The sequence below is a fragment of the Grampus griseus genome, assembly GCF_964374135.1.
Source record: "Grampus griseus genome assembly, chromosome: 11".
NCBI lineage: Eukaryota > Metazoa > Chordata > Mammalia > Artiodactyla > Delphinidae > Grampus > Grampus griseus.
The window spans coordinates 40,947,092-41,019,180 of record NC_139005.1 but is presented as its reverse complement, the minus strand read 5'-3'; the positions used below and the strand labels follow the sequence as shown (position 1 = coordinate 41,019,180).

The window sequence follows — 72,089 nt, the reverse complement described above, 5'->3', positions numbered from 1 at the left end:
AGCATGAAGATTGGCATTACTTCAGAGACTCACCACCTGAAACAGAGAGGAGGGCAGATGTGACCCTAGACACTGTCTGGCGCCTGATAACATTATCTGAGCCTTGCTCAAGCTGTGCCTGAGGTTTTCTGCCTGAATACTTTTCGTTAATTTGAGTCAGTGGAGTCCTTTTTCTGCATAAGCCTTTTTGGATTGGAAGTTCTGTCACCTGCAGTCAAGGGAATCTAACCAACACAGGACCTAAAAGACACTGGACGTGTTTTGACTCTTTTCTGTTTCCATTTTGCACAGGCTTAGGTCACTTCCTTAGGCTCTTTGAATGATCATAAATGTGTGTTTTCTGGGCCTGGGGAAGAAAGCAGTGAGAAGGTAGTACGGCAGCGATGCTTGTCAAAACAGGTGTTGTGGCTTTAGGAATCGTGCCCCTAGGACTTGCTCAGTAACTTGTGGAATGTAAGAAATTTCACTTACTTATTTTTCTGCACCTATAAAGAGTGAGGATAATATTTGCTACACTGAGGCTTCCCTGGTGGTCCAGTGGCTAAGACTCCACGCTCCCAATGCGGGGGGCGCAGGCTCGATCCCTGGTCAGGGAACTAGATCCTGCATGCCGCAACTAAGATCCCACATGCCAAAACTAAGACCCGGCGCAGCCAAATAAATAAATATTAAAAAAAAAATTTGCTACCCTGTTTAAACGAGAGGGAGTTGATAAGAATGTGTCTAGTACTTTGGTACGACTCACCTTCCAATGTGGCAGTAACACTTCACCATGTCAACCTGTGGCTTTTCATATTTCTCAATCCCTAGACTGACCTAACCAGTAGTGAGGTGGCTAAATAAGGAGGCTCCTACTTTTGGACGACCATAGAGGGAGGATATTCATGTTCCATAGCCCAGGAGGCCATAGATGCATGTCCTAACCTCACTGAAACATTAACTGTTTTCACGCTCAAGAGAGAATAGTAAGCTTTCTTTCTGCTCTATGGATTTCACAAATGCTGTGGAGCAACTAAGCCCATGCGCCACAACTACTGAGCCCTGGCGCGGCAACTACTGACGTCCACGCACCTAGAGCCTATGCTCCGCAACAAGAGAAGCCACCGCAATGAGAAGTCTGTGCACTGCAATGAAGAGTAGCCCCTGCTCGCCGCAACTAGAGAAAGCCCACACGCAGCAACGAAGACCCAACGCAGCCAAATAATTAATAAATAAATAAATAAATAAATAATATCTGCTAGCTGTATTTAGAGTTACCTGGCTGTAGGAGGAAAAATCTGTGTGTTCAAATAGCTTAATTTTCCACAGTGAAGGAAAGCCCTCCCAGAGACACTAAGAAAAATGAAACCAAGCCAGCAAAGATATAAACCATTAATTTTATTTCCATTCCTAAAATGTAAGTGAATTTATTGATTTGATATTTAAAGTAGTCTCTTTGCAAAATCATCTCAGAAAATATTCTAAATTTATTAAAATGCATGCAAACTATTGCTGAAAATTCTAAGTCCTCTTATTGACCAACTTGTTTTCACAGCACTTGTGATGATTTCCCAAGGTTTCCATGGTTACAGGGAACAAAGAAATCATCTTGAGACCAGAGTGGAAATTTGATCAGACTAATCCGAACAGTATTTATCTACCTCTTTACAGACTCACAGCTTGACTATTTTGAGGCGGCTCTTACAAAGCGTATCTAGTTATTCAAGGTTTGTCTAATTACAGTGGGCCTTTTCTTTGCCTGCAATTTACTACATTCAGCAAAGTATACGTTAGATAATAAGGAAAATGAACCCAAGAACTCTAACTGCTTCATATAGTTTTATGGATATACTGAAGTGTCAAGTACAAACTTCATCTTAAGAATTGAAGACTGGAATGCAGGGAAACAAACTCTGGTGCAATACCAGAATAAAAAACATAACAAAGCTGGGCAGAACTAGGTGTGGCATCCTGGTACATTAATGTTGAAAGCCAGCCCAATGATACTAAGGACAACAAATAGATTCAGATTTCTTTTTTTTTTTTGCGGTACGCGGGCCTCTCACTGTTGCGGCCTCTCCCGAAGCGGAGCACAGGCTCCGGACGCGCAGGCTCAGTGGCCACGGCTCACGGGCCCAGCCGCTCCGCAGCATGTGGGATCTTCCCGGACCGGGGCACGAACCCACGTCCCCTGCATCGGCAGGCGGACTCTCAACCACTGCGCCACCAGGGAGGCCCCGATTCAGATTTCTTTAAAAAAAAAAATCTGTGCTGTTTAGGTTTGGAGTTTTCAACTAGTCAGTATTTCTTTATTTATTTTGTGAATTATTAAGATTTTTTTGGAATTTCCCTGCTGGCGCAGTGGTTAAGAATCCGCCTGACAATGCAGGGGACATGGATTCGAGCCCTGGTCCAGGAATATCCCACATGCTGTGGAGCAACTAAGCCTGTGCGCCACAACTACTGAGCCTGTGCTCTAGAGCCTGTGAGCCACAACTACTGAAGCCTGTGTACCTAGAGCTTGTGCTCCGCAACAAGAGAAGGCACCACAATGAGAAGCCCGTGTGCTGCAACTAGAGAAAACCCACGCACAGCAACGAAGACCCAACGCAGCCAAAGATAAAAAAATGAATTAATTTTATAGAAAAAGATCTTTTCACGTCTCCCTCTTCAAAGTCTTCTTTTGAGTGATTAACTGCTAATTAGCATCAACCTCTCAAAGAGAAGGTAAAATTAAAATCTGTTGGGTAATAATTTAAATAAGACAGAAAAAATTTGAAGTTACTGAATAAAGTAAGGTTTGAGGATAATGGTGGACTTCAATTATGAAAGCCCATTGTTTCCTTTAAGGGAGAGTTCAAAGCTGTTTTGTTTTGTTTTTGATTCTTTGGCAGACAATAGAAAATAGCTAAATAGGTTATAACATAAACTTTTAGTGATGAAATTCAAATTTACCTTAAAAAGGGGGTTCCCTTCTCCCAATTAGTTGTGTGTGTGTGTGTGTGTGTGTGTGTGTGTATGGCTGTGTTGCGTCTTCATTGCTGTGTGCAGGCCCTCTCTAGCTGTGGTGAGCAGGGGCTCTAGGTACACGGGCCTCAGCAGTTGTATCCATGGCCTCAGTAGTTGTGGCTCGTGGGCTCCAGAGCACAGGCTCAACAGCCGTGGCACATGGGCTTAGTTGCCCCACGGCACGCGGGATCCTCCGGACCAGGGATCGAACCTGTGTTCCCCACATTGGCAGGCAGACTCTCAACCACTGCACCATGAGGGAAGTCCCCCAATTAGCATTTTAAGTGTAAAACCCAAACCTTAAATTATTCGAGCCCTTCAGGTTTCAACTTCTATTTCACAGCATATCCGTAGATGTGAGGGCGCAGGAGCTCCCAGGACAGGGGGGCCTGTAAGTGCTGCAGCTTCAGCTTGGAGAAGCGGGCCCACTCCAGGGCCTTCCAGCTCTCTCTGGTCAGGTTGCATCCATCAAACAGAAGGTACCAGACAGGAGTCAGGACCTGTTGCCAGAAGTAATTCCAGGTTGAAGGCTTAGCTGCTACATGCTCCATGAAATAAAAAGCTCCTCCCTGAGAAAGAAAAGAAAAGAAAAAAAAAAAAACACATCAAGGATTTTAGTTTGGGGGAAAAAATTTATAAGATGATTTTTTAAAAATTAATTAATTTTTTTATGGCTGCACTGGGTCTTTGTTGCTGTGCGCAGGCTTCCTCTAGTTGCGGTGAGCGGGGGCTACTCTTTGTTGTGGTGCAGGGGCTTCTCATTGCGGTGGCTTCCTTTGTTGCGGAGCATGGGCTCTAGGCGCATGGGCTTCAATAGTTGTGGCTCACGGGCTTTAGAGCACAGGCTCAGTAGTGGTGGCGCATGGGCTTACTTGCTCTGAGGCATGTGGGATCTTCCCGGACCAGGGCTCAAACTCGTGTCCCCTGCATTGGCAGGCAGATTCTTAACCACTGGACCACCAGGGAAGTCCTATAAGATGATTAAATGTCAGATTTCAGTGGCCCCAAAGGCCAACTTCATGAGAAGACATGGAGAAATTCAAACTTACTACGATACTATTCTGGTTAATAGTGTCATCTTCTGTCAGATTTTATACAGAGTTGCCAATCTATATTTTCTGTTCATAAAGGTAATACATAATAATAGTTAGAATTTGAAGCAGTTACTGCATGCAAGACCCTGTCTGTAAGGCCTATCACATGTTAACTCAATCCTTACAATGCACTTATTTGGTAAGCATTATTATTATCATTCCTATGTTCTACAGATGAGGAAACAGAGTCACATAGAAAATAAACAACTTGCCCAAGGTCATACAGCTTACAAATGTCAGAATCAGGTTTTTACCTTGGGTGGTCTGGCTCCAGAGGCTGGCAATACTGTCTCACCAATATTATTTTAGAAAATTCAGAAAATACAGAAAAGTTTAAAAAGAAAAACAGTCAATCATCTTTCATCACCTCGAGACAACTACTGTTAAGATTTTGTGGAAGATGGTGGAGTAGAAGGACATGCACTCATTCCTTCTCGTGAGAGCACCGGAATCCCAACTAACAGTCATCGACAGGAAGACACTGGAATGCACCAAAAAAGATACCCCACATCCAAAGACAAAGGAGAAGCTGCAGTGAGATGGTAGGAGGGGTGCAATCAGAATAAAAGCAAATCCCATAACCACTGGGTACGGGTGACTCACAAACTGAAGAACACTTATACCACAGAAGTCCACCCACTGGAGTGAAGATTCTGAGCCCCACGTCAGGCTTCCCAGCCTGGGGTGTCCAGCAATGGGAGGAGGAATTTCCAGAGAATCAGACTTTGAAGGCTAGTGGGATTTGATTGCAGAACTTCGACAGGACTGGGGGAAACAGATTCCACTCTTGGAGGGCACACACAAAGTAGTATGCACATCAGGACCCAGGGGGAAGGAGCAGTGACCCCATAGGAGACTGAACCAGACCTACCTGCTAGTGTTGGAGGGTCTCCTGCAGAGGCAGGGGGTGGCTGTGGCTCACCACGGGGACAAGGACACTGGCAGCAGAAGTTCTGGGAAGTAGTACTTGGCATGAGCCACCCCCCCCCACAGTCTGCCATTAGCCCCACCAAAGAGCCTGTAGCCTCCAGTGTTGGGTTGCCTCAGTCCAAACAACCAACAGGGAGGGAACTCAGCCCCACCCATCAGCAGACAAGCGGATTAAAGTTTTACTGAGCTCTGCCCACCAGAGCAACACCCAGCTCTACCCACCACCAGTCCCTCCCATCAGGAAGCTTGCACAAGCCTCTGAGATAGACTTATCCACCAGAGGGCAGACAGCAGAAGCAAGAAGAACTACAGTCCTGCAGCCTGTGGAACAGAAACCACATTCAAAGAAAGATAGACAAGATGAAAAGGCAGAGGGCTATGTCCCAGATGAAGGAACAAGATAAAACCCCAGAAAAACAACTAAGTGAAGTGGAGATAGGCAACTTTCCAGAAAAAGAATTCAGAATAACGATAGTGAAGATGATCCAGGACCTCGGAAAAAGAATGGAGGCAAAGATCGAGAAGATGCAAGAAATGTTTATCAAAGACCTAGAAGAATTAAAGAACAAACACCTAGAAGAATTAAAGAACAAACAAACAGAGATGAACAATACAATAACTGAAATGAAAAATACCCTAGAGGAATCAACAGCAGAATAACTGAGGGAGAAGAACGGATAAGTGACATGGAAGACAGAGTGGTGGAATTCACTGCCACAGAACAGATTAAAGAAAAAAGAATGAAAAGAAATGAAGACAGCCTAAGAGACCTCTGGGACAGTATTAAATGCACCAATATTCACATTACAGGGGTCCCAGAAGGAGAAGAGAGAGAGAAAGGACCCAAGAAAATATTTGAAGAGATTATAGTCAGAAACTTCCCTAACATGGAAAAGAAATAGTAACCCAAGTCCAGGAAGTGCAGAGAGTCCCAGGCAGGATAAACCCAAGGAGAAACACGCCAAGACACATAGTAATCAAATTGACAAGAATTAAGGACAAAGAAAAATTATTAAAAGCAACAAGGGAAAAACAACGAATAACATACAAGGGAACTCCCGTAAGATTAACAGCTGATTTCTCAAAAACTCTACAAGCCAGAAGGGAGTGGCATGATATACTTAAAGTGATGAAAGGGAAGAACCTATAACCAAGATTACTCTACCCAGCAAGGATCTCATTCGGATTCGACGGAGAAATCAAAAGCTTTACAGACAAGCAAAAGCTAAGAGAATTCAGCACCACCAAACCAGCTCTACAACAAATGCTAGAGGAACTTTTCTACATGGGAAACACAAGAGAAGAAAAGGACCTGCAAAAACAAACCCAAAATAATTAAGAAAATGGTAATAGGAACATACATATCAATAATTACCTTAAATGTGAATGGATTAAATGCTCCAACCAAAAGACACAGACTTGCTGAATGGATACAAAAACAAGACCCATATATATGCTGTCTACAAGAGACCCACTTCAGGACACATACAGACTGAAAGTGAGGGGATGGAAAAATATATTCCATGTAAAAGGAAATCAAAAGAAAGCTGGAGTAGCAATACTCATATCAGATAAAATAGACTTTAAGATAAAGACTGTTACAAGAGATAAGGAGGGACACTACATAATGATCAAGGGATCAATCCAAGAAGAAGATACAACAATTATAAATATATATGCACCCAACATAGGAGCACCTCAATACGTAAGGCAAATGCTAACAGCTATAAAAGAGGAAATCAACAGGAAAACACAATAATAGTGGGGGCCTTTAACACCTCATTTACATCGATGGACAGATCATCCAGACAGAAAATTAGCAAGGAAGCACAAGCTTTAATTGACAATAGACCAGATCGATTTAATTGATATTTATAGGACATTCCATCCAAAAACAGCAGATTACACTTTCTTCTCAAGTGCACACGGAACATTCTCCAGGATAGATCACATCTTGGGTCACAAATCAAGCCTTGGTAAATTTAAGAAAACTGAAATCATATCAAGCGTCTTTTCCAAGCACAACACTATGAGATTAGAAATAAATTACAGGGAAAAAACGTAAAAAACACAAACACATGGAGACTAAACAGTACATTACTAAATAACCAACAGATCACTGAAGAAATCAAAGAGGAAACCAAAAAATACCTAGAGAAAAATGACAACGAAAACACGATGATCCCAAACCTATGGGATGCAGCAAAAGCAGTTCTAAGAGGGAAGTTTATAGCAATACAATCCTACCTCAAGAAACAAGAAAAACCTCAAATAGTCTAACTTTACACCTAAAGGAACTAGAGAAAGAAGAACAAACAAAACCCAAAGTTAGTAGAAGGAAACAAATCATAAAGATCAGAGAAGAAATAAATGAAATAGAAACAAAGAAAACAATAGCAAAGACCAATACAACTAAAAGCTTGTTCTTTGAGAAGATAAACAAAATTGATAAACCTTTAGCCAGACTCATCAAGAAAAAGAGGGAGAGGACTCAAATCAATAAAATTAGAAATGAAAAAGGAGAAGTTACAACGGACACTGCAGAAATACAAAGCATCCTAAGAGACTACTACAAGCAACTCTATGCCAATAAAATGGATAACCTGGAAGAAATAGACAAAGTCTTACAAAGGTATAACCCTCCAAGACTGAACCAGGAAGAAATAGAAAGTACGAACAGACCAATCACAAGTAATGAAATTGAAACTGTGATGAAAAGTCTTCCAGCAAACAAAAGTCCAGGACTAGATGGCTTCACAGGTGAATTCTATCAAATATTTAGAGAAGAGCTAACACCCATCCTTCTCAAACTCTTCCAAAAAGTTGTAGAGGAACACTCCCAGACTCATTCTACGAGGCCACCATCACCCTGATACCAAAACCAGACAAAGATACTACAAAAAGAGAAAATTACAGACCAATATCACTGATGAATATAGATGCAAAAATCCTCAACAAAATACTAGCAAAGAGAATCCAACAACACATTAAAAGGATCATACACCATGATCAAGTGGGATTTATCCCAGGGATGCAAGGATTCTTCAATATATGCAAATCAATAAATGTGACACACCACATTAACAAATTGAAGAATAAAAACCATATGATCATGTAAATAGATGCAGAAAAAGCTTTTGACAAAATTCAACACCGATTATGATAGAGACTCTCCAGAAAGTGGGCATAGAGGGAACCTACCTCAACATAACAGAGGCCATATACCCACAGCAAACATCATTCTCAATGGTGAAAAACTGCAAGCATTTCCTCTAAGATCATGAACAAGACAAGGATGTCCACTCTTGCCACTATTATTCAACATAGTGGCAAGGAACTCCTAGCCATGGCAATCAGAGACGAAAAAGAAATAAAAGGAATAGAAATTTGAAAAGAAGTAAAACTGTCACTGCAGATGACATGATGCTATACATAGAGAATCCTAAAGATGCCACCAGAAAACTACTAGAGCTAATCAGTGCATTTGGAAAAGTTGCAGGATACAAAATTAATGCACAGAAATCTCTTGAATTCCTATACACTAACAACAAAAAAATCAGAAAGACAGATTAAGGAAACAATCCCATTTACCATTGCAACAAAAAGAATAAAATACATAGGAATAAACCTACCTAAGGAGGTAAAAAACCTGCACTCAGAAGACTGTAAGACACTGACGAAAGAAATGAAAGATGACACAAACAGATGGAGAGATATACCATGTTCTTGGCTTGGAAGAATCAATATTTTGAAAATGACTATACTACCCAAAGCAATATACAGATTCAATGCAATGCCTATCAAATTACCAATGGCACTTTTTACAGAGCTAAAACAAAAAATCTTAAAATTTGTATGGAGACACAAAAGACCCTGAATAGCCAAAGCAATCTTGAGGGAAAAAACCGGAGCTGGAGGAATCAGACTCCCTGACTTCAGACTATACTACAAAGCTGCAGTAATCGAGACAATATGGCACTGGCACAAAAACAGAAATATAGATCAATGGACAGAATAGAAAGCTCAGAGAGAAACCCATGCACCTATGGTCAACTAATCTATGACAAAGGAGGCAAGAATATACAATGGAGAAAAGACAGTCTCTTCAGTAAGTGGTGCTTGGAAGACTGGGCAGCCACAGTAAAAGAATTAAATTAGAATACTCCCTAACACCATACACAAAAATAAACTCAAAATGGATTAAAGCCCTAAATGTAAGACCGGACACTATAAAACTCTTAGAGGAAAACGTAGGAAGAACACTCTTTGACATAAATCACAGCAAGATCTTTTTTGACCCACCTCCTAGAGTAATGGAAATAAAAACAAAAATAAACAAATGGGACCTAATGAAACTTAAAAGCTTTTGCACAGCAAAGGAAACTATAAACAAGACGAAAAGACAACCCTCAGAATGGGAGAAAATATTTGCAAATGAATCAACAGACAAAGGATTAATCTCCAAAATATATAAACAGCACATGCAGCTCAATATTAAAAACACAAACAACCCAATCAAAAAATGGGCAGAAGACCTAAATAGACATTTCTCCAAAGATGACATACAGATGGCCAAGGAGCACATGAAAAGCTGCTCAACATCACTAATTAGTAGAGAAATGCAAATCAAAACTACAATGAGGTATCATCTCATGCTGGTTAGAATGGGCATCATCAGAAAATCTACAAACAAAAAATGCTGAAGAGGGTATGGAGAAAAGGGAACCCTCTTGCACTGTTGGTGGGAATGTAAATTGATACAGCCACTATGGAGAACAGTATGGAGGTTCCTTAAAAAGCTAAAAATAGAATTACCATATCACCCAGCAGTTCCACTACTGGGCATATACCCAGAGAAAACCATAATTCAAAAAGACACATGCACCCCAATGTTCGTTGCAGTACTGTTTACAATAGCCAGGTCATGGAAGCAACCTAAATGCCCATCGACAGACGAATGGTTAAAGAAGATGTGGTTCATATATACAATGGAATATTACCCAGCCATAGAAAGGAATGAAATTGGGTCATTTGTGGAGACGTGGATGGAGCTAGAGACTGTCATACAGAGTGAAGTAAGTCAGAAAGAGAAAAACAAATATTGTATATTAACGCATTTATGTGGAATCTAGAAAAGTGGTACAGATGAACCGGTTTGCAAGGCAGAAATAGAGACACAGATGTAGAGAACAAACGTATGGACACCAAGGGGGGAAAGTGGGGGTGGGGGCGGTAGGATGAACTGGGAGATTGGGATTGACATATATACACTAGTATGTATACAATAGATAACTAATAAGAACCTGCTGTGTAAAAAAATAAAAAGCAAAAAAGCAAAAAAAAACAAAATAAAATTTTGTATATACATTTATATATTTTTTTTTCTAAAACTAGGATTGGAATATACATTCTGTTTTATAATCTGTTTTATTTTATTTATGTATTTGAGTATTATTCTAAAAGATGGTTTAAAAAACCTTTATGCAATATTTCACACCACTGAAGTTACCATCTCTTTTTTTTTTTTTTTTTTTGCGGTATGCGGGCCTCTCACTGTTGTGGCCTTTCCCGTTGCGGAGCACAGGCTCCGGACACGCAGGCTCAGCGGCCATGGCTCATGGGCCCAGCCGCTCCACGGCATGCGGGATCCTCCTGGACCGGGGCACGAACCCGTGTCCCCTCATCGGCAGGCGGACTCTCAACCACTGCGCCACCAGAGAAGCCCTACCATCTCTTATTTAACCATTCTCATTTAGGCTATTTCCAATTTTACATTGTTATAAATACTGTTACAGTGAACATCCTTATCCATAAATCTTTGTGACCATCTATAATTATTTCCAAATAAATAACTTGCTAAAAAGTGGAATTGCTGAATCAAACGTCTGTGCCTTTTTAAAGCTTTTGGTACAGGTTGTCAAATTGCCCTTTGGAAAAGTTGTAGCAGTTTGCATTCATGCTAGCAATAGATGTGAATGCCCATTTCCAATAAACTCTCATCAGTACTTTTTTCTCCTATATCTTTGTCAATTTGATGTGTAATATGGTATTTTTGATAACCTGCGTAGCTTTAATATTCGTAATCGTAACATCTTTTACTAAACCTTATTGATTATTTGGATTTCTTGTTTTCTGATTTGTCTGTTAATGTCCATCCATTATCAGTTTTCTTCTTTTTTCTTTTCTTTATTTATTTGGTTGTGCTGGGTCTTAGTTGTGGCAGGTGAGCTCCTTAGTTGTGGCTCGCCGGCTCCTTAACTGTGGCATGCTCACTCTTAGTTGCGGCATGCATGTGGGATCTAGTTCCCTGACCAGGGATTGAACCTGTGCCCCCTGCGTTGCGAGTCTTAACCACTGTGCCACAGGGCAAGTCCCCACTATCAGTTTTCTAATAGGCCATTGGTTTTTTTCTTACTGATTAGTAAGGGCTTTTAGTATAATTAGACTACATAGACTACAGATGTTTTCCCTTGTTTGTTGTTTACCTTTTAATTACAATTTTTTAAACTTCCCCTTTTATTAAAAAAAAAATCTTTAAATTCATCTGAGTATTGTTCTTAGGCTCTGCTTTGCAAACCTGTGGGTGTCTGAATCCATACCTAGTACTGCCTGGGACTAAATAACCATGTCTTATACTTTTTTTTTTTTTTAGTTCATTAGTTCATGTCTTTTATTAACCAATATACAATAACCTGTCTTCTGGTTTGTTGAAACAATAGGTCAGACAACATTTGTCACAATAGTGTTTGTCAAAGTGGCTGGTCATAAAAACTCCACACCACATTTATCTGAAGGGCACTCCCGATGAAGGTGACTGCTTTTGCCATTCTGATCCACCTTACAGTATTTCAGGACAGCCAGCTTAACCTTTCTCTCTCTCTCTCTCTTTTTTTTCTTTTGGCCATGTGGCTTGTGGGATCTTAGTTTCCCAACCAGGGATCGAACCTGGGCCCTCCGCAGTGAGAGTGCAGAGTCCTAACCACTGGACCGCCAGGGAATTCCCAACCCTCTTTCTCTTATGCTTGTTCTTCTTGGGAGTGGTGTAAGACTTCTTCCTTTTCTTAGTACCAGCACGAAGTCTCAACAGAAGATGAAAAGTAGACTCCTTTTGAATGTTGTAGTCAGACAAAGTACGTCCATCTTCCAGTTGCTTGCCAGCAAAGGTTAGTCTTTGCTGGTCAGAAGGAATTACTTCCTTATCTTGGATCTTGGCCTTTACATTTTCTATTGTATCTGAGGGTTCGACCTCGAGAGTGGTGGTCTTCCCTGTCCGGATCTTCATAAAAATCTGCATCCTGGTGGCGGCACCACCACAGATGGTGGATCCAAAAAGCCTATGTCTTATACTTTTGTGCCATTGTCACAGGATGTAAACGATAGGATTTATTTTATTAAAATACTGAATCATCTAAAAGTGTTACGAAATTCATGGTTATATTTTGTCATTAGGTATTTTATTTGGTCAGTGGATGCTGTGTGTAAATTACTGTCATATAGGAGTTAGTAACTGCTGCTTTCATCTAGGACGGTCCTATACTTATGGGTCAAGTCTGGACACAGTAGAGGCTACACATTATTAAGGAGTCTTCAGAAGTTTTCTACTTATCTACCTCTGGGGTGAAGGGGGAAACGGACCAATGATTACCTCCCAGACCCAGGGTGACCGTCCCACTCCTTAGCCTCTTCTAGCCTCCCTAGTGTTGGCTATCCCAGGCAGGGTTTAGAGATGGAGTTCCTCCAAATCTATGGGTAAGTGTAAGACCTGTGTTCAGGAATGGAAAACTTGACATTTCCTGATTGAAATATTTTTTTTCCATAGAAGAGGACAGGAGAGAAGAGGTGATCCAGGCCTGCGGAGGTTGCTGATGCCCTCTGGGTTACACAGGTTAAGCTAGAGGTGCCTGTTACCCACTCAGGTGACTGTCGAGTAGACAGCTGGGTATGAAGATCTGGGGTTAGAAGAGAGATCTGAGCTTGAAACTTAGATTTGGAAGCCATTTGTGTATGCACGGTAATTGAAAACATTGGGGGTACATGAGATTGCACAGGGCGTGTATATAAGTGAAATGAGAGCTAAAAAAGAAACTCCAGCGTTTAGGGGATGGGCAGAGGAAGAAAAGCCAGCAAAAGTGGTAGAAATGTTGAAGTCAGATAAAAAGCCCCAGTGACAAGCACTGTGGTACAGTGATAATATTTGCATTAAAGTCAGACATAGTGGCTGTGTAACTTGAGGCAAGTTTCTTAACTCCTCTGGGTCTGTTTCCCCAGTCCAACATGAAGGCAATACCTGCTTTAAAGGACTGTTTCCTACATGAGAATGTAGGAAAGCTCTTGGTTCTGTTCAGCAGAGAATGGGTGCTTCGGAGGAGCTAAGGAAGACCACCAAGAATATGATCCCCTAAGGGCACTCTCAGGGCTTAAACCAGAGATGACCGTTACTTGCTTTGCAGAGGTGTTGTGAGATTAGTAACACTGTAAGCAAAACCTCTAACCGTGCCCAGTCTTAGGACACAAGAACCCAGGATTTGAGTATCAGAATCAGACTTTTTTCAGTTACTACTTTGACGTTGGCCTATCCTTGAGCCAAAGACAGAATTACAGTTGGCCCTCAGTATCCATAAGTTCTGCATCCTTGGATTCAACCAAATGCAGATCAAAAATGTTTGGAAAAAATCCAGAAAGTTCCAAAAAAGCAAAACTTGAATTTGCCACATGCTGGCACCTGTTTACATAGCGTTTACATCGTATTAGGTATTATAAGTAATCTAGAGATGATTTAAGGCATATGGGAGGATGTGCATAAGTTATATGCAGGTACTGCACCATTTTATATAAGGGACTTAAGCTTCTGTAGATTTTGGTATCTGTGGAGGGGACAGGGAGGGACCCCGAGGAAATTGAGGGATGACTGTATATTAATTGCCTCTAAACACTATCTTCAAGTCCTTTTCTTCCTGAGGAACTTCCTCTGTTAGAAAATAAAACTGGGGATTACAGAACATCCATTTCCTCTAGTATAGTAAATTCAAATGTTAAGATACCCATACTTGAGACTCCCCTGGTGGCACAGAGGTTAAGAATCCGCCTGACAATGCAGGGGACATGGGTTCGAGTTCTGGTCTGGGAAGATCCCACATGCCGCGGAGCAACTAAGCCCGAGTACCACAACTACTGAGCTTGTGCTCTAGAGCCTGTGAGCCACAACTGCTGAGCCCGCATGCCACAACTACCAAAGCCCACGCGCCTAGAGTCTGTGCTCCGCAACAAGAGGAGCCACCCCAATGAGAAGCCTTCACGCTGCAACTAGAGAAAGCCTGCGCACAGCAACAAAGACCCAACGCAGCCAAAAATTAACAATAAATAAATTTTAAAAAGATATCCATACTTTATGTTCACCTATGTTTAGAATAAAACTATTTTAAACTAGTTTTTAAACAAACAATAAAGGTAATATGTGAAAATTACATATAGGTATAAAGAATTTCAAACTATACAGAGAGGTATAATATGAAAAGTAATTCCTTCCCCTCATCCAATTCCCTTCCCAAGAGGTAACCACTGTTAATAGTTTCTTGTGTATCATTCCCATTAACATAAATACTTATATAGGTGTATTCTCCCACACACACACAAATGGACTTATACTGTATATAATATTCTATGCTTTCATTGCTTTTTAATTTAACACTGTCTCTTGAGGAGATAGTTTTTTCATATCAACATAGGTAACTCTTCCTTGTTCTTTTAACAGCTGCACAGAAATCCTTTATACGATGCGACAATTTACTCAACAGCCTCCTACCTCCTATTGCTGGATGTTTAGGTTATTTACAATTTGTGGTATTACAAATACTGTAATGAATATTTTCGCATATGAATGAGTTTTTGCACATTTGTGCAGTATAGCTATAGGATAAATTCCTGTTGGATGAAGGAGGAAGTGTCCTTGAAAATTTGATATTATCAAATTGCCCTCCAAAGAGGGCACTTCCTCCAACTGGGGTAATCCAGTCCCCCAGACTCACCCCAACACCATATTGAACTTAAAAGTCTCTGACAGTGTTAGGTAAAAATAGTATCTTGCTTTAATTTCTTCTTAATTGAAGTATAGTTGATTTATAATATTATATTAGTTTCAGGTATATAACAGTGATTCAGAATTTTTATAGATTATACTTCATTTAAAGTTATTACAAAATAATGGCTATATTTCCCTGTGCTGTAGAATATATCCTTGTTGCTTATTTATTTTATACATAGTAGTTTGTATCTCTTAATCCCACATCACTACCTTGCCCCTCCCCACTTTCCTCTCCCCTCTGGTAACCACTAGTTTGTTCTCTATATCTGTGAGTCTATTTCTGTTTGTTATATACATTCATTTGTTATATTTTTAAGATTCCACGTATAAGTGATATCTTGCTTAAATTTGTTCTTTTATTGCAAGACAACATTTATATCATATATTGGCTATTTTTATTTATATTTCTGTTCCTGTGCTTTGCTTACTTTTCTCTTTTTTAAAGAACTGATTTAAGAATTCTATTGATCTTGATTTGTAATGTCTTTTATTTTTTTATTAAAATTTTTTTTTATATTAATTTATTTAGTTTTGGCTGCCCTGGGTCTTTGTAGCTGCACGCAGGCTTTCTCTAGTTGCTGCGAGCGGGGGATACTCTTCGTTGCAGTGCAAGGGATTCTCATTGCAGTGGCTTCTCTTGTTGCAGAGCATGGGCTCTAGGCGCACGGGCTTCCGTAGTTGTGGCACGTGGGCTCAATAGTTGCGGCTTGCGGGCTCTAGAGCGCAGGCTCAGTAGTTGTGGCACACGGGCTTAGTCGCTCCGTGGCATGTGGGATCTTCCCGGACCAGGGATCGAACCCATGTCCTGCTTTGGCAGGCAGATTCTTAACCACTGGACCACCAGGGAAGTCCTGTAATGTCTTTTAATATGAAGTTAACGCATTATCTATCATCCTTGGCAAATACTTTTTACAAACTTTTTTGTACTTTAAGTTTTTTTACACTCCTTTTTTTTCTCTGCAGGAGTTCTAAAATTTTACATATTCATGTATTATCAATCTTTTCCTATATAGCTTCTTTTCCACTCTAAGATTTTTAAAAAAATTCGGCAGTGTCTTCTCTAGTAGTTGTACTTTTTATGTTAGGGTGTTTGATCTACCTGAAATTGATAGGGCTGCCCTTGGTGATAGTGGTTACTACTAACCAGCCCTCACACCCTGTACTCACCGGCCTCAGCACCCTGCACACTTCCTGGAGGATCCGCTCCTGGTTCTTCACGGAGCACAGGACCAGTGTGCAGACCACCACATCCATGGAGTCGTCGGCCACCTGGTGCAGGTCCTCCCCGGCAGCCACCAGGAAGGGCTCAAACTGCAGGTGTCGGTTCTCAGCAATGCTCTTGATCAAGAACTTCTCAAAGTTGGGGTTGGGATCAATGCAGGTCACCCGGCATCCAGGCGGGTAGAACTTGAAGTTGGGCCCTGTGCCGCAGCCCAGCTCCAGCAGGGAGAGCTTCCCGGAGGGGCCTGCGAACTCCTGTAGATTGCTGAAGAGCTCCTGCTTCTTGCTTGCCATCCGTTCGTTGTACATCACAGTAAACCTTGCCAAGAAGTAGGGGAGCGATTTTTTGCATATCCAGTTCCACAGGCCCAGGAAGTCCAGCAGGTACACGGGAAATGCCAGGATGCAGACGGCCAGCCGGAGGATAAAAATGGTCAGCGCCATCACTCAGAAGAGAAGAAAACAGATCAGCAGTTAGAGGCCTGGCTCCTTTAATTGCAGGAAGTAGGTTTCTGGCCACATTCCAGAGCCAATCAGCTGCAGAGGAAAGAGCTGGTTGTGCTGGAGAGACGCAGCTGCAGTAAAATCTCGGGCGAGAGGCCCATTTCACCCAGTTAATAGATGTTTGCCAAAAGTTGCCTCATAGCTTACTTTTCATGAGGTAAAATGAGAAGGTTCTCAGCTTTTCCTTAGAAGGAAGGCTGATTACAACCCATTATTACAAATCTATTCCTGCTTGGAGACTACTGCAAGTTTCCTGCTGAAGTTTTAAATGCACAACATACTTACAGCCTGTCTGGTTCTCACGTGACCTCTGCTAAGAAAACAGAATCCGTGGGTGGAGCCTGGTTAACCCACACCAGAAAGCCACTGCCAAAGCCCATTTATTATGTGACCCCTCCTACTTCCCTTCCATTCCGCCCTCATGTTTTTTTAAACAAATTTTTTTTTCTGCTGATTTTATTTATTTTTTGTCTCTTGTGGATGCCTTTTTTTTGGCTGCATTGGGTCTTTGTTGCTGCATGTGGGTTTCTCATTCCAGTGGCTTCTCTTGTTGCAGAGCACGGGCTCTAGGCGCGTGGGCTTCAGTAGTTGTGGCACACGGGTTCAGTAGTTGTTATAGCAGCCTATATTTTGAAAAGCATTTCCCTCACCCCCTTTTTTTCTTCAGTCTCTGTAGGCAGTATTTTCGTTTTCTCCTGGGGTGTTTACATTTCAAAGACATTCACAACTTCAGGGACAGAGAAAGAATGACGTTTTTCTCCTAGGAGTTTTGGGGTGTATTTCTCTATTATCAGAAGTCTAGGGTGACTACTATTTAGATTTTTTCTTTGTATTAGGGGTTGGGCAACACGAGGCACTCTGTTTCAATCACCACAACATCTTCCCCTTTGCTCTCCTCACTTTCCCAGGGATTCTACCTCTTAGCATCCTAATCAGGCTTTCTCACAAGTACTTGGACCTTAATCTGCAGTAGCTTGTGCCCTCCTAGCTTTGCAAAATGGCACATGAAGGTCTCCAACTTATTATTCTGCTCTTGTACCTTGTCTGCCAGCCCCGAAGCTAGCAGAGTAGTGGACAACTGCATGTTCTTCTCTAACTTCAGCTCTTCTTCCAACTGTCTAACTCAAGCTTCAGCCTCTATTTGGGCATCAGTGGCCACAGAACTGCCCACAGTAGAGGACAGCCCACCGCAGCAGCCATTTGTTTCCCTTCTTTGCCACAGTGTGCTCTGCTCAGTTCCTCAAACAAATGCATCAACCCACCCGGCTTTTTCAGGGTGCCCCTGTACTCACACATTGGTCCACAAGCATCTAACATACAGGCCACCCCTCCTGACATAGAGGTTGATGTCTAACTCAGGATATTATCCTCAAATGCCTCTTGCCCAGGGCTTGTTTCTTCAGTCTCCTGGCTGCCTTATCAGTTGTTAGTTCACAACCTGGCTGCTGTACACACTGAGCAAGGAGAGACTGAAGAAAGAAGCAGACCACTCCAGATTGGTAGCTGGCAGGTTTAATAAGAAGGGGGCTTACTTATGAGGCTTGCCTTAGATGGCCACGAGATGAGTAGATCTCCACGCCCACCACCAGAATCATAAAAGTTTAGATAGAGGCCTTAACTGGGATCTGTCACCTCCACAGTCCAATGGTCTCAACACCTTACTCTCTCAAAGCTGTATCCTTGGAACAGCTCCCATTGTGGGGACAGTGGTAAGAATGGACATTTCAAGGGCAGTTGAGGGAATGAGGAACCTCTGATTGCCTGAGTCCAGCCCATCAGTCAATCACTGATTACGTCCTCTTGATGACCTCCTCCAATATACTTTGTGTCCTTTTTTTTTTACCACACCCCGGGGCATGCAGGATAATAGTTCCCCCACCAGGGATCGAACTTGGCCACCCCCACCCCCCGCCCCCCGCAGTGGAAGCACGGAGTCTTAACCACTGGACAGCCAGGGAAGTCCAGTTTGTGTCCCTTTTTTAGTCAGTTTATCTAGAGGTTTTTCACTTGTATTGATCTTTTCATAAAACTAGCTTTTAAGTTTTGTTAATTTTTCTCTAGTGTTTGTTTTCTATTTCATTATTTCTGGACTTTATTATGTTTTTTTCTACTTACATTGAATTTAATTTGATCATCTTTCACTTCTGAAGTTGAAAGCCTTAATAATTGATATAAGCCCCCCTTGCCTCTTCTAATGTAAGTATTTGAAGCTATAAGTTTTTCTTATAGCACTGTTTTAGGTGGATACACAAAGTCTGATGTACTGTGTTTTCATTTTCATTCAATTTAAAATGTTTTCTAATTTTCCTTGTGATTTTTTTCTTTGACCCCATGGATTATTTAGAAGTTGTTTAAATATTTGGGGCTTTCATAGGTATCTTTGTATATTGATTTCTAATTTAATTTTATTGTCACAGAACATACTATGTGGGCTTCAATCTTTTGAAGTCTATTTAAATTTGTTTTATGGCCCAGAATATATTTTTTCTCAGAAAGTGGTCCCTGTTCATTGAAAAGAATGTGTATTCTGAAGTTGTCAGGTGTAATGTTCTATAAATGTCAATTAAGTTAAGGTAGCTGAAAGTGTCATTCAGATCTTCTGTATTCTTATTATTTAGTTGCTCTGTCAATTATAGTGAGAGATGTCTTACATCTACAATTATGATTGTGAATTTGTTTTTCCCTTTAGTTATTTCAGTTTTTGCTTCATGTATTTTGAGACTCCATTATTAGGCACAAATACATTTATAATAGTTGTAGCTGCCTGATACATTTCCTTTTCATCATTATGAAGTGTCCTTCTTTGTTTTTAGTGTTTATTTTTGTCCTGAAGTCTATTTTGTCTGGTATGTATTTAGCCACTCCGTATGCTTTCTAATGTTTCCTCTTTCCAACTTTATTTTTTATTGGAGTATAATTGCTTTACAATGTTGTGTTGGTTTCTGCTGTACAATGAAGTGAATCAGCTATATGTATACATATGTCCCCTCCCTCTTGGACCTCCCTCCCACCCATCTAGGTCATCACAGAGCACCGAGCTGAGCTTCCTGTACTCTATAGCAGGTTCCCACTAGCTATCTGTTTTACACATGGTAGTGTATATGTATCAATCTTAATCTCCCAGTTCGTCCCACCCTCCCCTTCCCCCACTGTATCCACATGTCTGTTCTCTATGTCTGTGTCTCTATTCCTGCCCTGGAAATAGGTTCATCTGTACCATTTTTCTAGATTCCACATATATGCGTTAGTATACGATATTTGTTTTTCTCTTTCTGACTTACTTCACTCTGTATGACAGTCTCTGGGTCCATCCACATCTCTACAAATGACCCAATTTTGTTCCTTTTTATGGCTGAGTAATATTCCATTGTATATATATACCACAGCTTCTTTATCCATTCATCTGTTGATGGACACTTAGGTTGTTTCCATGTGCTGGCTATTGTAAATAGAGCTGCAATGAACATTGGGGTACATGTGTCCTTTTGAATTATGGTTTTCTCAGGGTATATGCCCAGTAGTGGGATTGCTGGGTCATATGGTATTTCTATTTTAGTTTTTTGAGGAACCTCCATACTGTTCTCCATAGTGGCTTTATCAGTTTACATTCCCACCAACAGTGCAAGAGGGTTCCCTTTTTTCCATGCCCTCTCCAGCGTTTATTGTTTGTAGATTGATTACGGCCATTCTGACCAGTGTGAGGTATTACCTCACTGTAGTTTTGTTTCGCATCTCTCTAATAATTAGTGACGTTGAGCATCTTTACATGTGCCTCTTGGCCACCTGTCTGTTTTCTTTGGAGAGATGTCTATTTAGGTCTTCCATCCATTTTTTGATTGGGTTGTTTATTTTTTTGATATTGAGCTGCTTGTATATTTTGGAGATTAATTCTTTGTCCATTGATTTGTTTGCAAATATTTTCTCCCATTCTGAGAGTTGTCTTTTTGTCTTGTTTATAGTTTCCTTTGCTGTGCAAAAGCTTAAGTTTAATTAGGTCCCATTTGTTTATTTTTATTTTCATTACTCTAGGAGATGGGTCAGAAAAGATCTTGCTGTGGTTTATGTCACAGCGTGTTTTTCCTATGTTTTCATCTAAGAGTTTTATACTGTCTGGTCTTACATTTAGGCCTTTAATATATTTTGAGTTTATTTTTGTGTATGGTGTTAGGGAGTGTTCTAATTTAATTCTTTTACATGTAGCCGTCCAGTTTTCCCAGCACCATATATTGAAGAGGCTGTCCTTTCTCCATTTTATATTCTTGCCTCCTTTGTCATAGATTAGGTGACCATAGGTGTGTGGGTTTATCTCAGGGCTTTCTATCCTGTACCATTGATCTATATTTCTGTTTTTGTGCCAGTACCATATTGTCTTGATTACTGTAGCTTTGTAGTATAGTTTGAAGTTGGGGAGCCTCATTCCTCCAGCTTCATTTTTCTTTCTCAAGATTGCTTTGGCTATTTGGGGTCTTTTGTGTTTCCATACAAATTGTAAAATTTTTTCTTCTGATTCTGTGAAGAATGTCAGTGGTAATTTGATAGGGATTGCATTGAATCTGTAGATTGCTTTGGGTAGTTTAGTCATTTTCACAATGTCAATTCTTCCAATCCAAGAATATGGTATATTTCTCCATCTGTTTGTGTCACCTTTGATTTCTTTCATTAGTGTTTTATAGTTTTCTGAGTACAGGTCCTTTGCCTCCTTAGGTAGGTTTATTCCTATGTATTTTATTCCTTTTGTTGCAATAGTAAATGACATTTTTTCCTTAATTTCCCTTTCTGATCTTTCATTGTTATAGGAATGCAAGAGATTTCTGTGCATTAATTTTGTATCCTGAAACTTTACCAAATTCATTGATTAGATCTAGTAGTTTTCTGGTGGCATTTTTAGGATTTTCTGTGTATAGCATCATGTCGTCTGCAGACAGTGACAGTTTTACTTCTTTTCCAATTTGGTTTCCTTTTATTTCTTTTTCTTCTCTGATTGCTGTGGCTAGAACTTCCAAAACTGTGTTGAATAATTGAGGCGAGAGTGGACATCCTTGTTTTGTTCCTGGTCTTTGTGGAAATGCTTTTAGTTTTTCACCATTGAGAATGATTCTTGCTGTAGGCTTGTCATCTATGGCCTCTATTATGTTGAGGTAGGTTCCCTCTATGCCCATTTTCTGGAGAGTTTTTATCATAAATGGGTGTTGAATTTTGTCAAAAGCTTTTTCTGCACCTATTGAGATGAACATATGGTTTTTATTCTTTAATTTGGTAAAATCGTGTATCACATTGATTTGCATATATTGAAGAATCCTTGCATTCCTGGGATAAATCCCACTTGATCAGGGCGTATGATCCTTTTAGTGTGTTGTTGATTCTATTTGCTAGTATTTTGTTGAGGATTTTTGCATCTATGTTCATCAGTGATATTGGTCTGTAATTTACTTTTTTTGTGGTATCTTTGTCTGGTTTTTGGTATCAGGGTGATGGTGGCCTTGTAGAATGAATTTGGGAGGGTTCCTCCCTCTGCAGTTTTTTGGAAGAGTTTGGGAAGGATAGGGCAATACCAGCCCCCGCCAACTGGTAACCACTAGTTCTCTCTGTGACTCTGCTTCTTTTATGTTAAAAAATAATATAATTTAAAATTTGAGTTTATAAGTAGAATGAGTCCTTTGTTCTAGTAAGTTTTTCAGATGAAAGAAATAGGGTATTTATCTAATACATAATGATCTATATAATGAAAAGGGTCGTATGAATCATGGATGGGATAATAATAACAGTAAAAACAGTAACCAGTTATTGAACACCTTCAATATATCAAGAATTTCATATAATCAACTTATTTAATCATTCACAACAGTGGTGCCAAGGAGGTATTAATAATTGTCCAAACTCTTACAGTGACCAAGTTAACAGAAAGAAATTTGAAACAAAGTCTACCTTAGATTCCAAAGTCTTATCTCTTGTGGTGGAGAGAAATGTTACATAACTGAATTCTGGTTGGCTGAAATAAGTGAACTAAGCTGGGGAAAGAGGTAAGAGGTTACAGACAGTAGCTCCTGCCTGATTACAAAGGCAGACCCAAGCAGTAAGTAGGACGGACATACCTTTGAAGTGAAAAGCAAGGGTTTTTCCTCCAGTGCTGTCGATACATTTTAGAAGAGTTTCTTAATATCAACTAATATCCAGGGCTTATCAAGTGAATCTGAATGATAGGTAGAATAAACAGGAAATGACTAATGTATTATACTGATTGCTATGAAAGCATCACCAACTAATTCCTTATAAGACCTTGTTGGTGGATAAACTAGGGTCTCCTTCAAGAAAGAACAGTCAGTATCCCCTCAGTGTTGCTCATAAGTCTATAAAAATCAGTTTTCTAGGGCTTCCCTGGTGGTGCAGTGGTTGAGGGTCCGCCTGCCGATGCAGGGGACACAGGTTCGTGCCCCGTCCGGGAAGATCCCACATGCCGCGGAGCGGCTGGGCCCGTGAGCCATGGCCGCTGAGCCTGCGTGTCCGGAGCCAGTGCTCCGCAACGGGAGAGGCCACAGCAGTGAAAGGCCCGCGTACCGCAAAAAAAAAAAAAAAAAAAAATCAGTTTTCTACCCCTTGAATGTTAAACCAGTAATGATCCCCAAGGGAATTAATTGATGGAAAACTAATGGTTTCAGTTAAATCCTGAAATTAGGTTAAAGCCAAGCAAAACAAAACAAAACAACAAAAATACATGATCTTAGCTGGTTGAATGTAAAAAAGAAGGATGAGAAAATAATTATTTCTCCCTTACTACATGGGTTCTCCAAAGTTTAAGGGAGATGTCAGTTGATTAATAGTAGATACTAAACCAGTCAATTTTTTCTTTTGTTTTATATAATCCATATTAAAGATTAGTCATCATAAAGTTAATCCCAGGTTGGCATCCCTCCTTTCCCAGCATGCTCTTCTGTCACCTCTGCTCACAGTTAATTCCAGGGCCCAAGAAATACAGACCTTTCGCATGGGCTTCAAGAAAATAATGTTCAGAAAATAGGTTATAACGTTGCAAAAAAAAGTCACAGTATACATTTCTAAATAAAAAGTAAATTATTTGGGGATGTTTGCACCACAATTCTCTCTTGGCACAGGAAAGGAAGTATTAATATTAAATAGTTTTAATTAGAATTTGAAAAACAGGCAAATACTTACTTCTTCAAATATCCTTTGAGAACCAGAAACAAGACGATGATTCAAAAATATATATATCATACAAACAAATGTTTTTGAATAAAATAAAATCTAACTTAAAAATAAGGTTTGATTAATTTAACAAAAGAACATTTTTAAAATTATTAACTCTTTATTTTGATATTTATATACATAAAGTATATATTTAACTGAATATTTTACACAAACTCTAGGAAGGTATTCCAAATGAAAAAGTATGATTATAAAGTACAACAAGATACATCGAGGAAGCATGTGATTCAGTGCCAAATTTATAATCACTTATCTAATATGTCACAATCCTTTTATTCCAGAAAATGTCCACATGAGGACTCTAAAATGGGCAATTACTTGTCAAAAGAATAAATGATTTTCATTATGTAGAACATGGAAAGGGACACGAGGCAAAATAAAGATTCTTCAGAATTTCTTTATGGAGCTGCTAGTAAGACAACAGAACCTAAGGCTACAAGGACCTGTCCAAGCAGAATATTTATATTAAATATGCCTTCATTGCTTGCCTGGTAGAATTGATCTGTCAGCCACTTTTGGTAGAAGGATGGCCCACTATAGACACCAGGAAAATTTTTTCGCCCACAGCCATATCCGTAACTGGTAATTCCCATTACAAAATATCGTTCATGTTCTGGTAAGTAGCACATTAATGGTCCACCACTGTCACCCTATTAAAAAAGTCCCAAAATAGTATTAGTTACTTCCACTAGTCCTTAAACAACAGTAAAGCTGAAATAAATTAATCACATTAATCATACATTTATATATATATTTTCAAAATACCTCCAACTTACAAAGAACCATAGATTTTCAGTTTTATATTCTGACTAAAACAGGAGGTATTCAGTCTGGCCTGGTGTTTAGAGGCACCATATAGCTGGTGGATAAACTTCGCACCTGCATAGTTTTGAACCAGAATACTATAAATTAAATTGTTTGAACTTTTTAGTGCAGTTACTCAGGAGAAATGTAATTTAGGAAGTGTGAAAAATACTGCAAATATTGTCTATTAGAATACTTCTGTTAATGCTGTGTGGGAAAGGTAGAACTAAGATATATAAAGGATTCATTTAGGGATGTGTGTGTGTGTCGTTTGCTAACTAGAGGACAGGAGTAAATTGGCATCTTGCAAGAGATGGCATCTTTCTAAGTGTTGACATTGGCTGGTGCAGGATAACAGGAATCAATGGCTAGTCCTCTTAATAGTATTACAAATAACAAATCTCTATCATGGTTTATACAAGACTGTTAATGCACTGAAACACCTTTACTGAGGACTGTTAATCATTCAAAACAGTAAGGACGCTGAGATAACTGTTTCAGTGCCTAAAGTATAAGGACCGTGTTTCTAAGGTGTTTGCAAATTCTCTACATAAGGTAAGCATTGAATAATTATTTTTGAAGGTAAGAATGTTTCACTTAGGAATACAATTCATAAGTGAAAGTATGTAGATTGGATTCTTTCACTCAGCACGATTTTTAAGGAAAAGGACACAGGAAAGATAGACCCTGGATTGCAGAAATCAGAATGAGTAGGAAAAGATCAGAGCATGGGACACTGTTTGGGAGTGATGTGCTGGTAGATTTAGAAGCAGTGAAGAAAAGAGGAATAAAGAAAGATTCAAAAAGCACAAGGGACAAAACAAAAAATAGATAAATTGGACTCCATAAAAAATCAAAGACTTTTGTGCTACAAATGATAACATCAGGAAAGTGAAAAGACAGTCCACAGAATGGGAGGAAATATTTGCTAACCATACATGTGGTAAAGGACTTGTATCTGGAATATGCAACGAATGTTTGTGACTCCATAATAAAAAGATAAATAACTCAATATAAAAATGGGCAAAGGATCCGAATAGACCTTTCTCCAAAGACGATATACAAAAGACTAATAAGCACATGCAGAGATGCTCAACATCATTAGTCATTAAGTAAATACAAATTAAAAGCACAGTGAGATACCTTGAGATACCCACAAGGATGGCTATAATCGAAACTCTAATTCAAAAAGATATATGCACCCCAATGTTCATAGCAGTACTATTTACAATAGACAAGACATGGAAACAACCCAAGTGTCCCTCAAGAGATGGTTGGTTTAAGAAGATGTGGTATATATATGTACTATGGAATATTACTCAGCCATAAAAAAGAATGAAATATTGCCATTTGCAGCAACATGGATGGACCTAGAGAATATCATACTAAGTGAAGTAACTCGATAGAGAAAGACAAATATATATGTTATCACTTATATGTGGAATCTAAAAAAATAATACAAATAAATCTATATACAAAACAGAAACACGACTCACAGACATAGAAAATATATATAACTGAAAAAATATATATATAACTGAATCAATTTACTGTATACCTGAAACTAATACAATATTGTAAATCAACTATATTTCAATTAAAAAAAGATAGATTGTAAGAAATGCTGTAAAGGATGTGGAGAAATTAGAACTCTCATACATTGTTGAGATGGCCAGAAAGCACATGAAAAGATGCTCAACATCACTAATTACTAGAGAAATGCAAATCAGAACTAATGAGGTATCACCTCACACTGGTCAGAATGGCCATCGTCAAAAAAATCTACAAACAATACATTCTGGAGAGGGTGTAGAGAAAAAGGAACCCTCCTACACTGTTGGTGGGAATGTAATTGGTACAGCCACTATGCAGAACAGTATGGAGGTTCCTTAAAAAACTAAAAATAGAACTACCCTATGACCCACCAATCCCACTCCTGGGCATATATCCAGAGAAAACCATAATTTGAAAAGATACATGCACCCCAATATTCATTGATGCACTATTTACAATAGCCAGGACATGGAAGCAACCTAAGTGTCCATTGACAGATGAATGGATAAAGAAGATGTGGCACATACATACAACGGAATATTACTCAGCCATAAAAAAGAACAAAATAATGCCATTTGCAGCAACATGGATGGACCTAGAGATTGTCATGCTGAGTGAAGTAAGTCAGACACAGAAAGACAAATGTCATAGGATATCACTTATATGTGGAATCTAAAAAAAAAAGGGCACAAATGAACTTATTTACAAAACAGAAGTAGAGTCACAGATGTAGAAAACAAACTTATGGTTACCAGGGGATAAGGTGGGAAGAGATAAATTGGGAGATTGGGATTGACATATACACACTACTATATATAAAATAGGTAACTGATAAGAACCTGCTGTATAGCACTGTGAACTCTATACTCTGTAATGGCCTATATGGGAAAATAATCTAAAAAAAAAAAGAGTGGATATATGTATATGTATACTGATTCACTTTGCTGTACACCTGAAACTAACACAGTATTGTAAATCAACTGTACTCCAAAAAAAACAAACAAAAAAAGAACTCTCATACATTGCTGGGTAAAAATGTAAAATGGTGCAGCCACTTGGGAATACAGTTTGGCAGTACTTCAAAATGTTAAACATTGACTCAGCAGTTCTACCCCTAGGTGAAATTTCCAAGAGAAATAAAAACATACCTACACATGGGCTTTCCTGGTGGCGCAGTGGTTGAGAGTCCGCCTGCCGATGCAGGGGACACGGGTTTGTGCCCCAGATGGGGAAGATCCCACATGCCACGGAGCGGCTGGGCCCGTGAGCCATGGCCGCTGAGCCTGCACGTCCGGAGCCTGTGCTCCGCAACAGGAGAGGCCACAACAGTGAGAGGCCCGCGTACCGCAAAAAACAAAAACAAAAAAACCTACACATAAAAACATGTACACAAATGTTTATAGCCACGTTATTCATAAAAGCCAAAAAGTAGAAATAGCTCAAATGTCCATCAACGAATGAATGGATGAATAAAATGTGGCATATCCACACCATGGTATATTATTTGGCAATATATCAATGCATGCTGTAATAGAGATGAACCTTGAAAACATTATGCTAAGTAAAAGAAGCCAGTCACAAAAGACCACAAATTGAATGATTCCATTCATATGAGATTTCCGGAATAGGCAAATCTCTAGATATTAGTGGTTGCCTAGGGCTAGGGGTAGGTGAGAGGAGAATGGGGAGTGACTGCTAATGAGTAGAGTTTTTAGGGGCGGGGGGGTGACAAAAGTGATCTAAAAATTAGATTATGGTGATGGTTGCACTATTCTATAAATATACTAAAACCCCACTGGGTTGTACACTTTAAATGGGTGAATTGTATATATGTAAATTGTATCTCAATAAAAGTGGTAATGGAAAAAAAGATTCAAGGCAAATTTTGATTAAGGTTGACCATGATTGTAGAAACCAAGGAATCAGGCAAGCAAGACGATTTGGATTGTTGGAATAATTAAAAAAGGAGAAAAACAATTTAGACTTGAGAATTAAGACTTCACCAGAAAGTGATCAAAGGACTTGTTCAAGTTCCGTTCTGTCTTTAGAAAGTATTTCTAAGGAAAATTATTTGGTCTTACCTTGCAAGTATCAACAACTCCATCTTCATCACCTGCACAAAATGAAGTGTAAGGGATTATATCCCCATAACTCTTGTCAGAATTACAAAAACTTGGAGAAATATAATGCACTTCTGCTTCATGTAATTTTTTTGTAATATTACCTATTAACAAAAAAATACCAATAAATTATTTTGGAGAGCAGACATTTTGACAGCAATATAAAGTATTCCTGATGAACAAGTTTTCTTTCCATAGTGCCTGATTGAACAATTATGTAAAATTGTATCCATGTATGTATGTATGTATGTATGCCTAGAAAGACTGTGAAAGAAAGTTCACCAAATCTTAATGACAGTTATCTCTAGATAGTAGGAATTTCAGGTTACTTTTGTTACCTTTGCTGTCTTGTATTTCCTGGAGGTCTCACAGCAGGATCTATAGCTTTTTTTTTTTTTTTAAAAAGGGTATTTATTTATTTATATTTTATTTTGGGCTGCATTGGGTCTTTGTTCCTGCACACGGGCTGTCTCTAGTTGCAGCGAGTGGAGATGCTCTTCATTGTGGTGTGCAGGTTTCTCATTGTGGTGGCTTCTCTTGTTGCAGATCACGGTCCTAGGTGCGTGGGCTTCAGTAGTTGTGGCACGCGGGCTCAGTAGTTGTGGTTCGCAGACGCTAGAGTGCAGGCTCAGTAGTTGTGGCGAACAGGCTTAGTTGCTCCGCGGCATGTGGGATCTTCCTGGACCAGGGCTCGAACCCATGTCCCCTGCATTGGCAGGTGGATTCTTAACCACTGCGCCACCAGTATTTATAACTTTTACAAAGTAAAACTATATAAAAATTGTCAAGGGCGGAAGAGGTAAATGCTGAGGTCTATCTTTCTTATGTTGTAAGCTGTGAATAATTTTAATTAAATTTTTAATGATGCTAAAGTCTTGAAGGATGTTGAATATGAAAATAAAACAGATTTTTAATTCATGCACTCCTCTAAATTCCCTGCTAATTCCTGAACATAAAGTGGTTCTTTGCTACAGAAAAGATAGGAAAATATAAGAACACTTCAGGTACTATTAAAGGACAGATCATTTTAAGGTTTATCCATAGAAAAGCTACTGTAACAGCAGCATCTCTTCTCATCAGCCTGTCTCAGAGTTACAGGTGTCACATGTGGTAGCTGAATATTTTGTGTGCCCCACATTCTTCCCTAGCTTTTCAAGTAATAGACATTTTACCCTTAGCTGCAAGTGGGTAAATGACCCAACTGTTCCATTCACAGAATTCCATTCTCCTGGTTGTGCTGATTGGTCTAGAGGTGACTATATTTGGTATAAAGCTAGCCAATTGGAATACTTATCCAGCATTTTAATTTTATTTTATTTTAGCAATATAGAAATACCTTTAATATCGTAAGTGAAAAATAAGTACATGAAATAGAATGCAGGCTATTATGACAGCTATATACAATTATGTAGAGAAGACCGAAAGGAAGCATATAAAATCATTTGTAACTTATTTAATGATAGTGGGATTATATATTTCCCCATCTATTTTTCAAATATTCTGCACTATTGTTATAATGTTTTAATAAAAATGTTAAAGATTATTAATAATATTCTTCACTTATTTCCAGTATGGCTGTAATGTTGGCTGTAAATATGAAACTTTCTTCCACACACCAATATTTTCAAGAATGGCATATTCTCACGCAGTATGTTTATCCAGCATTTTTAAACTGGAGCTTCCAGAGAAGAATCTGTTTCACCCTAGTCACATGACTGTTTAGCTATAAATTCAAATCAGTCTGCAGCCATAGTTCCAGACTTATGAGGACAGGCAGCCTGAGAAAGTAAAGTCAACATACAGAGAGAATAGCAATAGGAAATAGAAATTAAATATGTCTAATGGCGTCCAGATTCCTGGATCAAGGCTCCTAGAGGCCAGCCTTTCTGCGCTTTATTTATTTATTTATTTATTTTGCGGTACATGGGCCTCTCACTGCTGTGGCCTCTCGCGTTGCGGAGCACAGGCTCCGGACGCGCAGGCCCAGCGGCCATGGCTCACGGGCCCAGCCGCTCCGCGGCATGTGGGATCTTCCTGGACCGGGGCACGAACCAGTGTCCCCTGCATCAGCAGGCGTACTCTCAACCACTGCGCCACCAGGGAAGCCGAATGCACTTTTTAAAAAAATAATTGAAGTAGTACTAGCTGTATATAAAAAAATATATATATAACATATAAGTTATAGAATACAATAATGAAATGAACACGTGTAAATCTACCACCCAATTTATGAACAATACTAATCCAGTGTGGTATTGGTATAGGGCTATTCAAAATAACCAGAGATTTTCAAAGTGAATAGGAGAGAGAGCCCAGAAGTAGATGTCTGGGTTTTCCATTTTGTTCCACTGGTCACTTAGAATATTCTTGCACAAATACAACACTGATCAATTACCATAGCTTTAGAATAAACCTTGATTTCTGGATGGCAACTTCTCCAACATTGTTTTCTTCCATAGGAGTGTCTTGGCTATTCTTAGGTCTTTTAGGCTATTCATTGTCTTAACACTCATGTTAGGGTTTATCGTAACCTGGTGCTTTTCAGTTTTTCAGATAGAATTGACATCTTTCTTTTTTTTTTTAATAAATAAATAAATTTATTTTAAAAAAAGCCAACAACAGTAGAAACGCACCCTTGCATGGAAGGAAGTCCCTGATATCACATGAAATAGTAATTCAGAACAGTCTGTGTGATTCTGTTTATGGAAATGATGATAATATATGATCATTTTTATAGAGGAAAAATCTGGAAGACACATCCAACTTGATAGTTTTATCTCTGGAGGAACTTTTTTTTTTTAATATTTGTTGGGTTTTTTTTGTTTGTTTGTTTGTTTGTACTGCAGGTTCTTATCAGTCATCAGTTTTATACACATCAGTGTATACATGTCAATCCCAATCGCCCAATTCAGTACACCACCATCCCTACCCCACCGCGGTTTTCCCCCCTTGGTGTCCATACATTTGTTCTCTACATCTGTGTCTCAACTTCTGCCCTGCAGACCAGTTCATCTGTACCATTTTTCTAGGTTCCACATACATGCGTTAATATACGATATTTGTTTTTCTCTTTCTGACTTACTTCACTCTGTATGACAGTCTCTAAATCCATCCACGTCTCAACAAATGACTCAATTTCGTTCCTTTTTATGGCTGAGTAATATTCCATTGTATATATGTTCCACAACTTCTTTATCCATTCGTCTGTTGATGGGCATTTAGGTTGCTTCCATGACCTGGCTATTGTAAACAGCACTGCAGTGAACATTGGGGTGCATGTGTCTTTCTGAATTACAGTTTTCTCTGGGTATATACCCAGTAGTGGGATTGCTAGGTCATATAGTAATTCTATTTTTAGTTTTTTAAGGAACCTCCATATTGTTCTTCATAGTGGCTGTATCAATTTACATTCCCACCAACAGTGCAAGAGGGTTCCCTTTTCTCCACATCCTCTCCAGCATTTGTTGTTTGTAGATTTTCTGCTGATGCCCATTGTAACTGGTGTGAGGTGATACCTCATTGTAGTTTTGATTTGCATTTCTCTAATAATTAGTGATGTTGAGCATCTTTTCATGTGCTTCTTGGCCATCTGTATGTCTTCTTTGGAGAAATGTCTATTTAGGTCTTCTGCCCATTTTTGGATTTGGTTGTTTGTTCCTTTAATATTGAGCTGCATGAGCTGTTTATATATTTTGGAGATTAATCCTTTGTCCGTTGATTCATTTGCAGTATTTTCTCCCATTCTGAGGGTTGTCTTTTCGTCTTGTTTATGGTTTCCTTTGCTGTGCAAAAGCTTTGAAGTTTTATTAGGTCCCATTTGTTTATTTTTGTTTTTATTTCCATTACTCTGGGAGGTGGATCAAAAAAGATCTTGCTGTGATTTATGTCAGAGTGTTCTTCCCATGTTTTCCTCTAAGAGTTTTATAGTGTCCAGTCTTACATTTAGGTCTCGAATCCATTTTGAGTTTATTTTTTGTATATGGTGTTAGGGAATATAGATTGACATCTTTCTGATAACTGAGTCCTCCTATTGTGGCATAAACTATACCATTTCGTTTACTTAGATATTCTTTAATGTCTTTTTTAAACGTTTCAGGATTTTTTTCTATAAAAGGCCTGCAATCTTTTGTTAGATTTGTTTTTAGCTACCTAATCATTTTGGTATTATTGTATTTGTTGACTTCCATTATCTTTTGTTACCAAGAATTGTCAAATACCCTTTATTCAGATTCACCAATTGTTTACTTTTTGTCACACTGCACTATCATTTTTATGTGTATGTGTATAAATTTTTCTGAATCATTTAAGAGTGAATGGCTGACATTGTGCCCCTATACCCTTAAATACTTCAGTGTGTACTGCTTAAGAACAAGGACATTCTTTTATATAACAACAGTACATTTATCAAGATCAGGAAATTTAACACTGGTCCAATACTATTATCCAGTTTAATCTCCATGTATTTTAAAATTTTCCAGCTATCTTTCTGTTATTGATTTATAGTTTAATTTCATTGTTTATAGTTTATTTCTAACCATTGCTTTGCTTTCTGTCTCTATGATTTGCCTATTCTGGACATGGCATCATATAAATGGAATTACACAATATGTGGGCTTTTGTGTCTGGCTCATTTCACTTAGCATAAGATTGTAGCAGGTATCAGTACTTCATTCCTTTTTATGGCTGGATGATATTTCATTGTATGAATATATCACATTTCGTTTACCCATTTATCAGTTGATGGACATTTAGATAGTATTCTTTTTTTTGCTATTATGAATAATGCTACTGTGAACATTCAAATACAGGTTTTTGTGTGGACATATGTTTTCATTTCTCTTGGGTATCTACCTAGGAGTGGAATTGCTGAGTCATAAGGTAATTTACATGTTTAAATTTTTGAAAAACTGCCAAAATGTATTCCAAGGCAGCTGCACCATTTTATATTCTTACTAGCAATGTATGAGAGTTCTAATTTCTTCACAACCTCATCAACACTTGTCTAACTTTTTTTTTTTTTTTGTCTAACTTTTTGATAAGTCATCCTTGTGGGTGTGACATCTGTTACTTTTAAAATTACATTTTCTAACTACTGATAGTGTATAGAAATGAAATAGATTTTGGTATATTGCTTTTATATCTGGCCACTTTACTAGACTCTCTTAATTCCAGTGGATTATAAATTCTTTTTTAATATAATGACATCATCTGCGAATAATGAATGTTTTGTTATTACCTTTCTAAGTCATATGTCTTCTGCATCTTTTTCTCGTGTTTCTGTACCTGGTAGAAGCTCTACTAAATATGGAATAAAAGTGGTGATAGTGGGGGAAATCACTGCTGATTTTAAAGGAAATGTTTTTCTGTAGTAATGATGTTTGCTGTAGAGGTAGATAACCTTTATCAGGTTAAGAAAGTTTCCATGTCCAGACTTAAGAGTTTTTAACAGTGTTTCTTCAGCACTATTGAGATAATCATGGGGTATTTTTTAATCCTTTAATCAGTTAATATGGTGAATTACATTAAGAAACTTCTAATATTAAACCACCCTGAATTCCTTAGATCAGTGGTCCCCAAACTTTTTGGCACCAGGGACCACCGGTTTTGTGGAAGACAGTTTTTCCATGGACCGGAAGCAGTGGGGGGAATGGTTTCGGGATGATTCAAGTGCATTACATTTATTGTGCACTTTATTTCTATTATTATCACATTGTAATATATAATGAAATAATTATACAACTGACAATAATGCAGAATCAGTGGGAGCCCTACGCTTGTTTTCACTTGCCATTCATGATAGGGTTTTGATATGAGTCTGCAAGCAATTGATTTATTATGGTCTCTGTGCAGTTAAAACCTCTCTGCTAATCTGTATTTGCAGCCGCTCCCCAGCGCTAGCATCACCGCCTCAGCTCCACCTCAGATCATCAAACGTTAGATTCTCATAAGGAGCACGCAGCCTAGATCCCTCAGCATGCGCAGTTCACGGTAGGGTTTGCACTCCTATGAGAATCTAATGCCACCGCTGATCTGACAGGAGGCGGAGCTCAGGTAGTAATGTGAGTGATGCGGAGCAGCTGTAAATACAGATGAAGCTTGGCTCGCTTACCCGCCGCTCACCTCCTGCTGTGCAGCCCGGTTCCTAACAGGCCACGGACCGGCACCAGCCTGTGGCCCGGGGTAGGGGACCCCTGCCTTAGTTAAACTCACCTTGGTTATGTGGAATTCTGTTTATACTATTCTTTTTTAAAATTAATTAATTAATTAAATTTTTTGTTTATACTATTCTTGATAGATTTGGTGTGCTAATAATTTGGAATGTCCACATTTATGATACTGGCATTTCTTGTACTATACTTACTTAATTTGGGCATCAAGATGATTATTATCCTCATACACTGAGTCGGGGTATGTTCTCTTTTTTTGGATTCTTTATGAAGATATTTATATAATACTTAAATAATTGCTGGTAATTATGGTTGACTCACTTGTTCTGAGTTCTGGTGTTTTATTTTTGAAAAAAATTTAATTACGGATTAAGTTCTTTTACTGTTTAAAGGACTATTCTTATTTAGTTAGTCAGTTTGGGTTAGTTAGAATTTTCTAGGAATTTATCCATTTTGTTTAAGTATTCAAATTGAGAGCATAACATTGTTTAAAGTATTATTTTAAAAAATTATTTATTTATTTATTTAGGCTGTGCCAGGTCTTAGTTGTGGCGTGTGGGATCTTCCTTGCGGCATGTGGAATCTTTTAGTTGCAGCATGTGGACTTATTAGTTGTGGCATGTGGACTCTTAGTTGTGGCATGCGGGATCTAGTTGTCTGACCAGGGATCAAACCCAGGCCCCCTGCATTGGGAGTGTGGATTCTTACCCACTGGACCACCAGGGAAGTCCCTAAAGTGTTATTTTTTAATTCATAATATTATTTATATTTGTGCCTTCTCTCCTTTTCTCATCAATCTTACCAGGGGTTTGTGGTTTTTTCAAAGATCTAGATTTTGGCCTTGTTGGTCCTCTTTTTTTCTGATTTTATTTTATTTTCATTAATTGTTGTGCTTATCTTTATTTCTTTTCTTCTGCTTTCTATGGGTCATGTAATATTCTTTTAACCTTTATAAAGGTGGACATTTAATGTATAACATTCAGCCTTTCTTCTTTATTAGGCTGAATATTCTAGGTCAAATATTTGCTCTTCCGTATGGCTGAACCTAAAAGTTTTAAAGCTTTATTATTTTTATTTTATTTATTTATTATTTTTGGCTGCATCAGGTCTTAGTTGTGGCATGCGGGATCTTTGTTGAGGCATGTGGGATTTTCTGTTGTGGCGCACAGGCTTCTCTCTAGTTGTGGTGTGCGTGTTTTCTCTCTCTAGCTGTGGCAGGTGGGCTCCAGAGCACGTGGGCTCTGTATTTGCAGCACGTGGGCTCTCTAGTTGAGGTGTACTGGCTCGGTAGTTGTGGCGCGTGGGCTTAGTTCCCCAACCAGGTATCGAACCCGTGTCCCCTGCATTGGAAGGCGGATTCTTTACCACTGGACCACGAGGGAAGTCCCTAAAGCTTTAAGTGTCCCTTTATGTAGTACCTTACTTGCAGCACTGAAGTTTTGCTATGTGGTATATACATTACTATTCAGTTATAAGGATTTTAGATGATTATGAGTTCTTCTTTGATATAGGAGTTATTTAGCAGTATATGTTGAATTTTCCAAATGTGTGGTTTGAAAAAGTTTTTTTCTCATTTTTTAAAAAGCTTTATTGATGTTTAATTTACATAGCATAAAATTCTCACAGTGTAAGCACGCAGTTCAAAGATTTTTGTAAATTTATACAAGCCCCACATCTAATTTTAGGATACTTCCTTCACTCCAAAGAGTCCTCCTCCCGTGCCCATTTGCAGTCAGTTCTCACCTCCAGCCCCACACTCAGGAAATGATGGTTATGATTTCTGTCTGTGTAGGTTTGCCTTTTCTAGAAATTTTGTGTAAATAAATCAGTTGGTCATAAATATAAGTTGGGTTTTGTTTTGGACTCTGTATTGTGTTCCATTGATCTCTGTGCTATTTTTAAACAACCAGCACAGCAGAAATACAAAGGATCATAAGAGACTACTACAGGCAACTATACACCAATAAAATGGACAACGTAGAAGAAATGGACAAATTCTTAGAAAGGTACAATCTCCCAAGACTGAACCAAAAAGAAATAGAAAATCTGAATTACCGTACTGAAATTGAATCAGTAATTTTAAAACTCCCAACAAACCAAAGTACAGGACCAGATGGCTTCACAGGTGAATGCTACCAAACATTTAAAGAAGAGTTAACATCTGTCCTTCTGAAACTATTCCAGGAACTTGCAGAGGAAGGAACACTTCCAAACTCACTCTGTGAGGCTCCATCACCCTAATACCAAAACCAGATGAAGATATCACAAAAAAAGAAAATTACAGGCCAGTATCACTGATGAACATAGATACAAAAATCCTCAACAAAATACTAGCAAACAGAATCCAACAATACATTAAGAGGGTTATACACCATGACCAAGTGGGATTTATCCCAGGAATGCAAGGATTTTTCAGTATCCACAAATCAATGTGATACACCACAGTAACAAACTGAAGAATAAAAACAATATGATCATCTCAATAGATGCAGAAAAAGCTTTTGATAAAATTCAACATCAATTTACAATAAGGACTCTCCAGAAAGTGGTCATAGAGGGAACATACCTCAATATAATAAAGACCATATATGACAAACCCACAACTAACATCATACTCAATGGTGAAATGCTAAAAGCATTCCCTCTAAGATCAAGAACAAGACAAGGATGCCCACTCTTGCCACTTTTATTCACCATAGTTTTGGAAATCCTAGCCACAGCAATTAAAGAAAAAATAAAAGGAATCCAAATTGGAAAGGAAGAAGTAAAACTGTCATTGTCTGTAGGTGGCATGATACTATATATAGAACATTCTAAAGATGCTACCAGAAAACAAACCAATACCATACAGTCTTGATGGCTATAGTTTTTAGTATATTTTGAAATTAGGTAGAGTAACTCTTTCAGCTTTGTTGTTCTTCAAAAATTTTTGGCTATTCTAGGTTCTTTGCCTTTCCATATACATTTTAGGATCAGCTTGTCAAATTGTATGAAAAACCTTGCTGGGATTTTGATAGAGAGTGCATTGAATATGTAGGTCAATCTGGGGATAATTGCCATATTAACAATATTGAGTCTTCGAATCCATGGATGTGGTATGTCTTTCCATTTATTAGGTCTTCTTTGATTTCTGTATGTAATGTTTTGTAGCTTTCAGTATACAGGTCTTGCACATCTTTTATTGACTACAATGAGTCTAGGTGTGGATCTCTTTTTTTAATCTTAATTGGGGTTTATTGAGCTTCTTTTATAAATTAAGGGTTTTTTTCATGAAATTTAGGCAGTTTGGGGCCATATTTTCTTCAAATATTTTTTCTTCCCCATTTTTCCTTTCCTCCCTTTCCAGAAATCTCATTATATGTATGTTGGTACATTTGGTGTTGTGCCACAGGTCTCTGAGTGTCTGTTTTTTTTTCAAAAATATTTTCTCTGTTTTCTCCAGATGAGATTATTTCTATTGCTGTAGTTTAAGTTCACAGATTCTTTCTTGTGCCATCTCAAATCTCTAGAATTTCCATTTGGTTCTTTTTAAAATTGTCTATTTCTCCACAGACATTCCCCATTTGGTAAGTCATTGTCATCACATTTTTCTTTAATTCCTTGAACAATAATTTCTTTTAACTTGTTGAACATATTTAAAGAGCTTCTTTGAAATCTTCGTCTGCTGTATGCAACATCTAAACCTATTCAGAGTCAGTTTCTATTGACTACTATTTTCCCCTGAGTATATGTCAGTGGGGTTTTTTTTGTTTGTTTGTTTTTTATGATGTCTTACAATATTTTTGTTAAACTGGACATTTTAGATTAATGTATTACAACAACTCTGGGTTTTGATTCCCTTTTCAACAATATTGTTGTAATTTTTAAAATAACTTGCCTGGACCTAAATTGTGTAATCTGTCTCCCCCACATTGCGTGATTGTTGATGTCTCTGCTCAGTTTTTTAATTCTGATTTTTTTTTTTTTTAACTTCTTTTGGCCATGGCTTGCAGCATGTGGGATCTTAGTTCCCCGACCAGGGATCAAACCCATGTCCCCTGCATTGGAAGCGCAGAGTCTTAACCACTGGACTGCCAGGGAAGTCCCTTTTAATTCTGATTTTTACCTTTTAACCTGGCTTCATAGAGCTTTCCCATGTGTCTGCATAGTTTACTGGTCAGTTAATGATTTAAACTTTCATCCTCTGCTGATGGATCTGTGTGTGGGTTGGGGAGTGCATTCAAAGTTCAGTCAGATTTCAAATCTATCTTGGTTTTCACTTTATGGTAAGCTGTCTCAGATTTTTTCCCACACATGTATACATGTATGTTTCCCAGTAAGCCAAGGATGTTTGGAGAGCTTATCTAGCCATTCTATAGCTGTCTCATTTTCAGGTTCTTCCTGTCAGATTTCTGACTGTTCCACTCCTGGCTGCATCTAGGACCTCAATCCCAGAACAGCAGAGCTGTGGGTTTCCCCCATTCATCTCTTGCTGAGTCTAATACTTTTTTAAAAATTTATTTATTTATTTTTTCGATACCTGGGCCTCTTACTGCTGTGGCTTCTCCCGTTGCGGAGCACAGGCTCCGGACGCGTAGGCTCAGCGGCCATGGCTCACGGGCCCAGCCACTCCGCAGCATGTGGGATCTTCCCGGACTGGGGCACGAACCCATGTCCCCTGCATCGGCAGGTGGATTCTCAACCACTGCGCCACCAGGGAAGCCCTAAATTTATTTTTAAAAATTTTATTTAGTTTTTTGAGTCTACTACTTTTATTGACAGTGCTGCTAGACTGGATTATCAACTACTGCTCTAAATCAAGTCCATCTCCTCTGGTACCAAGATCCTTTTTCCTCATGATCCTGGTAAAACTGTTGCACTGATTGATCTGAGAGGGGAGTTAGGAGCAGCCACAAGCAAGAAAACTACAAATTCCTCTTTTTACCCAAATTTCTAGCTGCTTATAATAAACAAATACTCTTCAATTTATTGTGCATTTTGGTTGATTTCCAGGGCTCTGAAATGGTTGCTTTTGACAATTTTTGTCCATTTTATACTTACATTGGGGGAAGAGGATTTTCCAACTCCTTATTCCATCATAGCCAAAATTCCCATCTCTCTTATTGCTAAAATAATTGTAATCAGAGTATATAGTCTGTACATTACCTATTCTTTGAATTTTGAGATTTGCTATATGGCCTAGTAAGTGGTCAATTTTTATAAAGTTTCCACCTGTACTTGAGAGGATGAAATTCTCTGATTTTGGGATGCAGAATTTTCTGATTTGGCTATTAAATCAAGCCTCCTACTTCAAGCATTATAAATCTTTACTAATTTTTCATCTGCTTAATATGCCAATAATAAAAAAGAGAGTTGTGTTAAAATTCCCTCCTATCATAGGGAAGTTATAATGTTTGCCATACAGTTCTATCTATTTCTCTTTACTGTTATCTGGGTCCTAGTTATTAGCCTCACAAGTCTAGAACTGTGCTATCTTCCTGGTGAGTTGAATCATTTCTAAACATATAATGACCTTCTTCACCCCTAATAATTCTTTTATCTTAAAGTCTATTTTGTCTGCTGTTTGTATAGCAATACCAGCTTTCTTTTAATTAGAATTTGCTTGGTATATTTCTTCCCTATTGTTTTACTTCAATCCTTCCATATTGTTACATTTTAAGTATGGCTTGCTAAAGTAAGCTGAACTTCCTGCTTCCTAATCTGATTATCTTTATTTTAACTAGTGATGTGGTCCATTAACATTTATTGTGATTATGGATGTATTTGGGCTTGTTTCTAATGCCTTATATAGTTTTATTTTTCTTATGCTTCTTATTTCTCCTTTCTTGAGTTTTTTATTGAGATTTTATTTGCCTTTATGTTCTTATTCCTTTTGTTTCTTTCTACTGGTTTACAAGCTGTATCCTCTATTTCTGTTATTGAAATTTGACCATTCATGCTTAAAATCTAATGTTAATCAGTATTTTAACACTTTTCCTGAATAATACAAGGACCTGAGACCACTTTAACTCTGGTTACCCATTCTGAAGTACATGCTTTTTTCCAATTATTTAAATATCTTTTTTAAAATTCCACAGAATATGCATTGTTTTTATTTTATTCCAAGGTTTCTCCGTTTTGGCACTATTGACAGTTTAGGCCAGATAACGCTTTGTTCTGGAAGGTACGAGTACTCTCCTGGGTATTGAAGGATGATGAGCAGCATCTCTGGCTTCTACCCACTAAGAACCAGTAGCATGCTTATCCCCTGCCCAACGGTAAAACCAGAATTTTCTACAGACATTACCAAATGTTCCCTGGGGGCAAAAGTGCCCTCAGTTGAGAACCAATGTTGTATACAGACAATGTTTACTTACAATTACCTATGATTTTAGCTATTTCTTTGCTCACTTCTCTTTTTTAATTTTTATTTTAATTAATTAATTAATTAATTTGGCTGCACCATGCGGCTTGTGGGATCTCAGTTCCCTGACCAGGAATTGAACCCAGGCCACGGCAGTGAAAGCCCGGAATCATTTTGCTCGCTTCTTTCATTTCATACCTCCCTTTTGGCAGCATTGGCATCGTTTTCTTTCTCTCTGATATATTTCTTATTTCCTCTGTGAAAAATTATTGGTAGTAAATAGTTTTGTTCACTCTTATTTTTGAATGATAATTTTATTAGATACACAATTGTAGGTTCATAGTTCTGTCCTCTCAGTAATTTGATCATGATATCTTATTGTAGTTTGACTGTCATTATTGCTATTGAGAAGTTTTCTGAAAGCCAATCTCTAGTTATTGTATAAGGATTTCTCTTTTATCTCTGGCTGTATTCAGCTCTTCTCTTTGTTTTTTCCCTTCTACAGTTTCATTACACTGTATGAAAAGGGATTACATTTTGTTTTGGCTCATGTTGTGCTTACTGTAGTATCTAGATTCATGTTGTCTTTCATCAGTGATAGAAAAATTTCAACCCAAATCCATTGAATATTGCCTCTCCTCTATTCTCTTCATTTGTTCTCTCTAGTGCTCTCATTAGGTGTATATTTGACTTTCTTTTACTTGACTTTCTCTCTCTCTCTCTTTTTATTTTTGGTTGTCAAATAACCCTTTATTAAATTATTTTTCTTTGCAGTTCTTAACTAGCTGGACATTCCATCACACCACTGTTGATGTCATCTGTGATGTCGTAAGGGTGGTGGCCATCAACATTGCAGCCCACAGACTGGGCAGTTCCCAGGATCTCTTGAATGGTTCCAGAGAGTTCTCTAGCTAAAGATCAATGCCTCATCTGTCAGGCATTGTTGACAATCTAATCAAAAGTGATGTTTCCACTATGCTTAATGTTTTTCTGCTTCTTTCTGTCTCTTGGCGGTTCCTCAAGGGCTTTGATGATCAGGGAAGAGGCAGAAGGTATCACCTCAATCTGGGCCTGTCTATTTTGAATGGTCAGTTTCATTGTAATCCTCAGACCCTTCCAATCACCAGTTGCCGTGGAGCAACTTGGATGCCTTGGATGTCATCACCAACCTTTTTTGGAGAGAGACCCAGGGGGCCGATCTTGGGGGCCAGGGCAGATGTGGCACCAATCTCCCCACTGGTGCACCTCAGGTATACGGCTTTGATCTCGCTGGGGTCGAACTTAGGCGGCATGGTGGAGGCCTCTGGTGTTGGATGAAACCAGATTCAGGATGACTGAAGAAAGTTGCACCTTGGCCTCCTCCAAGCCAAGAGCCAAAAGCTCTTTCTCTTTATTTTCTCTGTGCCACAGTCTAGGCACTTCTTCAGATACATCTCTGATTCACAGATTCTCTCTTCAGATGAGTCTAATAGGATGTTTATTTCATCCAGTGAGTTTTAAACTTAGGCAATTACGTTTTTCATTTATAAAGATTCTATTTGGTTCTCTTTTAAATCTGCCTGATCACTCTAGATCATCTATCGCTCATTTTTAATTCTACTCTTTTATTTCTTTAAACAATTCACATATACTAATTTTATATTCTATACCTAAAATATTAATATCTGAGATCTTCGGGGGGGCTTTATCAGTTATTTAATTTCTGTTGACTTTCATAATTATGATTTGTTTCCTTATGTGTTTAGTGATCTTTGACTGTGAACTGATATTTAGCTGATTTTAATCTGGGAATCCTAAGTTCCTTCTGACTTGGTACTACTTTAGCCATTGAATTTATTTCAATTATTGTATTTTTTAATTGTCACAGTTACGTGGTTCTTTTTCACATCTCTTTTCATTTTTTAAGCACATCTTTTATTCTTGTAATATCAATATATTAAACATTTAAAAAAATATTTATGTATTTATTTGGCTACACCAGGTCTTAGTTGCAGCATGTGGGATCTTTGCTGCTGCATGCAGGATCTTTAGTTGTGGCATTCTGGAACTTTAGTTGCAGCATGAGAACTCTTAGTTGCGGCATGTGGGATCTAGTTCCCTGGCCAGGGGTCAAACCTTGGCCCCCTGTATTGGGAGCACAGAGCCTTAGCCACTGGACCACGAGGGAAGTCCCATTAAACATTAAAATATATTATCTGATGATTCTGGTATCTGAAATCTTTGTAGGTCTTATTCTGATGTCTGTTGTGCCTTGTTTCCTTTGATGTTTAGCAATTTAAAAAATTATAATCCATTTTCTTTGAAACTTTGGTGAAGTTCTTTGAGGTTTCAGGTGACATTGGGTTTCTACACAAATTATTGGCATTTGATTCTCTCAGGCACCTAGAGAACATTAACAGTCTAGGAACTACTTAAACTAAATTCTAACCTTGAGGCTTTCTAGTCTACTCAGAGTGATTTGGGGCATATGAGTGGTATTTGTAGTTACATATTTTCTGGGAAAATTTCTTCATTTTTTGCCTTCCATTAAGCAGTTTTCCTAGCAATCCTGGGGGTGGGGTGGGGGTTGAGGATGCTTTTGTTATATATGATTCATATTTTAAAAAAACTTTATTTACTAATAATTATAGTTAACAGGAAGTTGCAAAGCAAGTACAGTGAGGGTCAGTGTAATCTTTACCCAGTTTCCTATAATGGTTCTATCTGTATTATTGAAGTACAATATCAAAACCAAGAAATTGACACTGGAACAATGTGTGTGTGTGTGTGTGTGTGTGTGTGTGTGTGTGTGTGTGTGTGTGTGTGTCGTTCTACACCATTTTATGGCATATGTAGATTCATGTAATCACCACCACAATCAAGATACAGAACTATTCCATCGTCACAAAGATCTCCATGCTATCTAACCTTCTTACCCCACAGCGATCAGTAATCTCTTCTCCATCTTTATAATTTTGTCCTTTTGTGAATGTTGTATAAATGGAATCACACAGTATGTGACCTTTTGAAAATTGCTTCTTTTCACTAAGCATAATGCACTTGTGACCCATCTAAGTTGTTGTGTATATCAATAGTAAATTCCTATTAACTGCTTAGTAATGTTTCATATTAAGGATATACTGCAGTGTATTTAATCATTCACTTATTGAAGGACGTTTAGGTTTTTCTAGTTTGGGGATATTACAAGTAAAGCTTTTATGAACATCTATGAACAGGTTTTTGTGTGGACTTATGTTTTCATTTCTCTGGGATAAATGCCTAGGAGTGTGATTGCTGGGTTATATCGTAAGTGTATGTATGTTCACATATGTTTTTAAGAAACTGTATCTCTGCTGTTCCATGGTTACACACTTAGAATTGCTGTGTCTCCTTGGTGGATTTACCCTTATAATTATGTTATGTTCTTCACTGTCCCTGGTAATTTTCTTTGCTCTTAAGTCTACTTTATCTGATATTAATGTAGCCAGTTCTGCTTTCTTTTCCTTTTTCCCCCCCCATTCCAGCTTTTCTTTTGATTAATGTTACCATGGTATGTCTTTTGCCATCCTTTTACTTACTTTTTTTTTTTAATATTTATTTATTTATTTGGTTGTGCCAGGTCTTAGTTGCAGCAGGTGTGCTCCTTAGTTGCGGCTCGCCAGCTCCTTAGTTCTGGCATGCGAACTCTTAGTTGTGGCATGCATGTGGGGTCAGTTCCCTGACCAGGGATTGAACCCAGGCCCCCTGCACTGGTAGCACAGAGTCTTAACCACTGTGCCACCAGGGAAGTCCCCATCCTTTTACTTTCAATCTACCTATATCATATTTGAAATGAACTATGTATATATGAACTATGCAGCTAGGTCTTGAGTCTGACTCAATTTTAGAGTACAGCCCTGAAGCTCCAGCTTTATGAGTGTCTCCCCACACACACTCAAGCAGGCTTTGTTCTTCAAGCCTCTGAAGGCCTATGAAACCACAGAAATCAATATTGAATGTTACCAATTTGACAAATACCCTTAAGATGAAAGGCAGCTTTTGTGCTCCAGTTATCTAAGTTCCTGTCTTCACACTCAGTCCTTGACCTATGCATTTTCTCTCTTTAATAATTTTCAGTGGGAAGGTTGGTGTGTGCATGTAATCTGCCATGTTGCTGGAGAGCCAATATAATCCTCAAAACAACTCTCTGATAAGGTATTATTGCTCTCATCTTACAGATCATGAAAATGTATGACATTGTGAGACATGATATAATATAATGGAAACACATGAGTTTTGAGGCAGGCCGACCTAGGCTTGAATTTTTGACTCCTCAGTTAGCTGTGTAACTTTGGGCAATTTATTTAATCTCTTTAAAACTCAGTTTATTCACCCATATTATAATATTTCTTATAGTGTTGTTGGGGCATTAAATGAGAAATACATTAAAATGCTTAGTATTTTATTTAGTACCTAGCCCTGAATAAATAGTAGTTGCTCCTATCATCATTGTTCTAACTGTTGTAAAAGATTCAATAACCTGCCCGTGGTAATTCAGCTAGTACATGGCCAGGCTGAGATTCAGACTTAGGTCTGTGATTCTAAAGCCCATGCTCTTTTTCCTGCACCATGTCACTTTCCTTATCTTCCTTAGAAAATATTCACAGAGAAAAAAAGAAAAATAATAATTCACAGACTTTTCATACATTTATTTCTATCCTATCTAAATAATCCACAAATATTTAAATGGCTAGGTTTGGTAGAGAATAGAAAAAAAAGAGTCTCAGCACTTGATCTCATATATTGCTAAACAGACTTCAATTCCCTCAGGAGCAGATTGTATTTAATGTACTACTTAAATATTCAGGCTTTAGAATAAAGAAAAAACTTAAACTTGAGTCCCAGCTTCTCAACCTCTAAGATTCACAATTCCTGGTCTGTTAAATGGGAATAACAACATTAACTCCCTAATAGGAATATTGGGAGGATAAGATAAAATAAAGTAATATATTTAGAACAGGGCCTAAAACATGGTAAATGCTCCCAAATGGTAGCTGCTGTTATTACCAAAGGCAGAGACTGTTTTCTACATTTTTCATTCCTCCCATTAGTTCAGTCAGTCAACGATTTGTGCCTCTTTGTGCACTAAAGAAAATACATGGCAATCAACCTGTTTGATACTAAACAGTGCACTAAATAAAAAGTATACTAAATTTGATTCCTTATAGCCAGAAGCTTATTATTTAAGATAAGCAAATCTGCTACAGGGCTTGCTTCATCACCTAAGAGTCTCAGAAACTACAGAAATACTTGGAACCATCATTCTCTCTGAGAATGTCTAAAGGTTTAAGTATCTTGGCATGTATAACAAAAGAAGTCTCTATTTCTGCTTTGGAAGATAATTTTCTCTCTCCCACAAGCAAGAAAAAAAACACAGAAAATTTAAAAAGACATTTCCTTTTCACTGGTTTATAAAGACCTGTTGTTCAAACTCATGATATAAAGAGATAAAGACATACATATTCACCCTCTGCCAATCATCAGGAAAATCTGTATCAACAAAATTCAGATCATAATTACCTTTTTCTGTTGTTCTTCCCCATCCACTTATAAAACACTTCGTGTTTCGGTTCAGTCTTTGGAAAACACCAAAAGGTAGACAGATAGGCTGAATATAATCATTATATCTCACTGCTTTTTTTAAATGAAAAAGCGCAATATCATTTTCATAAGATTCCACATCGAAGTCTGGATGGATAATGATTGCTTTAACTTTCATCATCTTGGAGTGTGGCTGACGCCCACCTATATTATTAGTTCCAATCACAACTCTCCACATTACAGGATCTCTGAAAGAAAGTAAATGTTCTTATCTTAAACAGGTATTTAACTAAGTAAATATTCTTAATCTCCCACTAGTTTTTGTTTTTCTCATGTTAGATTAATAACAAAAAAATTAATCCTACTTTCATGTGACAAAGTCATAGCAAGTAAAAACCTAAATATTGTGATGTAGGAAAAGAGAAAAAGATCAATGGGACAGAAAGTCCCAAACGGATTCAAGTACATGAGAATTTAATATATGGTAGCAATTCTTACCAATGGACAAATGGATGAATTATTCAATAAATGGTATTGGGACAACTAGCTAACTAACAAACTAGTTTGAAAAGTGAAATAAAATTAAATCCCTGAAAAATTATTAAACACTAAAATAAACTCCAAATGGATTAAATATTTAAATGCACGAATCTTTTAAATAAAGACTTCCTATCTTTTAGAGATACGTAAAGTGGTATGTCTGAGATTTCTTTCAAAATAATTAGAGGGGGAGTTGGCAAGAATAAAGATGAAACAAGATCAGCCATGAGTTGATAAACTGAAGCTGCATATTATGCATATGGGAATTCATTAAACTATTTACTTTTACAAATTTTTGAAATTTTAGAATGAAACATTTGGATGTTAAATTAGGATGAGAAGTTTAAAAATTAAACCAGAAAGAAAATATAGATGAATACATAACATTGTTATGGAAAGGATGCCACCAGGGAAGCCCAAATTTGCCTTTTTGTAATTCTATTTGAGCAAGTTGGAACATTCCACTGGACTATATCTCAGTGAGAAAGGACTTTATAAAGCATGACACTAAATATAAAAGAAGCAACTAATGGATCTTGACGTCTTTAAAAGCAAAAAGCAAGCAGAAATCAAACCAAACCAAAAAAGTCTTCTGTAGGTCAAAAATCAACAATTAAAACCCCAAGTGGTTAATACTTATTGCATGTGAAATTTACAAATGCCAAAATTCCTTTCACCCTTCAAATTGGCAGAGTGTGTGTATTTAATGATTATGCTCAGTGCAGACAAGAGTCAGAGGAACAAAGTTACTCTTATTCACTGAGGAATATATAAATAGATAGGCACTCTGGCAGCATGTACCAATAGCCTATAAAAGTTGCATTGATTTTGACACTGCAATTCTACTTCCTAGAATTTATTCCAAGGAAATAGAAGATAATTAGCTATCTTAAAATTGGACTAGGTAACCTCTAAAAAGTTTGTAAAAATGTTTATACAGTCCTAGTTCTATTGTGTTTAAAAAGAAATTGTAGCTTAAATGCTTTAAGCTGCTTTAAAAAAATGATGTTTGGGCTTCCCTGGTGGCGCAGTGGTTGGGAGTCCATCTGCCGATGCAGGGGACGCGGGTTCGTGCCCCGGTCCAGGAGGATCCCACGTGCCGCAGAGCGGCTGGGCCCGTGAGCCATGGCTGCTGAGCCTGTGCGTCCGGAGCCTGTGCTCCACAACGGGAGAGGCCACAACAGTGAGAGGCCCACGTACCGCAAAAAAAAAAAAAAAAAAAAAAAAAATGTTTCTTTTCCAAATGTATACAATTTATCTTTCTTGAATTAAAATTTTTTCCCGTTTTATTGAGAAATAATTGACATACATCACTAAGTTTAACGTGTACTGCATGTTGGTTTGATTTACATATATTGTAAAGCGATTACCACAATAGGTTTAGTTAACATCCATTATCTCATATAGATACAATAAAAAGGAAAGCTGGTGATGAAAACTCTTAGGATCTACTCTCTTAACAATTTTCCTATATCATACAGCAGTGTTAAGTATAGTCATCATGTTGTACATTACATTCCTAGACCTTATTTCTCTTATAAGGGAAGTTTGTACCATTTGACCACCTTCCTCCAATATCCCCTCCCCCCACATCCTGCCTCTGGTAACCAACCACAAATCCCATCTCTTTCTCTAAATTTGGTGGGGAATTTTTGTTTATTTTTATTTGTTTCTACTTATAACTGAGATCCTGCAGTATTTATTTGTCTTTTTTTGTCTGACTTATTTCACTTAGCATGATGCCTTCACGGTCCATCCTCAATGTCGCAGATGGTAGGATTTCCTCATTATTTATGGCTGAATTACACACACACACACACACACACACACACACACACACACACACACACCCCACGTCTTCTTTATCCATTCATCTATCAGTGGACACTTAGATTATTTCCGTGTCTTAGCTGTTGTAAATAATGCTGCTATGAAATGGGGTGCAGATATTTTTTCAAGTTAGTGTTTTCATTTCTTTTGGATATATTCCCAGAAGTAGAATTGCTGGATCTTGTGATAGTACTATTTTTAAGTTTTTGAGGAACCTCCATACTGTTTTCCATAGTGGATATACCAATTTACACACTCACATCAGTGGTGCACAAGTGTTCCCTTTCCTCCACATCCTCCCCTTGATGATGGCCACTGTGAGGTGATATTTCATTGCAGTTTTAATTTGCATTTCCCTAATGACTAGTGAGTTGAGCATCTTTTCACTTACCTGTTGGCCATTCATATATCTTCTTTGGAAAAATGTCGATTCAGATCCTTTACCCATTTTTAAAATTGGATTATTTATTTTTTTGCTATTGAGTTGTATGAGTTCTTTATATATTTTGGATATTAACGCCTTATCAAATAGATGATGTGCAAATATTTTTCCCATAGGTTATCTTTTCACTTTGTTCATATTTTCGTTTTCTGTGTGGTTTTTTTAGTTTGATGTAGTCCCACTTGTTTATTTTTTATTTTGTTGCTTGTGCTTTAGGTGTGATTTCCAAAAAATCATTACCAAGACCTATGTCAAGGAGGTCTTTTTCCTGTGTTTTCTTCTAGGAATTTCATGGTTTCAGGTCCTACATTTAAGTCGTTAATCCATTTTGAGTTAATTTTTGTTAATGGGGTCAAGTTTCATTCTTTTCCATGTGAATATCCAATTTTCCCAGCACCATTTATTGAAGAGACATTCTTTTCTCCACTGAGTATGCTTGGCTCTCTTGTCAATTATTAGTTGACTGTATGTGCTTGGGGTTTTTTTCTGGGCTATCAATTCTGTTCCATGGTCTATTTGTTTTTATGCCAGCACCATACTGTTCTAATTACTATAGCTTTATAGTATATCTTGAAATCAGGAAGTGCGATGCCTCTGTTTTTTTTGTTCTTTGGATTCAGGATTTCTTTGGCTATTCAGGGTCTTTTTTGATTTCACATAATTTTTAAGGGTGTTTTGTCTATTTCTGCAAAAAGTGCCATTGGAATCTTGATAGGGATTGCACTGAACCTATAGATGGCTTTTGGTAGTACTGACAGTTGAATAATATTAATTCTTCCAATCCGTGAACATACCTTTCCATTTGCTAGTGTCTTCTTTATTCCTAAGTATTTTATTGTTTCTGATGCTGTTGTAAATGTAATCAATTCTTTTATTTCTTTTTCAGAGAATTCATTGTTAGTGTATAGAAATGCTATTGATTTTTGCGTGCTAATTTTGTACCCTGCAACTGAATTCTTGGATTAGTTCTAATGGTTTTTTGGTTGTGTCTTGGGATTTTCTATATATAAAATCATGTCACTTGCAAATAGAAACAATTTTACTTCTTTTCCAGTTCTCATACCTTTTATTTCTTTTACTTGCCTTATTATTATTATTTTTTTGTGGTACGCGGGCCTCTCACTGTTGTGGACTCTCCTGTTGCGGAGCACAGGCTCCGGACGCGCAGGCTCAGCGGCCATGGCTCATGGGCCCAGCTGCTCTGTGGCGTGTGGGATCTTCCTGGACCAGGGCATGAACCCGTGTCCCCTGCATCAGCAGGCGGACTCTCAACCACTGCGCCACCAGGGAAGCCCTACTTGCCTTATTTTTTAAAAAAATATTTATTTATTTATTTATTTTGGCTGTGCCAGGTCTTAGTTGTGGCATGCGGGATCTTTAGTTGTGAAATGTGGGCTCTTAGTTGCGGCATGCCTGTGGGATCTAGTCCCCTGACCAGGGGTCGAACCCAGGCCCCCTGCATTGGGAGTGTGGAGTCTTACCCACTGGACCACCAGAGAAGTCCCTCTTTTACTTACCTTATTGCTCTAGCTAGGACTTCCAGTACTATGTTGAATGGGAGTGCGAGAGTGGGCAGCCTTGTCTTGTTCCTGATCTTAGAGGAAAAGCTTGCAACCTTTCAGCATTGAGTATGATGTTAGCTGTGGGCTTGTCATGTATGGTCTTTCTTATGTTGAGATATGTTCCTTCTATGCCTAATTTCCTAAGTATTTTATCATGAATGGATGTTGAATTTTGTCAAATGCTTTTTCTGTGGCTATTGAGATGATCATATGATTCTTTTCTTTCATTCTATTAATGTAATGTATCACATTGATTGATTTGCACATGTTGAACTATCCTTGCCTCCCAGGGAGAAATCCCACTTGATCATGGTGAACAATGCATCCTTTTAATGTGCTGCTGAATTTGGTTTGCTAGTGTTTTGTTGAGAATGCTGCATATATATCATCAAGGATATTGTTCTGTAGTTTTCTTTTCTAGTAATGTCCTTATCTGTCTTTGGTATTTGTAATGCTGGACCTTGTAAAATGAGTTTTGGGAGGTTCCTTCCTCTTCAATTTTTTGGAAGAGTTTGAGAAGGACTGGTGTTAATTCTTCTTTAAACATTTGATAAAATTCACCAATGAGCCGTCTGGTCCTGGGGTTTTCTTCTTTGGGAAATTTTTGATTACTGACTCAACTCCTTACTAGTAATTGATCTATTTAGATTTTCTGTTTCTTTCTGATTCAGTCTTGGTAGGTTGTATGTTTCTAAGATTTTTTTCATTACTTCTAGGTTATCCAGTTTGTTGGCATCTGGTTGTTTACAGTAGCCTCTTACGACCCTTTGTATTTCTGTGGTATAAGTTGTAATGTCTCCTTTTTCATTTATAAGTTTGTTGATTTGGGTCCTCCCTCTTCTTTTCCTTGGTAAAGCTAGCTAAGGGTTTGTCAGTTTTGTCTATCTTTTCAAAGAACCAACTGTTATTTCGGTTAATCTTTTATTTTTATTATTATTTTATTTATTTTTGGCTGCATTGGGTCTTCGTTGCTGCGTGCGGGCTTTCTCTAGTTGTGGCGAGCGGGGGCTACTCTTCGTTGCAGTGCACAGGCTTCTCATTGCAGTGGCTTCTCTTGTGGAGCACAGGTTGTAGGCACACAGACTTCAGTAGTTGCAGCACGCGGGCTCAGTAGTTGCGGCACGCAGGCCCTAGAGCACGCAGGCTTCAGTAGTTGTGGCGTATGGGCTCAGTAGTTGCAGTGCACAGGCTCTAGGGTGTGTGGGCTCTGTAGTTGTGGCGCACAGGCTTAGTTGCTCTGTGGCATGTGGAATCTTCCCAGACCAGGGATCGAGCCCATGTCCCCTGCATTCGCAGGTGGATTCTCAACCACTGTGCCACCAGGGAAGTCCCTGGTTAATCTTTTATATTGTTTTTTTGTTATCTATTTAATTTATTACTGCTCTAATCTTTATTATTTCCTTCCTTCTAATTTTAGGGTCATCTTTTTCTAGTTCTTTAAGGTGTAGAGGTAGGTCGTTTATTTGGGATCGTCTTGCTTCTTTTTTCCTTTATTTTTTGCGGTACGCGGGCCTCTCGCTGTTGTGGCCTCTCCCATTGCGGAGCACAGGCTCCGGATGTGCAGGGTCAGCGGCCATGGCTCACGGGCCCAGCCGCTCCGTGGCATGTGGGATCTTCCCAGACCGGGGCACGAACCCGCGTCCCCTGCATCGGCAGGCAGACTCTCAACCACTGCGCCACCAGGGAAGCCCTGTCTTGCTTCTTAATGTATGCATTTATTGCTCTGAACTTCCCTCTTAAAACTGCTTTTGCTGCATAAGTTGTGTTTCCATTTTTGTCTCAAGATACTTTTTAATTTCTTCTTTGATCCACTGGTTCTTTTTTTTTAGGAGAGAGTGTTGTTTAATTTCCATGTAGTCATGAATTTTCCAGTTTTCCTCTTTTATTGATTTCTACTTTCATGCCATTGTGGTCAGAGAAGATCCTTGGTATGGTTTCAATCTTCTTGAAGTTGCTAAGACTTGTTTTGTGGCCTAACATATGGTCTGTCCTTGAAAATGTTCTATGTGTACTTGAGAAATACTCTGCTGCTGTTGGTTGGAATGTTCTGCGTATGTCTCTTAAGTCCACCTTGGTCTACAGTGTTATTTAAATCTGCTATTTCCTTACTGATTCTCTATCTGGATGATCTGTCCGTTGTTGAGAGTGGGATATTAAAGTCCCCAACTATTATCAAATTGCTGTTTATTTCTCCCTTTAACTCTGTTAGTTTTTGCTTTATATAGCTAGGTGCTCCAACGTTGGATGCATAAATATTTACAATTGTTATATCTTCTTGATGGATTGACCCCTTTACCGTTGTGTGGTGACCTTTTTTTGTTTCTTTTTACCATTTACATTTAAAGTCTATTTTGTCTAATATAAGTACAACTACCCCTGCTTTTTGGGGGTTACCATTTGCTTGAATGTCTTTTTCTATCCCTTCACTCTCAGTCTATGTGTGCCTTTAAAGCTAAAGTGAGTCCCTTGTAGGCAGCATATTGTTGGACAAAGACTTTTCTGAACAGACAAAAGCTGAGAGAGTTCATTACCACTAGACTAGCCTTACAAGAAATGCTAAAGGAAGTTCTTTGACTGAAAGTAAAAGGACACTAATTAACATCATAAAGACATTAAAAGGTAGTGCAAAACTCACTGGTAATGGTAAATATATAGCCAAACTTAGATTCTGTAATTTGGTAATAGTGGTGCATAATTTACTTACAACTTTAAAAGTTAAAGGAATTAATATAGTAAAAATAACTATAACAACACTAATCTATTAGTTACACATTATAAAAAATATGTAAATCATAACAGCAATAACCTAAAATGTAAGGTGGAGGAGAAGCAAAAGTGTAAAGCTTAGGAATTCTATTGAAGTTAAGTTGCTAACAGCTTAAAATAGTGTGTTATAATTTTAAGATAGTTTATGTAAGCTTCTTGATAACCTCAAGGTAAAAACCTGTAGGAATTACACAAAAGGACTTGATAAAGAAATCAAAGCATACTGATACCAAAAGACATCAAAACACAAAAAAGACAGCAGGCTAAGAAACAGGGAACAGTGGATCTAGAAAACAACCAGAAAACAATTAATAAATGGTGATAGTAAGTCCTTACCTAGCAATAATTACTTTAAATGTAAACAGATTAAATTCTCCAATCAAAAGACATAGAATGGCTAAATCAACTTATATTACTTACCTATTTCAATTTATATTCAGACCGTGAGATTAAAAAACAGGTTATATACACTGAAAAGTACAAAACATTGCTGAAAGAAATTAAAGAAGACAAATAAATGGAAAGACATCCCTTGTTCATGTATTGGAAGACTTAATATTGTTAAAATGACAGTACTACCCAGAATGATCTATAGATTCAATGAAATACCTATAAAAATCCCAGTGATGCTTTTGCAGAAATAAGAAACCCATCCTAAGATTCATATGGAATATCAAAAGACCCCAAATAGCCAAAATAATCTTGAAAAAGAAGAATAAAGTTGGAGGACCATACTTCCTGATTTCAAAACTTACTGAAAAGCTACAATAACTGAAACAGTGTGATACTAGCATAAGGGCAGATATATATACCAATGGAAAATAGAGAGCCCAGAAATACACCCTTGCATATGTGGCCAATTGATTTTCAACAAGAGTGCCAAGATAATTCAATGGAGAAAGGAAAGGCTTTTCAACAAATGGTGCTGGGAGAATTGGATATCTACATACAAAAGAATGAAATTGGACCCTTATACCATATGCAAAAGTTAACTCAAAATAGATCAAAGACCAAAATATAAGAACAAAGCTATAAAACTCTTAGAAGAAAACACAGAAAAGCTTCATGATATTGGATTTGGCAGTGATTCTTGGGTATGACACCAAAAGCACAGGCAACAAAAGAAAAAAATAGATAAATTGGACTTGATCAAAATTAAAAACTTGTGCATCAAAGGACACTTTCAAGAGAGTGAAAAGACAACCCACAGAATTGGAGAAAATATTTGTATATCATATATTTGACAAGGGATTAATATCTAGGATATATAAAGCACTCCTACAGCTCAACATCCACAAAAAATCCAGACAGCCGAGTTCAAAAATGGGCAAAGGACTTGAATAGACGTTTCTCCACAGAAGAAATATAGGACTGCCCTGTTGGTCCAGTAGTTAAGAATCCGTGCTTCCACTGCAGGGGGCACGGGTTCGATCCCTGGTCCAGGAGCTAAGATCCTGCATGCCACATGGTGTGGCCAAAAATAAAATAAACCTTAAAAAAACAGAAGAAATACAAATGGCCAGAAATCACATGGAAAGATGCTCAACATCACTAATCATTAGGGAAATGTGACTCAAAACCACAATGAGGGACTTCCCTGGTGGCGCAGTGGTTAAGAATCCACCTGCCAATGCAGGGGACCATGGGTTCAAGCCCTGGTCCGGGAAGATCCCACATGCTGTGGAGCACCTAAGACCATGCGCCACAACTACTGAGCCTGTGCTGTAGAGCCTGTGAGCCACAACTACTGAGCCGGAGCGCCTAGAGCCCATGCTCCGCAGCGAGAGAAGCACCGCAATGAGAAGCCCATGAACCGCAACGAAAAGTAGCCCCCACTCGCCGCAACTAGAGAAAGCCTGCGCGCAGCAATGAAGACCCAACGCAGCCAAAAATAAATAAATAAATTAATTAAAACAACAGAACCACAATGAGATACCACTTCATGCTCATTCAGATAGTTACCATAGTAATAGTGTAAGTAATGAACTAGGGATATGGAGACTGGTATTCTGAATCTACTTCTCATCAGTGGGGAGTATTGGGGGACAAAAAGAAGCAAATTTAAGAGATACCGCACAGAGAGAGTCAGCTAACTGTTGAGGTAATGGGACTGTTGGTGAGGCTGTTATCTGAGAAAATAGAGAAGGGATAGAATTAGAGGGAAGATTTTTTTTTTAATAAGATGGGAATTTAAACTTTATACCTGATTTTGACCACTTCCAGATTTAGCATGCCATAATAACACTTAGAACAGTTGATAGTCAGTTTTTAAAAATTAATTATTTTTGCCCGTGTTGGGTCTTCGTTCTGTGCGCAGGCTTTCTCTAGTTGCAGCGAGCAGGGGCTACTCTTTGTTGCGATGTGTGGGCTTCTCATTGCGATGGCTTCTCAATGGAGCACGGGCTCTAGGCAGGCTCAGTAGTTGTGGCTCTTAGGCTCTAGAGAACAGGATCGGTAGTTGTGGCACACGGGCTTAGTTGCTCTGCGGCATGTGGGATCTTCCTGGACCAGGGCTCGAACCCATGTCCCCTGCATTGGCAGGCGGATTCTTAACCTCTACGCCACCAGGGTAGTCCCAGTTGATAGTCATTTGACTAAAAACACAAGTTATTTATAAACCACTTAGTATGTATTCACTTTTGTATATAGATTGTAATCCAAGAAAAACAAAATGGTAAATTAAAAGTTCAGATGTCTTAGATAAGACTTGATTTCTGGGCTTCAGAAAGATGTGGAAACTTTTCCTGAAGAAAATTTTCTTTCTTGCTTGCTAAACTTGTCTTCCTTGCTTTGATGCAGGCTTGTTTCTCAATTCTCAATCTGACAAAACGTTTCACCTAGGGCACTGCAAAGAATCGTTTTCTATTGTTTTCTTTATTTAGGTACCAAGGTATAGGCCACTGCTTGAACTTGTGCCAGATGATTCTTCGAAAGATGTCTCTTCTCCAAGAACCAGGTCTAGCTTTTTCTTGACCAGTCTCAAGAATTCTGAGGGCATCTTCCCTTTCCTGGACAACTTTATCTAATGTATCCATGGAATCTACTACCTTTTCTAACTGCTTCAGACTTGGCATTGGCAATCTCTGCTGCTTAGCCTCCTGCTCTAGAGTTAGGAGCATGTTTCTTTCAGGAGAACATACCAAAGTTTATGTAAATCTTCATGACTTTTGTTCCTTAATTGCTGACAGGTCCATGAAGCTCCCTGTGCTAGCAGGGGCCTGAGGACTTATTAACAACCTGAAAGCCTTCAGGGCTGCTGAGACTGTTCTCTAGAGGAAAGAGTTTAAAAGTTCATGTTTGGACTTGTTGGGAATGTGACTCCAGTATATACGTATAGTAGGGAGCTGGAAATACGACTCAGCTGGAGAGACTTGGGAGTTGCCAGGACATGGTGACTCCTAAAACAGAAGTAGATGAGACATCTCTAGGGAAGAGTACAGATGATAAGGCAAGAGGATAGAAGGTGGAACTCTTGAAAATACTGCCACTTAAAAGAAGACAAAGACTCAAGGAATAAGGAAAAAAATTTTTTTAAGGTAGAGAATAGTGGTGTCTTAAAAATCAAGAAAAGAGATCAGAGGGAATTCCCTGGCAGTCCAGTGGCTAGGAATCCGAGCTTTCACTGCTGAGGGCCCGGGTTCAATTCCTGGTTGGCGAACTAAGATCCCACAAGCCGTGCGGCATGGCCAAAAAAAAAAAAAAAAAAAAAAGATGTAGAACAGCAGTCAACTTTGCCAAATGTTATACAGATGAAATAGGATGGGGATTGAGTAGAGGTCATTGGATTTGGCATAGAAGTGGGTCTTTAATAGTGTGTTCTGGCTACAAAAATCAGACTGCAATTGGGATTTTATGAGTCAATGCAGGTGAAGCAAAAGGGAGTCTTTCTTTCAAGGAGTCTAGTAGTGAAAGGAAGAATAGAAACAGGTAGGGTTTGTTTGTTTGCTAAATAACGATGAGGTGACCTAAACATGTTTGAAGGCTGTAGGGAAGAAGCAAGAGGAAAATACTGAAAAATACTAAAGAGACAATGAGGTGTAATGAAACAGCTATAGACTTGAGACTAGGTTTAAATCAATAGGTTGCCACTTTACAGCAATGTGGTCTTGGGAAAATTACCAAATATCTCTGATCTCTGACTCCTCAGGTGTGAAATGGAGATAACAGCTATCTCAGAGGGCTACTGGGAGGGCTTTTTTGAAATACAGAGTTATATGTAACATTCTTAAACAGTACCTAATCTCAGAGCGGGTCTTTCATGTTATAAGAAGGAATAAGGGATAACTGATGGTGCAAGGTTTAGGAAATGAGGGGGAACAGGAATAGAAGTGGCAGAGTCTTCTGAGACAGGAGGTACTCCTGAAAAATACAGACTATGCCTCAGTAATGTCGACTTCCTCAGCACCTAGCCCAGTCCCTAGCATATAATATACATTTAGTAAATGTTTGTTGAGTAAAGGGGTAAAAATATCAATAAGATTTAGCCTTGAGAATTGTTAAGTGGAATATTAATATTATCTTCAAATGCTTGGAAGAGTAATGAGGTTTAATATATATGGCTTCAGAAGGCAGAATGAAAATCAAGACACTTAGTTCAACATAAGGAAAGGCTTTCTAAGAAATAAAGCTGCACAAAACTTAAATGAAATTCTTTCCAAGGTAGCAGTTCATCATCACAAGAGATGTTTCAAGTAGAGAGCCAAATGATATAGTTATGGTTATGTGTGTGGATTTTCATTATGACACACCTGGATTTGATCCCTGATTTCACTGTTTTCCAGTCAGGGTCTCCCTACAGTAAAGAGTGGTTGTGAAGAGTAGTGGAAATTGTGTCTGAAAATATGCCTGACTCAATGCATTAAAGCAATAGTTATTTCAGACTAGAGAACCCTTTACTTCAATATTTTAAGAAGGATTCATATACAGGACAGAGAATTGAACCACACCTTTATAATACCTCTTTGAACTCTAAGATTTTATGACAATATAACAAAGCTATATTATTTGACCAAGGTGGTATATCTAGTAGGTTCTGGAATCTTACTTAAAGCCACTGTACCACAAAGTGTCAGAGGAGGACTAGTATACAGGTCGCCCCTCTCCAAATGCATTGTTCTCCCCACGTGTCAAAGGAACAGACTAGGGCTTCCCTGGTGGCGCAGTGGTTGAGAGTCCGCCTGCCGATGCAGGGGACGTGGGTTCGTGCCCCGGTCCGGGAAGATCCCACATGCCGCGGAGCAGCTGGGCCCGTGAGCCATGGCCGCTGATCCTGCGTGTCCGGAGCCTGTGCTCCACAACGGGAGAAGCCACAGCAGTGAGAGGCCCGCGTACCGCAAAAAAAAAAAAGGAACAGACTAGTAAAGGCCCAATATCAGGACTTAATAGGTGAGAAGAGCTTTTCCAAGAATCTTCAAATCATACCAAGCAGGCTTTTCCTCCCTTGGTTTAAGGTTTGAAAGCTGTTGAAAAGCAGTTTTTAAAGACAGCATTTTAGGAAAGAGTTGTAAGACACCCACACCTGAAAGACCAGAATTGATTTCTAACTCTGAAGCTGTTTTCTACATCTTTTTCTATACTCTTGGGTTTATACCTCAATAGCTTCCCATTTTTCTGATCTCTAGTCCTCAAGAGGCCAACTTATGGAACTGAAGTGCATGTTTTTTAAATGTGGTAAACAGATTAAAAGATTAAAACCTTAGGAACCCCATCAGGCCAGTTACCCTCAGTTGAATTTTGAAGTTGTTGTTAGTTTTTCTTAGAGACTTTTCATTCTTCTCCCAGATAGCTCATAAAAATTAGAGACTAAAGAGAGACTGTATGACAGGTACCACGGTTTTCCACAGTATTTATCTTAGAGCTTCATTTTAAATGTTAGGAGGGTCATAAAGTTCTATTACAACTGTGGTAAATCTATTTCTCCAAGACTGACATCATCCATAGACTCAATAAATATTTATTATGTCTCCTGTAAAGCAGGCCAACTCCTGTATTAGTACCAGAAATACAAAATAAAACATGTAGTCCTTGTCTTCATGGACTTGTCTCACCATGATCTAATGGTGAGAAAGACAAATACATGATTACAATACAGTAATTTTTAAAGCTAAAAGAAATGCTATTTATTATTTAAAGCAAGGTCCAACAAACTACAACCCACAGGCCAAATCTGGCCTGTCTCCTATTTTAATATAGCCCATAAACAAAGAATGTTTTTTACACTTTTAAATGGTTGGGGAAAACCCAAAATGACAAAATAGGATTTTGTTCAGATTTCAGTGTTCATAAATAGTTTTATTGCATCACAGCACACTCATTCAGTGATGTATCATCTATGACCACTTTGGTTCTACTGTGACAGAGTTGAGTCTGGCCTGCAAAGCCTAAAATATTTACTGTCTTTACAGAAAACGTTTGTTGACCTCTGACTTAAAGGATTTATTTCAACAAATATTCAGTGTACTATTCAGTGTAAGGCATTATGGCTACCTGGAAACATATCGCTTAACTGAACATGGCTGAAGTCAAGTGGTCCTCCGCCACTTCAAAATATCCCCCAAGAGCATAAAATAAGAGTTCTGTTCTGAATACATACCTAGTGTCCTTATTAGTGCAGTGGGCAGCCGTGAGGACCCATCTATTTTTCACTAAGCTTCCCGCACATACATGAGCACGATATCTGCCAGATTGAATCTGTAGGCTAACTAGCCATGGCCATGCGCCAATTTGAGCTTCTGTGCCCCCTACAATCCGAGACCCCTGGAACATACTTGCAAGTGGTGCTGTTCCACAATCTAAAAATAAAAATGATACATTATTTGGACTGAACATATTATTATATGTATTACTTTATAATCTTAACACGTTAATGTAATATTTGAAATCCTATTTAAAAAACGCATAAAGCAAGCTGGATACCTAAGCCATGCCCATATTTTGAAAAAAGATCTGAGAGAGCTAAGACAAACATGTCTTAATTGCTTACTCACAAATAGAAAGACATTAAATCAGCACAATTCATCCATTTTAAAACTCTTCTCCTGAGAAGTATAACCATGAGGCAAGTTTCTCTGGCCAGGTATCGTATTTTTCCCCCGTGTGAAACGGCCACTAAAAGAGCCTGGGACTGGTCAACCAAGAGCTACAAGTTCTAATACTTGCCATTTAACTTGTTGGGTTAATTCTTCTTAACTGTAGTATGAAAAAGTCACCTAACAGCCCTTTCATCTTTGAATTCCAATGAATTATTAGTCTGTAAAATGGGAATGACAAAGCCCAGAATGTTTTGAGGCGCATATACAGACGCAGAAGTGTATGGCATTTTTACTATTAGTACTACTACTCCAGTCATTAAAATCGGGCTGCTTGGATCCGTAAATTTTTAGTTAAAGGCAGCTGGAAAAACAGAAAAGGAGGGCCCCAAATTCAAATACTACTTAAGTGGGGAAAAGGCAAGGACTACTGTCCAAAGAGAAGAACGAACAGATACTGCCCTTTGCATTCAACCCTTCCTCTTCCGGGGCCTGGGGCTCCTGCGCCCTGGGCCTCCCACTCATGGCTTCGGGCCACCTCCGACCTCCGGCCTGTTCCTGCGAGGAGCCATGCCCACTCCTTTCAGAGAGTGGGTAGTGTTCTGAGCATATGAGAGCGCCGCCCAGAAACAACAGTGCTGCGCTCAGGAGTCCCAGCCCCATGTCGGAACTCCTGGTGGGCAAGATGGCGGCAGGCATTTCCTGCCCGCCCCCCCTGCCCCCTTCCCCCAGCCCGCGAGCCTGTGGGCCCTCGGCCTGAGCAGCCCGGCAGAGGAGGTGGGCGAGGTGGGCGACGCGGGAGCTGTGCGGCTGGGTAGGTGCAGGGGCGGGGTGGGGGGCGACGTCACACAACCGAAGTAGGCGAGGGGTTTTGATGGGGGCTGAGGCCTGTGAGGCTGCGGAAGTGCCCGGATGAGTCAAGGCCTCAGCCGGTGTTCTGGTTACGCGACCAACGAAATGTCTCGCCCTCAGCCAGGATCTGGGGATTCGCTAACTGGCGAGACCTTCCTGAGCCAGATCTACACACTTAGATGGTACAGTAGGACTGTTGTGGTGAGAGGGGAGCTGCTGGAACCTCTGGAGCAGCTCAGACTTCAAGGCCAGGAAGGCTTCCTGAAGTAAGAGCACCTAAACTGAAGTGGGTAAGCTGGGGAAGGGAGACGTAAAGCAGAAGGCAAAGCAAGTGTAGAGGTTGGGATTTGAGACAATGTGGGCGTTGGGGGAGCCCAATTTCTGTAATGCACATTGATCTCATCATTAATTGTTCTGTAGTAGTTTACCTTCGACTGGTCACCTCATGGTGAGCTGATTAAATCAAATGTAAGGACCTGCAGGGACATCCCTGGTGGTCCAGTGGTTAAGACTCCATGCTTCCACTACAGGGGGCGCGGGTTCATGCCTCCAAGCGCACCCCCTCCACCCCAGAATTTAAGAACCTGCCTGGAAGTTGAGGACAAAGCCTGACTAAAGGTCACTGCACCCACCCCCACCCCAAACACACACACACACACACACACACACACACACACACACACACACACACACACACACACACACACACACACACACACACACACACACACACACACACACACACACACACACACCAGTCCCCAGCCTGAGAGGTACATTATTCCTTGCACCATCAGAACCCCCAAGATGCCCCTTGACATTACAAACACTGTGGGAAAAGAGCACAGATAAGTGGCTCCAGTTAATCGATCCACTGAACACGTAGGTATTAACCTCATACTACGTACCATACACCAAAATAAGTATCATATCATGGGAGGTGTGTTAAGACCTGGCCCTCTGACCCAGAGAACTTTATAACTTGGCTAGAAGAGAAAATCAGGGGTAATTCACTTGGAGAACAAAGAAGGAAGCCATGACACCCAAGCCTAATATGAATTCAGACACAAGGGATTGGTGTGGGCTGTGGCAGTCTGGGAAGGCTCCCTGCAAGAGGGGAATGTGAGCTGGACCTAGGTAGAGGGGGAATATCGAGAAGAGGAAGGAGATGTAGTGAAGACAGACTAAGCAAAGGTATGGATATGTATTTGTGTTTCTCCAGAGAAACAGAACCGATAGGATATATAGAGATATATAAGAGGAGATTATTTATGGGAATTGGCTCTCACAATTATGGAGGCCGAGAAGTCTCATGATATGCCATCTGCAAGCTGGAAAACCAGTGGTATAATTCAGTCCCAAACGAAAGCCTGGAGAACCAGGAGCTCTGATGTGGGAGGGCAGGAAAGATGGATGTCCCAACTCAAGAAGAAAGGAGAAATTGCCCTTTGTGCACCTTTTTGTTCTGTGTGGGCCCTCAGTGGATTGGAGTGAATGATACCCATCCAACATTGGTGACGGCAGATCTTCTTTACTCAGTCTACTAGTTCAAATGGTAATCCTTCAGAAACACCCTCACAGACACACCCAGAAGTAATATTTTACCAGTGATCTGGGCGTCCCTTAGCCCTATCAAGTTGACACATAAAATTAACCACCATAGTAATAATAATACAATGTGTGTATAATTTTAGTTTTTTGGGTTTTTTTTTTTTTTTACTGTTTTCTGTTATCTTTCAGAGACTGAAGAGAGAAGCCATGCCTTAAAATTTTTGATCAGGATATATAAGAGAAAAAACTAAGTTAAAGGCTTCTTCCTGGTTTTGTATTTGATTTGATTCTTTTTGGAGTCCAGGATTGTGTATGACCCTTCTTCCCTTTAGCAGAACCATTTACTATGGTTTTGGATATGCAGTAGTAGGCTTGGACCCTGCTTTGTACTTAGGGGTATAAGTATGCTCAGCATAATGAAGAGAAATTTTTCAGTGTGCAAAGGAGGAGAGAGAGGAAAGAGGCAGGCCGCCCAACAACATGGCAGAAGGCCAGGCCCAAGCCAAAAAGATATCTGTGAGAGTTTCACTGTGGTGGGTTGACCCATGGTTTTTAAGAACAATGATGTGTAATGTTTGGTTTTAAATTGTTTTATCATTGCTGTCTTGAGCTGTGCTAAAGGTTTCCTCAGTTAACCTGACTCCTTCAGTAACAAGGGCACAGTGTGGGCTTGTGGTAGTCTGGGAGGCTGGTCACATGGTGGGGAATGAAAGTAGGGGTCAGCAAAAGGACAGCGCTGTGCTCATATCATCCTCCTAGTTTGTCATGGTTGGCTGCATTAAATCAAAGGAGCCTATTAGTTGAGCCTTACAGGTGGTAACAAGTGGAAAGAGAACAGAAGCTCCTGGGCTGAGCTGAAATCAGTGGGAGGGAAGCAGGTGGTGTTGGATAAACAAGTGGCAGCATGAACTGACCTAACCCAGGGGCAGAACAGGAAACAAATTGACTTTTCCCCAAATAGTTGAGTGAAAGATGATACTTGAAAGGGGGGAGACACAGTTGGGGTGTGTTTCTGTGGGGGAGGGATGTGATCAGATTGGGGATGGCATTGTAAGCAGGGCAAGATGACTGGTCTTGCTGTGGCAGATGGCAGACATTCAACAGATTTCTTTTCCACATCCTGATCAAAAACAGGTGCATGCAGCCAAGTCATGAAAGAGCAATGAAAAATGCAGTGGACCGGTACATGCAAAGGTCCTAGGCCTGGATTTCCTCTGCCTTCTCTAGGTCTTCACTCTTCTCTCCTGCATTGCTACTTCCTTGTTTTGTGGGATCACTCCAGTCCGCAGACAGATGTTCTCTGGTGTGGTAGGCAGCCACCACGATGGCCTTTAATTAGCCTTGTCTTCTGGTATTCATACCCTTTGTTAGCCCCCTCCGCTAAGTTGGCAACTCTAAGTTGGCTAGATTTAGTGACATGCTTGTAGCAAACAGATGGTGGCAGAGGGGATGGGCTATCCCTTCCAAGACTAGATTATAAAAAGATTGTGACTTGTCTTGAACATTTTTTCTAGCTCTCTTGCTCTGAGGGAAGTCGGCTGCCATATTATGAGCTGCCCTATGGCCCTATGGAGTAGCTTGCAGTCATAGTAAATCTAACGGCCTATGAAGAAGCAAACCACACCACATGAGTGAGCTAGGAAGCAGACCTTTCCCAGGTCAGACCTTCAGATGAGACCACAGTTCTGGCTAAGATCCTAAATGCAACCTCATGAGAGGCCTGAAGCCAGAGACATCCCCCAAGCCACACTCAAAATTCTTGACCCACAGAAATTGTGAGATAACAAAATTTTGTTGTTTTAAGCTGCTAAGTTTTGGAATAATTTGTAACATAGCAGTAGATAATGCATCTTGTTTCTCTTATCTTTGAAGAAGGATGAGGGCATTAGTGCTGAGCCTGGGGCCTGGGGTAGGGTGTGGGGGGGGGGATGTAGGATGGTAGGGTTGATTGGGTCTGGAGTTAGGGGAGATTTTATTCTTCTTGGTTGTCCCTTGCTCCACTTGAGTTAGTGCTAGAAATCTTTTTTTTGGATAGTGGATGAACAATAAATTTACTGGATGTCTGATAAATATGTGGATAGTCAATAAATGTGCCCCCAAGTATTTAGTGAATGCCAAACAAATATGTGCAAATATGGACGTCTAACAAATGAGTAAACAAAAATGAAAGAAGAGGTATGTGACTTGGTTTAACCTCTCTCAGGCTCTATTTTTTTCAGCTGAAAAGGGGGATCTGATACCTAACTCATGGGAGCAAACCTTAAGAGAGGAAAGAACCTAAGTAGATGGTAGAAATTACTATTTTTCAGAACTTGCGTCCTGATTTTTAGTTCAGGGTCTTGAGCTCAACGTCTCGCGATTTATATCTTAAGCCATGAGAGGACCCTTTTAGGGTTTTTTTGTTGTTGTTGTTTTTTAACATCTTTTTGGGGTATAATTGCTTTACAATGGTGTGTTAGTTTCTGCTTTATAACAAAGTGAATCAGTTATACATATACATATGTTCCCATATCTCTTCCCTCTTGCGTCTCCCTCCCTCCCACCCTCCCTATCCCACCCCTCCAGGCGGTCACAAAGCACCGAGCTGATATTCCTGTGCTATGCGGCTGCTTCCCACTAGCTATCTACCTTACGTTTGGTTGTGTATATACGTCCATGCCTCTCTCTCGCTTTGTCACAGCTCACCCTTTCCCCTCCCCATATCCTCAAGTCTGTTCTCCAGTAGGTCTGTATCTTTATTCCTGTCTTACCTAGAAATCTTTTTAATAAAAATATTTTATTATGTAGACTTTAAATAATAACAACAAAATAAACTTCTGTGTACCCACAACCTCATTCACTATTTTTGTTTTGTTAAATATTTAATCCTTTTGAAGGAATGTTTATAGTACAGTTTATGTACAGTTTAAAGAATTAAAAACAATATAAGGATACCTATTTAAGAAAAAGAACATCATTGTTACTTTGGAAATCCCCCGTGTCCCTGTCCCTGTCCCTTTCCCTTTCCCTTAGAAAAAACCAATATTCTGAATTTTGTACTTAGTATTCCATTGATTCTCTTTATAAACCTGACTGTACAGTATGGTGGTCACTAGTGACAGGTGACAATTTAAGTTTAAATTTAAATTAAATTAAAATTTAGTTCCTCAGTCATGTTAGCCCTATAGCTAGTGGTTACCATATTGGACAGCATGTTTAGTTTTGCGTGTTTTTAAACTTTATATCAGTTGAATCATGCAATTTATTTTCTTTTGCAGCTAGTTTTGTTTCATTCAGTATTGCGTGCTCAGCATTCATTCATGTGGTTATTTATAACTGTAACTCATTTATTTTTACCATATGCATGGTGTGAATATGCCATGATGTATTTATCTACATTGGAATCTATTACTGATGAACATTTGAACTGTTTCCAGAGTTTTGCTCTTACAACTGATACTGTTATGGATGTGAGCATGAGTTTCTCTGGACTATATAGGACTGCTGACTCTTACAGAATATACACCATCACCTTCTCTAAATAATGCCAAATAGTTTTCTGAAATGTTATAACAACATACTGTCCAACTAGCAGCACATAAACGTTCCCATTATTTATATTATCATCGATGCTTTTTAATTTTTTACGAATCTTGTTGGTATGAATTGAGAACTCATGGTTTCAATCTGCATTTTCCTGACTTTAAATGAGTTTGAGTATTTGAATATCTTTTCATATATTACCTACTTAGGTCTTTTATGGGTTTATCTTTGTCTTATGCATTTCATTAATGCAGCCACTCATCTTTTACTGTTTCCATAGTTTTGCCTTTTTCAGAATACCGTATAATACATACCTACAGTATGTAGCCTTTGCAGATTGGTTTCTTTTACTTAGTAATATGCATTTAACATTCTCCATGTCTTTTCTTGTTTTAATATTTATTTTATTTATTTACTTTATTTATTTTTTTGGCTGTGTCGGGTCTTAGTTGCGGCACGCGGGGTCTTCGTTGTGGCGCTCGGGCTTTTCTCTAGTTGTGGCGTGGGTTTTTTTCTCTCTCTAGTTGTGGCGTGCGGGTTCCAGAGTGCCTGGGCTCTGTAGTTTGCAGCACGTGGGCTCTCTTGTTGAGGCACGTGAGCTCAGTAGTTGTGGTGTGCGGGCTTAGTTGCCCCGCAGCATGTGGGATCTTATTTTTTTTATTATTATTATTATTTTTTGCGGTACGTGGGTCTCTCACTGTTGTGGCCTCTCCCGTTGTGGAGCACAGGCTCCGGACGCGCAGGCTCAGCGGCCATGGCTCACCGGCCCAGCTGCTCCGCGGCACGCTGGATCCTCCCGGACCTGGGCATGAACCCGCGTCCCCTGCATTGGCAGGCGGACCCCCAACCACTGCGCCACCAGGGAAACCACTGCGCCACCAGGGAAGCCCTGGCCCATCTTTTAATCAGGTTCTTATTGTTGAGTTTTAAGAGCTCTTTGTATTTTTTGGATAACAGTCCTCTATTAGATATGTCTTTTGCAAATATTTTCTCCCAGTCTGTGGCTTGCCTTTTTCTTTGTCTTTCACAGAGCAGAAACTTTTAGTTTTAATGAAGTCCAATTTATCAATTCTTTTTTTTATGGATCATACTTTTGGAGTCATCGACAAACCCAAGGTCATTTAGATTTTCTCCTATGTTATCTTCTAAGAGTTTTATACTTTTGTGTTTTACATTTAGGTCTGTGGTCCATTTTGAGTTAATTTTTGTGGAGGATATAAAGTCTGTGTCTAGATTCTTTTTTTTTTTTTTAATGTGGATGTCTAGTTGTTCCAGCACCACTTATTTAAAATACTGTCTTTGCTCCATTGTATTGCCTTTGCTCCTTTGTTGAAGATCAGTTGACTGTATCCCTGTGGGTCTATTTCTGGGCTCTCTGTACTGTTCCATTGATCTATTTGTCTGTTCTTTTGCGAATATCACTCTGTCTTGATTACTGTAGCTCTGTGTTATGTCTTTTTTCTTAACTGTTTTTTTTCTTTTTGGCCACTCGGCATGTGGGATCGTAGTTCCCTGACCAGGGGTCGAACCTGTGGCCCCTGCAGTGGAAGTGTGGTGTCTTAACCACTGGACCACCAGGGAAGTCCCACTATGGTATGTCTTGAAGTCAGGTACTGTCAGCTCTCCAGGTTTGTTCTTCTCCTTCAATATTGTGTTGTCTATTCTGAGTCTTTTTTCACTGTGTATAACCTTTAGAAGCAGTTTGTTGATGTCCACAAAATAACTTGCTGGGATTTTGATTGGGCTTGTATTGAATCTGTAGAACAAGTTGGAAGAACTGCCATCCTGACAGTGTTGTCTTTCTATCCATTAACATGGAATACCTGTCCATTTATTTAGTTCTTGTTTGATTTCTTTTATCAGTTTTGTAATTTTCCTCATATAGATCTTGTACATATTTTGTTAGATTTATACCTAAGTATTTCATTTTGGGGGGTGCTAATGTAAAAAGTATTGTATTTTTAATTTCAAATTCCAGTTGTTCATTGCTGGTATATTCTAATGAGATTGACTCTTGTATATTAACCTTGTATCCTGCAACCCTGCTGTAATCACTTATTAGTTCCAGGAGTTTCTTTGTCAAATCTTTTGGATTTTCTAATAGAGTAACATATCATCTGTGAACAAAGACGATTTTATTTCTTCCTTCTCAATCTGTATACCTTTAATTCCTTTTCTTATCTTATTGCATTAGGACTTAACAGTATGATGTTGAAAAGCAGTGGTGGGAATTCCCTGGCAGTCCATGGTTAGGACTTGGTGCTTTCACTGCCAGGGCCTGGGTTCAATCCCTGGTTGGGGAACTAAGATCCCACAAGCTGCACGGTGCAGCAAAGAAAAAAAAAGTCCACTCTTTCCAATTCTCTTTAACATTATACTAGAAATCCTAGGCAGTACAGTAAAGCAAGATAAAGGCATACAGGGCTTCCCTGGTGGCGCAGTGGTTAAGAATCCGCCTGCCGATGCAGGGGACACGGGTTCGAGCCCTGGTCCGGGAAGATCCCACATGCCACAGAGCAACTAAGCCCGTGCGCCACAGCTACTGAGTCTGTGCTCTAGAGCCCGCGAGCCACAACTACTGAGCCCATGCGCCACAACTACTGAAACCCATGTGCCTATATAGCCCATGCTCCGCAACAAGAGAAGACAATGAGAAGCCTGCACACCACAACGAAGAGTAGCCCCTGCTTGCTGCAACTAGAGAAAGCACACGTGCAGCAATGAAGACCCAACACAGCCAAAAATAAATAAATAAAATAAATTTATTAAAAAACTAAAGGCATACAGACTTTAAAGAAAGATATAAAGCTCTCTATTCACAAATGCCACTATCTCAATAGAACCCCTCCCCCCCAAGAAAATCTATTTTAAAAACTCCTCAAACTTATAAGTCAATTTATAATGTTACAGGACAAAATTCCTCTTTTTATATATTAGCCAACAGTTGGAAACTGAAATTTAAACATTTAAAATACCTATAAGAAAAAAGAAAAAGAAGTAGTAATTAGGTATAAATCTAACAAAATATGTGCATGGTCTCTGCCAAAAACTACAAAACACTGAAGAAAAAAATCAAACACTAAATAAGTGGAAATATATTGTGTTTATGAATTGGATGAATATTGTTAAATGTCAGTTCTTCCCCAGTTGATCTGTGTATAGTTTTAACACAACCCCAGTCAAAATCCCAGCAGGATCTTCTTTTATAGATACAGACCAGCTGATTCTAAAATTCATATAGAAAAGCAAAGAAACTGGAATGGCCAAAACAATTTTAGGGGAAAAATAAAAAATAAAACTTGAAGAATTCATACCACCTGATTTCAAGACTTACTATGAAGCTACAGTAATCAAGACAGTGTGGTTTTGGTGAAAGGAGAGACACACATAGATCAATGGAACATAGTCCGGATAAAACCAGTCCTTTGAAAATTTGTTGAGACTTTACTGCCTAAATTATATGGTTCTATTTTCATAAATACTCTTATGTGTTATTTACAGTTGTATTTTCTACATCAAATTTCACTGATTAAAAGATGTCTGTTTTTCACATTTAAACATCTCTGAAATCAGTATGCATCTGGCCATCCATGGCATGGCGTAGTTTAACTGGCAGTGGCTTTTCTTTCTTAGTGGTACTTAAGATATAGCTTGCTTTACAATCAGCGGTGGCTTACAGTTGATGAAATTTAGTATGTTAGGTCAAGTTTTTTTATTGTTCAAGTCTTTGTACTGATGATTTTCCTGCTTTTTGTATCAATTATGAGAGAGGTATGCTAAATTCTACTAAGATTGTGAATTTTTCTTTCTCATTATATTTCTGCATTTTGCTTAACATCTTGATCCTGTATTATTGGGTGTATCCAAGTTTAGATGTGTTTTATCTTCCAAGTGAGTTAAATCTTTTTTCATTTTATAGTGACCATCTTTGTCCCAAGTAATAATTTTTTCCTTTAAAGTCTATTTTGTTCAATATAAATATAGCTATACCGATGCTTTCTTTTGGCTAATATTTGGCTGGTATAACTTCTTCCATGCCTTTACTTTCAACCTTGCTGTGTCCTTATATTTTAGATTTACCCCTTATATAAACAACATATAGCTGGATTTTGTTTTCTAATCCATTGTGACAATTTTTAATATTTAACTAATATCCAGTGCATTTTTATTTATTATCATTACTAATACACATAGATTTCTATAATTTTATTTTGGGCAATTTGTCCTGCCTGTTTCTTTTCTCTCCTTTCTTATCTTTTGGATTGATGAGTGTTTATTAATTAAAAAAAATTTTTTGGCAAGCATTTTTTCCAGATGTGATATTAAATTCTAAGAGTTGTCAGTTGGAAAAAATAATGCTCTGATGCTCAGGTTTTTTCCAAAACAAAGTATTGTTACCATAGCTAAAATCCTAAATTTTCTTTGGTCTGAATTAAGGTACCATTTATAAGCTTGTAAAAAAGGTACTACAGTCTGATATGTGTTATTTATGTATTCATACAATAAATATAAAAACATGGACTGGTTCCATCCTAAATTCATGATAGTGGTTTCCATCAGGGAGGGAAATTGGACTAGGGAAAGAAAGGTGAGGAATTTATCTGTACATCCTTCCTCTTCAGAAAATGATCTGAAGTAAAGGCAACAAAATGTTAACAGTTATTAATTATGGATTGTGCATGTACAGGATTTGATATGTTAACTTCTGTAGTTTTCTATATATTTATTTTAAAAAGTTTGTAAAACTTCCGTGATTTTGAAATGGAGGTTGCCATCTAGTGGACACATTTAAATAGGACTTTTTTTTTTTTTTTTTTTTTTTTGCGGTACGCGGGCCTCTCACTGTTGTGGCCTCTCCCGCTGCGGCGCACAGGCTCCATATGCGCAGGCTCAGCAGCCATGGCTCACGGGCCCAGCCGCTCCGCGGCATGTGGAATCTTCCCGGACTGGGGCACGAACCCGTGTCCCCTGCATCGGTAGGCGGACTCTCAACCACTGTGCCACCAGGGAAGCCCTAAATAGAACTTTTTAAACCTTTGATGTTGAGTGCAGAAGGATTCAATGAAAAAAGCTTTTCAGACTTTGTAACACATGCAAGACAGAAGGTACACTCTGGTGGCTAAGACCACAAACTTTGGAGTTGATCAGACCTAGGTCCGAACCCTAGTTTTGTTATTTACCATTTAACCTTAGGCAAAGTATCAAACCTCTCTGTGCCTTAGTGAGTTTGAACCCCAGACCCTCATTCATTTTAACAAACATTATAGAGCACTCCTTTAAACCAGGTGAGCACTGCCCTAGACTGTGGGGATACAGAAAAGCACGAAAGAGACAGAGTCTCCCCTTCACGTTTGATAAAGGAGTGTGTTGGGCGGGGATGTGCTACTATTTCATATTGAATGGTTATACG

General features: G+C 38.8%; 3 protein-coding genes and 2 pseudogenes across 6 annotated transcripts in view; all 5 read right to left on the bottom strand.

Annotated features, from left to right (window-relative positions):
• Nucleotides 1-16,793, bottom strand: part of TMT1A (thiol methyltransferase 1A) — a 17,381-nt gene extending 588 nt beyond the window's left edge. The window contains exons 1-3 of one of the 2 annotated variants that reach the window (XM_082665097.1): nucleotides 16,261-16,793; nucleotides 3,288-3,557; nucleotides 1-36 (exon numbers count right to left, since the gene is read on the bottom strand). The exon at nucleotides 1-36 is cut by the window's left edge and continues 588 nt beyond it. In XM_082665097.1, the coding sequence (XP_082521223.1) occupies nucleotides 3,321-3,557; nucleotides 16,261-16,758 (735 nt within the window). In that variant the 5' untranslated portion in view covers nucleotides 16,759-16,793 and the 3' untranslated portion in view covers nucleotides 1-36; nucleotides 3,288-3,320. Of the gene's footprint in view, nucleotides 37-1,357; nucleotides 3,558-16,260 lie in introns of those variants that run through there. The other variant, XM_082665098.1, reaches the window with a different exon arrangement.
• On the bottom strand, nucleotides 11,775-12,306 carry LOC309829835 (ubiquitin-ribosomal protein eS31 fusion protein-like; the record flags this gene model as incomplete). Its single annotated transcript, XM_082666109.1, has 2 exons — nucleotides 11,775-11,879; nucleotides 12,019-12,306. 2 exons carry the CDS (start codon nucleotides 12,304-12,306, stop codon nucleotides 11,775-11,777), a joined length of 393 nt encoding a protein of 130 aa, XP_082522235.1.
• A 7,644-nt stretch (nucleotides 16,794-24,437) lies between the features above and the next one.
• Nucleotides 24,438-60,554, bottom strand: TMPRSS12 (transmembrane serine protease 12; the record flags this gene model as incomplete). Its single annotated transcript, XM_082665866.1, has 4 exons — nucleotides 24,438-24,689; nucleotides 28,479-28,621; nucleotides 46,566-46,834; nucleotides 60,319-60,554. The coding sequence occupies 4 exons, from the start codon at nucleotides 60,552-60,554 to the stop codon at nucleotides 24,438-24,440; spliced, it is 900 nt and encodes a 299-aa protein (XP_082521992.1).
• On the bottom strand, nucleotides 41,791-42,378 carry LOC309829734 (large ribosomal subunit protein uL11-like; annotated as a pseudogene). The gene has a single exon. The product of its transcript is annotated as a large ribosomal subunit protein uL11-like (transcript).
• Nucleotides 56,423-56,845, bottom strand: LOC309829347 (large ribosomal subunit protein uL29m-like; annotated as a pseudogene). The gene has a single exon. The product of its transcript is annotated as a large ribosomal subunit protein uL29m-like (transcript).
• Nucleotides 60,555-72,089: the final 11,535 nt, after the last annotated feature.